Source organism: Humulus lupulus, chromosome 2 (assembly GCF_963169125.1).
Source record: "Humulus lupulus chromosome 2, drHumLupu1.1, whole genome shotgun sequence".
NCBI classification, from domain to species: Eukaryota; Viridiplantae; Streptophyta; class Magnoliopsida; order Rosales; family Cannabaceae; genus Humulus; species Humulus lupulus.
The window spans coordinates 283,895,108-283,967,196 of record NC_084794.1 but is presented as its reverse complement, the minus strand read 5'-3'; the positions used below and the strand labels follow the sequence as shown (position 1 = coordinate 283,967,196).

The 72,089-nt window shown below is 37.9% G+C and overlaps 3 protein-coding genes across 3 annotated transcripts; 1 reads left to right on the top strand and 2 right to left on the bottom strand.

Moving 5' to 3' along the window:
- Window positions 1–8,839: 8,839 nt before the first annotated feature.
- On the bottom strand, window positions 8,840–10,212 carry LOC133819577 (ferritin-like catalase Nec2). Its single transcript, XM_062252860.1, has 3 exons — window positions 9,854–10,212; window positions 9,517–9,742; window positions 8,840–9,420 (listed from the first exon to the last, which is right to left on the bottom strand). Exons 1-3 carry the CDS (start codon window positions 10,174–10,176, stop codon window positions 9,040–9,042), a joined length of 930 nt encoding a protein of 309 aa, XP_062108844.1. The 5' UTR covers window positions 10,177–10,212; the 3' UTR covers window positions 8,840–9,039.
- Window positions 10,213–45,463: 35,251 nt separating this feature from the next.
- Window positions 45,464–47,192, top strand: LOC133815600 (uncharacterized). The gene is made up of 4 exons (XM_062248418.1): window positions 45,464–45,500; window positions 45,780–46,446; window positions 46,530–46,648; window positions 46,759–47,192. The coding sequence occupies exons 1-4, from the start codon at window positions 45,464–45,466 to the stop codon at window positions 47,190–47,192; spliced, it is 1,257 nt and encodes a 418-aa protein (XP_062104402.1).
- Window positions 47,193–47,337: 145 nt separating this feature from the next.
- On the bottom strand, window positions 47,338–50,283 carry LOC133815599 (uncharacterized). The gene is made up of 6 exons (XM_062248417.1): window positions 50,248–50,283; window positions 49,180–50,076; window positions 48,545–49,085; window positions 48,236–48,480; window positions 47,650–48,155; window positions 47,338–47,568 (listed from the first exon to the last, which is right to left on the bottom strand). The coding sequence occupies exons 1-6, from the start codon at window positions 50,281–50,283 to the stop codon at window positions 47,427–47,429; spliced, it is 2,367 nt and encodes a 788-aa protein (XP_062104401.1). The 3' UTR covers window positions 47,338–47,426.
- Between the last annotated feature and the right edge of the window lie 21,806 nt (window positions 50,284–72,089).

The window sequence follows — 72,089 nt, the reverse complement described above, 5'->3', positions numbered from 1 at the left end:
CTTTTATTTAAAAAAAACTTTAAAAAAAAATACATGGATCCATGGTTTTATAAAAAAATAAAATACTTGTCTTTAACATAAAAATGAGCAACATTTAAATAAAACAAACTTTAAAAAAAAAAAAAAAATTGGCCCACTTGATCTTGCTTGACTATATGGTCCCCAACGAATACATCACGAAGCTCTTAGGTCCCACTTGCCACCGGCCTTTCTATCCTTAATTTCCTGAAATAACAACATCAAAAGGAGTGAGCTGTTAAGCCCAGTAAGGAAAATATAAACAATAGTTAGTCATATAATCAAACATAACATATATTCACCAAAGTCATACAAACACAAACATCTAGATCATATCATCACTACTAAAAAAAATGGCAATTGTGTCAGTCAAACGCGTCAGTCAACGCAATTGACTGACGCTGTTGACCAAAAATTAGCATTTGTAACAGTTAGGCACTACCACAAATGATGGGGCAATTGCGTTATAACATACACTGACGGTAACGGCCCATTTGCGTCAGTGGGGCACTGACGCAAACGCCTAAGTGAAACGCGCGTTTCACTATGGATCATAATTCTAAGTCATAGATCACAAGTCATACTCTAAGTCATAAGTCATAGGTCATAGGTCATAGATCATAAATCATAGGTCATAAATCATAAGTATAGGTCATATATCATAATCATAACAAAAAATAACAAGTCAGATATAATAAAAAGATAAAAGCTTATACAGGGGTGGCAATTAAGCCCTGGACAAAAGTCCGTCATACACCGGACATAGGTCCGTCATAAAGTTTTGGCAATCGAGCCTGCCGGACATAGTCCATCATACATCATTGGACACCTTAGGTCCAGACACACTTACCCCTTTATTGTACCCGAAATGTTAGGTCATACAAACATAAACTATATCATACATTACATAAACTAGACCATATACTAAACTCTCTAATTTTCCTTACCAACGCCGGGATAATTGAGAACAAATGCGGGACTTGGAACACTCCTAAAACCAGCAATAAAAATGGTGATTATTTCTAAAAGAAAGAGATGAAAGGAATAGAACTAAACCAACAAGAGGAAACTTACCGAAAAGACAACTTAAGTTCAAAGAACTTAAAAACCTAACCACAAAACCATAACAAAAGTTAGAACCTGAATGAAAACTAAAGAAACTAAGGAATCAAACAGAATTGAACTTAAGAATAAGGGTACCTCAGTTGACCTTATGGATTGGTCTAACTCCAATACTGAAACACTCTAATCCTCACTTCCCATGTGTTTGATAAAGCTTAAGAATGGCAAAGCTTTTTCCCAACCCAAGTGTTTATCACTCTTAAGGTCTCACTAGCACCTTGAAGTCTATTCACAGCTGAAGAGTGAATGGAAGGGCTGGGTTCTAAGTCCTATTTATAGAGTTCTAGGAATAAAGATCTTCTTTTTGGCTTTGAATAAAAATAATGAATTTCATTGAAAATATTTGAATATCCTTTAGTCAAAGGCTTAGGACTCAGTCAAATCGTTCAAAGGTAGGTCTAAGGAGTCAAAGCTTGTTTTAAAAAATAAAAAATAAATAGAATCCTAACTTCTAACTTCCTAAATCTCGTAACTCTAAACTCACCTGTAGTAAAATCAACATAACTAGAGTTGTAGGACTCCGATTTAGACCACCTTAAAAAAAGTTAAAAATCCAATTCAATCATCTACAACTTTCTAGAAATACTACTTTTCGAAATTCATAATATAACTGGGTCAAAAATAGGTCGGAAGTTACAGTACCCTAAAGTTACGGGAAAATCTATTTAATTATCTAAATAACAACCTAATTCACAAATTTCTTAACTAACCATAAAATAGCAAACTCTAATTCCCTAATAATCATGCTTATGACAAGTGTCATATTCTTATTGGCTCTATCTAAACCTTAGGTTATAATAAATAATACACCTAGGACCAGCAATATTAATCAATCTGTATGTTATAATTAATATTCTTAAACTATAGGTTAAACTTATAAAATTCATAACTATTACTATGAGTTTCCAACTAAGTCTCGGTTTGAACCAAAATCCACGGAATCTAAAATACTACAACTACTACTATCTAGTTAACTAAGTAAAATTCCGGGACGCTACATCACTAATATTTGATCAATTATAATATGCATCGAGATGTATCGAGCATCGTCTTCTTCAGTAATGTTTGGTCAATTATCATAACCTATCGAGATGTGTCAAGCATCGTCTTCTTCACTACTGTTTGATCAATTATCATAACCCATCGGGATATATCAAGCAAAAAAATGCAGAAAAACCTAGATAAAAAAAACAACAAAACACACAAATGTTGGCACAAATATGTTCGAAATATAAAATAAATGTTTAGAAACAATACAATGTGAGGAACTATGTATTTTTTTTCCATGGATTTTCTTCTTAGAACCCTCAAAATTGATGGCGTCATGGGTATTGGGTTGAGAACTTGTGTTCACTTTAATCTTTGGGTTGACTTCAACACTCTTTGACAACAGCGTGGTGGTGATGTTGGCGAAATTTGATCGGATTGGGCAAGGGAGCCGTGAGAGAGTTGGAGAGAGAGTGACCAAGAGGGAAAAAGAAGAAAAAAAATAGGACATAGAATAATGACAGGAGTGTGTTTGTGTTAGCATTGGACATATTATAGAAGTAATGTGAAATAGTGAAATTTTATTTGGTAATATAGTTTGCTCTAAAATATTACAAAAGTAAGATTTTAGTAGAATTAAATTAAAAATACAATTAGCTTGACTACTTTTTTTAAAATTTTAAATTTAGTAATTAACATTTATAAAATGTCACATAATCTTTAGTGATAGTTTAAAATTGTCAGTAGAATTACTTTTAATGACATTTTAATAGGTCACAATCTTTTTTTTTTTATCTTTTTAAAATTTTAATAATATTAAGAAATAATTAATATTTCTATTTACTATGTTTTTTTTCCTCATTTCAAGTTTTAATTAACTCTCTTTCTCCTTGTGCTTCCCCTTTCATCCCCGTGCGACTATGGCCTCCATGACATTCTCCATTCGTGCCTCGTGGTCGAAGTTTAACTCGATCTCTTTCGCTTCAACAAGCTAACTTTGTATCAATGAAAACTTCTAGTTCTTAGGCGGTGGGTGGCATTGTGATTGAGAGAAATGACATGGTGAGAGTTTCATCTACGAGGAGAGAAAGAAAGCTCGACGAGGGTTCGAGATAGAGATAGAAAGAGGGCTAGCTAGGGTAGAGGAATAAAGAACAATAAATATATGAGTTTGATTATATATACCTTATGGTTAGAGAGGAAACTAAACATTAATTTTTTTTTACAAACTGATCGATGTTGTAAGGTTTCTTATTTCTTTCTAATATATCGTTCTTATTAGAAGGGCCATTGCTCAATGTAATAGTAAAATTAGATATTATGATAGATACACTGAAGATGGACAAGCATCTGGCTCTTTTGCAAAGTTTCTTCAAGAAAATGGGATTGTTGCCCAATATACCATGCCCGGTACACCTGAGCAAATGGTGTTGCAGAAAGGAGAAACTGAACATTGATGGACATGGTGCAGAGTATGCATAGCAACAACCCTAAACTTCCTACATCCTTGTGGACGGAAGCTCTAAAGACATCTGTGTACATATTAAATCGAGTTCCAACCAAGGCAGTCTCAAAAACTCCTTTTGAATTATGGAAAGGTTGGAAACCGAGTTTGCAACATGTACGCATTTGGGGATGCCCATATGAAGTTAGGGTATACAATCCACAAGAAAAGAAACTAGACCCAAGGACCATAAGTGGATACTTTATTGGATACGCTGAAAGGTCTAAAGGATATGTAATGACCCAACTACTCTAGACTTTTGGACCATTAACAAAACTATACATACAAATTCTTAATAAAGCTTACATTGCGAAAATACCATAATTTTATTAGGTAACTTGTAAAAATAAGAGTTACTTACAAAAATATCAAGAAGGGTATGGGATCCCATTGTCTTAAAAACAAAACATAATTTAAAATAAAGGAGTTACATAGAAAGTGCGGAAAAATTACACATAAACCCATAAATAAAAGACTACATCCTCGAAATCAAACTCTCGACTCCTTGAATTCATCCACCATCAATACACAATCTCCAAGCATCCACAAACCTTACCGCCACTAATAGCTATTTTCCTGCACATTAAAACAAAAGGAATGAGCCTAATGCCCAGCAAGGAAAATCTAACACATACATCATGTACATAAATTTCATAATAAACATAAAGACATAACATAACACTTATTACATACACATACTATAATGGCCATTATTACTTGGGGGTCCCATAGACTAAACAAGTCATATGCCCATGAGATTAGTGGGGTCCTACTAGCTAAGTAGGTCATATGCCCATAATCTATTTGGGGTCTTGTTAGTCATATGGGTCATATGCCCAAGCCTACAAACATACATATTCATAACATAAAACATACGATAACATAAGCATAAACCATATAGATTCTATCCTATTTTCCTTACCAAAGTTACAGGGATATGAGGACAGAGTTGGGACTTTTGGAACACTCCTAAAACCATATATAACAGGGTGAGTAGATGTGAAGAAAAATAAATGAAAGGAATGGAAGGACTAAACCTTGAGAAAAATACTTACCAAAAACTTATGTGCAAGTTCTTAGATTTCCTAACCAAAATAAAGATTAAGGTTAGAGGTTGAGTAGAAGACTATGAGAACTTAAAAGAACAAGTACAGAAATGAACTAGAGTTTTGGGTTACCTTGAAGACTTGTAAGACCAATCTACACCTCAAACCGAAATACTATAAAACCTTACTTCCCAAAGTGTTTGATAAGCTTATGATGATCAAGCTTATGTTTTCCCCACCCAAGTGTTTAACTCTCACACTCTCCTAGCACTTGCAGCCTCTGAACTTAGAGTAAAAGGTGAATAATGGCTGGGTACTAGGTCCTATTTATAGAGTTTAGGAATGAAAGGATCTTAATTTTACTTGAATAAAAATAATTGCTTTTTAGGTGAAAATAATTTGAATAATCGTTCAGCAGAGGCTGAAGACTCGTTCAAAAAGGTGCTGGACTTAGCAAGAGGTTGAATGGAAAACAAATTCAAAATGTTTCAAAATATGCTGAAGGAGGCGATATATCACCTGGGCCAGTATGCCCGAGGCTGTTGTGCATCGTCTCATGTTTTCCGTATCTACGTGCTGCGATATATCGCCCCCTATAGCTGCGATATATCTGCACACGCTGATTAATTAAACACGAAATTACACATTTTTAGCTAAGTTTGAATGGAGTAAACAACCTTGACTAAGCCCTTAAACGTATTCAAAGCTGCTGACTGGCCTTAGAGCATTCAAACTTTGCCCTTATTAAATTTAATCCTCAAAATACTTAATCCTTAATCACCCATACATAACACGTGCTTAAAATCCAATTGGTCCTTATCTAAACCTTATAGTATAATAAATATTATCCTTAATATCAGTCATATTAATCAAACCTTAGGTTAAAATTAATATTCTTAAACTATAGGTTAAACTTAGAAAATCTACAAGTACTACTATGAGTGTCCAAATAATTCCCGGTCTGAACCAAAAATCCACAGTTATAAAGATAATACTATAAATACTATAATACTACTATCTAACTAGCTAAGTAAAGTTCTTGGACTCTACATGATACAAGTTTTATTGTCCATCTAATAGCACTAGGATTGTGGAATCAAGGATTGCAAAATTTCTTGAAAATGCCTTGATTAGTGGGAGTGATCAATCTAAGAACTTAGGTTTTGAGAAAGATCCTTCAGAACCCTCCACCTCAAGAGCAAGATTGATTGTGGTTCATAACACCCCTGAAGTCCAAATGGATGTTGAACCACCACATCCAATTGTTGAAGATCCACAAGTCAATGTTGAAGTTCAAATGGATCAAGTTGTTCAGGAGTTGCCTATAATTATTGAACAACAAGCTGAACCACCCGCTCCTTAAGAGGCTGCTGGTGTAGCCTTTAGAAGGTCCACTAGGATGACAAAATCGGCGATACCTAGTGACTACATTGTGTATTTGCAAGAATCTGACTACAATATTGGAGCCGAAAATGATCCAGAAACATTTTCACAAGCTATGAATAGCAAAGAATCGGAACTGTGGTACAATGCCATGAATGAAGAAATGAATTCTATGAAGAGCAACGGAGTCTGGGATCTTGTTGAGTTGCCTAATGGGGCGAGGGCTATTGGGTGTAAATGGGTCTTCAAAACAAAGAAAGACTCATTAGGCAACATTGAGAGACACGAAGCGAGACTCATTGCTAAGGGATTCACTCAAAAAGAAGGAATTAACTACACGGAGACATTTTCTCCGGTATCTAAGAAAGATTCCCTCAGAGTTATCCTAGCATTAGTTGCTCATTTCGATTTAGAGCTGCAGTAGATGGATGTGAAAACTGCCTTCCTAAATGGTGACCTAGAGGAGGAGGTATACATGAAACAACCAGAAGGGTTCTCCTCTAGTGATGGTGAGCATTTGGTGTGCAAGCTTAAGAAGTCTATCTATGGTTTAAAACAAGTGTCCCGCCAATGGTATTTAAAATTCCATGATGTCATCTCTTCTTTTGGATTTGAAGAAAATGCCATGGATCAATGTATATACCAGAAGGTCAGTGGGAGTAAGATTTGTTTTCTTGTTTTATAAGTAGATGATATTCTTCTTGCAATCAATGATAAGGGCATGGTACATGAGGTGAAGCAATTTCTCCCAAAGAACTTTGAGATGAAGGATATGGGTGATGCGTCTTATGTCATTGGCATTAAGATCCATCGAGATAGATTCAAAGGTATCTTAGGTCTATCTCAAGAAACCTACATTAACAAAGTTTTAGAGAGATTTCGGATGAAAGATTGTTCACCAAGTGTTGCTCCTATCGTTAAGGGTGATAAATTAAATTTGAGCCATTGTCCAAAGAGTGATTTTGAAAAGGAAGAAATGAAGAACATCTCATATGCTTCTGCTGTTGGAAGCTTGACGTATGCTCAGGTGTGCACACGACCCGACATTGTCTTTGCTGTCGGAATGCTAGGACGATTTCAGAGTAACCCGGGAATAGACCACTGGAAAGATGCAAAGAAAGTTATGAGGTATCTTCAGGGTACTAAGGATTACAAACTCATGTTCAGACGAACCGACAACCTAGAAGTAGTTGGCTACTCAGATTCAGACTTTGCTGGTTGTGCTGATTCACATAAATCAACCTCTGGTTACGTGTTTATGTTTGCCGGTGGAGCTATATATCAGGAGTAACAAACAGACCTTGACTGCTACTTCTACTATGGAAGCCGAGATCATTTCGTGTTTTGAGGCTACATCGCATGGTGTATGGCTAAATTGTTTCATTTCAGGCCTTAGAGTTGTAGATTCTATATCTAGGCCATTGAGAATGTTCAACGACAATTCAGATGTTGTATTCATGGCTAAGAACAACAAGAGTGGTAGTCGAAGCAAGCACATCGACATCAAGTACTTAGCTGTGAGAGAACGCATTAAAGAAAATAAAGTGGTCATTCAACACATTAGCACTGAATTGATGATTGCTGATCCTATGACGAAAGGCTTGCCACCTCATAAATTCAAGGATCATGTAGTGAACATGAGACTTTGTTCCCTTATGTAAATTTATTGTACAAACTGAAGCTATTATCAATGGAACTCTTATTTTGAGGTTTTCTCATATTTATGCGCATCTTAATTTTATTTGAGAAATTTTTATCTTCATAGGACTTGAATAAACATAAGGTTTATTCGTTTAAGTACATAGCCACATAAATTACATTGTTATGTAATAAATATATTGTAATACATGGAAGATAATACTCGCCATTAAAAGATGACCTATCGCCATGATTCATGTGTTTATTATCTAACAGGGATGATCGTCGGACTTAAGTAATACATTAATTTAAATGCTGACCAAGTGGGAGAATGTTAGAATATTTATTTAAATGGTATATAAAATCAATTTGTTACAACTAATTTATTTAATATATTAAAGTCAATATATAATTTATTGACAAAATATTCTAATTAATGGTCAACATTATTTGTTACCTAATTTTGTTGTTACCCGATTTTTCATATCCCAACTGATTGAAAAAATATATTAATCTGTGGCAGAGACTCTGATGGTAGGTCTCATTCTATAAATATAGAGTACCGGACCCCAAGCTCACTGCTCATTCTGACTTTCAGTAACTCTATCTAAAAGAGTTAGTGAGAGCTTGGAAACTTGTGTACTCGTTCTAACTTCTGTTTCTTTTCTTTTGTAGATCTAAAGCTAGATCGAGATTATCAATTGCAATGGCTGGAGGTATATAATATTCGATCATCTTTTTGTATATGTACATTTTATATATTAATTTCACCTACATATATATAAGAATGTTCTTATGCCTATATTTACTTTAATCTAACACTTATTACAAGGGCCATTGCTCGACGTAATAGTAAAATTTGATATTTTTCACGTTAGTCTTGTCAGACATGGAAAAGCTGTATGACTATACAGCATCGATCAACCTTTAGGGATAGTTGGCACAATGCAAAGGATAATGAAAAAGAGGCCTCTGCCCTCACGATGAGAAGAGTGATTACTTTTTCACTTGGTGTCAATATACAGAATTTGGTACACAATCTACATACATACATACATGTACAAATAATATCAACACAGGGTATTGTTCTTTTTTTCTTTTTTTGGTTGTTCAACGCAGTGTAGTTAAAGTATCATCAATCGATCAATAACTTATAAATTTCCATTTATTTATTATTATAAACGTACAAATTTGACTATTGAGTTTTATTCTTTATAAAGTGCACTTTCTCATCAAAACTATTTATTTTTAAGGCGGAGTGAGGTAGACAATTTTTTATTAGAGAACAAAGCGTTATATATTATATATATGGTACGTACGTTCCATACGTACTATATTAGGCTAGGCAGGAAGCGAAAGATAAGACCTAGCAATTTTACCATTAGCTCCGTTGGGAAAGAAGCCCCCAGGCTTACGTTCATCACCACTTCCATAAAAAATTCTAAGTATCTCTATTGGTGTCCTTCCATACGAAAGTGAGTTCTGATCTGCGGAGAGCACGTTTCCAGAAACTCTTCCCTCAGTGCCTAGAGCTATTGGTACCACAAGCCCTTCACTCTTCACACCACCTCGTCCCAACCTGTTCCCTAGCTCAGAAATTCGATTTGTGAACTCTGCCACAGTTATATTATATGGCATCACTCTCATCTCCCTACGCTCATAGAGCAATGCTCTAATTACAGCATCTTGGCCTGCTTCCACACCCAGAAGACCTGCCACGACCTGAAACACAAATTAAGCATATATATTTATAAGATTAAGTAGTGACAAGTAGTAATTATTTTACTTTTGTGTGTGTGTGTGTGTGATTTTACGTACTTTCTTGAAAGTAATTCCCGTGAGATTTGGGTTGTCTCCAACGTAGACAGTGGGTCCAGCATAGGAAATCGCATATGATGCTATAAGAAAGTTAAGACTATTTCTGTAAGGATCAAAAGAAGGTCTTATCTCTCTCCCAAATGCGGCATTAATTAAACTTGCAAATAATTGTGAACTTAAATTCAATAATGGCCTTGGGAACCCTTTTACTGTCTTATGAATAGTCCTGCATGTAAATATACAATTGGTTGGAAAACTTATAAAATTTACTAGAGCCACAAAACAATAATGTAAATTATACATATATAATATTTATATATAAAAAAAACTTAACAACCTCACGTGTCCAAGTTCTTGCAACCCGATTTGCAAGATGACATCTCTTGTGAGATCATCTAAATTGGCTTTTGTAGCACCAATGGGAGGTGGACCCCCCTTGGTCAGTTGTGGAGCAACTTTGTCCAAGCCATAACCCAATGCTCCATGCAAGAAGAATTCAGCTTCCAAATACTCAAGATTTAAAGAAAATGCCAAAAGATCAGCATCAGACGATTGGTGAATAACGGTCCCAAACACTGGTAGATATTTTGGGAGGAGCAAGACTAGCATAAGAGCAACAATTGGAGTGGCCATTGACTCTCTCTGCACATTCATACCCATGTATATTTTGTGTTATATTCCTTATATGATTTGGTGATAACATTACTCATATATATATATATATATATAAATATTATGTATGCAGCGTGCATAAAAAAGCTACACGCATAATAATAGTATCAGAAGGATTTCGATATCGAGTATTGAATACTTGAGCGGCTTAGGTAGAAGGCATCTACAATTAAGGGTTGGCAAAATGAGTAATTAGAGTTGACTTGATTTCTCCTTTTATATATTGTAGCAGTGATAACTTATCTCTTATATTCTATGGTGATTCTGTTAAGTATTTATTGAGGATATACTTTTGAAAAATAAAATTTTAATAATAAGTTTGGTGGAATAGTTATTCTGATTTATGAATTATGACTTATTATTTTTTTTTTCAAAAAATGATCATTAATTAATATTTTATCAATTCAAAGAGTTATGCATGCAATGCAAGATTAATCATTGAGATCTATGTGGTTTGTAAGAAACGATTATGAAAAGTCAATTTAATTATTATTAATTTATCTATATATATTATTAATGATATATATTAGATGGTACCTATATTTGTACCTCTAAAATTTATATCTACACCCCTAAGCTAAGTTCACCCTATCTTATTTAATAAAATATTATTATTTATAACTACACCATTTTCATTTTCCAAAATTAGGTCTTAAATTTTATAATTCTATAAAAATATATATATATATATTTCCATTATAGAAAGTATATTCATTGTGAGAAAAAAAAAAGCAAGTATTCATTACTAAATTAATATGCATATACATATATCTTCGTAAATATATTATAAATGTAAGTTTGATGGAATTTGTTGTTTTACGTTAGATTTAATACTTTTTTTTGTTCATTGTTTTCTAACATCGTTAGTTTCAAAATATATAAATAAATTTAAAAAATATAATAAATAAGCTATAATAATTTCTCATCATATTTTTTAAAATTTCATATTAAAGTATTTAAAATCCTCTATCAATTATGTTTTCAAAATTATACCGAAAAATATTTATGTGTTTAAATTTAAATTTTTATTTCTTTTATTATTTATTTTTTCATTTAAAGTATTTTGATTATCCAAACATATATGTAACAGTAAAATAAAATAAGATATAAATATACATATTTTCTTATTTATCCTTTTAATTTTTTATGAAAAATTACTTACTTTAATTGCTCCAATCATAGCTTACTTATTCTTATTTAGGCTTTGAAAATTTTTAGTTAAATAATTAAAATTTGATGAAATAAACTTTCTAAATTCATAGTTTTTAAATTAGAATTTTTTTTAAATATTTTATTATATTAAAATTCTTATTATTTTTTATAAAAGAAAATCAGAAAAAATGTATTTAATTTTAAAATTAGAATGCAATATATCTTTATATATAAAAAAGCATGCATCTAACGAATTATTGGTTTTTAACGATTTTTTATTTATTTTTAAATAAAACTATCTTGCTTTTTATTTATTTAAAAATATAGATAATATTTTTTTTTAATATGTTTATGTCATTCTTTTAAAATATATCACATTGTTTATTTATTTAAAATTTATATAAAAATTTTAAAAAATATAATTAAAATAAATTAATAATTTTTCTAAATAAAACTAAATAAACATGCCTTGAATGTTGATTTTACCTATATATATATGTCTGTGTGTGTGCGCGCGCATGAGTTTTCAATGGTAACGTCACCGCGATAGTTACAATTTTGTTGATCTACTACAGATGGTTTTAATAAGTAATCAATATAAAAAAAAAAATCTATTTTTAAATTTTAATTTTAGAATTAAAAATATATTTCTAAATATAAAATTGAATCAATAATATATTAAAATAATAATTATGTGAAAAATATTATTTAATTTAAGAATAATTTTGTTAAAAATTTCTATTCAATTACTATTATAATAATTATTTGTAATTGTGATGCTAATTCGTAAATGTCTGAAATAGTGTATGTCATCAAATACATGGTTGAAGAAAGGGTTTATATCTTTTTGGATCATATGTTTTGTCTCATTACCTATTTGGATCATGTATTCTCAAAAATTACTTATTTGGGCCAAGTATTTTGACAAATTACTTTTTGAACACTATGTTTTGTAAAATTGTTCAAAGTGACCCCTAAACCCGATTTTGATAAGCAAAACCCTAGACATGCTATGAGTTTTCTTAGCTTTCCATAACTTCTTTTGAAGGCATTAATAAATTTTATTTATTCTACTCTATTGTATTAAATTGCCTCTATTTTTCTAATTGCGTGCTACGAGTCTTGTGAGTTCTTGTTTAGTGGCCAACTAATTAGCACTACAAGAAAAAGACTTTACAGCAACGACATCTATTGCGACGACTCCGAAGTCATCACTATATGTAGTCGAAATCTATGAAAAATTCTTTTTTCTTAATTTATTAAAAAATAAGCTACAATGACGACATGTCTTCGCTGTAGGGTCATCAACAACACACGACCAGGCGCTTCATCAACACACGACCCTATAGCGATGACACGGGTACCAAAAATTTGGAGGGAATAAGAGGCAGGAACTGACCATACGGCAACGACATCTCGTCGTTGTAGGGTCTTCATCGAAAAAAAAAGAAGGAAAATGTTTGTCTATAGCGACGACATGTCGTCGCTGTAGGATGGGGAGGGAACTCAACCGCCCAGAGTTTGGTGCCTATTTGCACCCCCTATAGCAACGGCTTGTCGTCGCTTTAGAGTCATCGTGGAAAGAAAGGACAGAAATATGTTATTCTAGAGCAACGACATGTCGTCGCTGTAGGATAGGGAGGGAACTTAACTGCCAAGAATTAGTTGCCTATTTTTTCACTCCCTATAGCGACGACATGTCGTCGCTATAAAGTCCACTTTAATCCATTGGTCAGTTATTTTGTACTCTATAGTGATGACATATCGTCGCAATAAGGCCCAAAAAAATGTGGGAAAGTGAACCGCCAAAAAATTTAAGTCAAATTTCACTGATTATAGTCGTCGCTGTAGGGTAGATGGGTAGCACGTGGCAGGATTCGTATACTATTCACTATCCCACAGCGACATTGCAAGGTCTCACCGTTTGAGTGAAACTGTGCGTTTGATATCAGCGATGACTGGTCATTACCTATAGCCACGATGTGTAGTCGCTATAGAGTCAGCCGATATAACCCCCAGCTCAAGTCTTCTTCTTCATTTTCTGCAAAAATTTCTGGAAAAACCAGAGAAAAAGCGAGAGTTCTCCACTGGTCTGAGGCTTTCACTATCATTTTTTCCTTGTTTTGGTAATCTAGTCCTATTTTCTTTCTATTTTATGGTTTAAAATTTATTTTTTGTTAGTATATATGTGTGTATTTTGGGTTTGGTATAAATGAGTTTGTAAAATTTTGTGGGATATTTTTTTTTTTGCAAATTACTTGTGCCTAGCCCGAGCCTTGGGATTAGATTATTGATGGAAGATAACGTTATAGCCTGACTTTTGGGTATTATTTTTAAGTTTTTTATTATTGATTAAGTTTTCAATTGTATAATTGATTATTTTATATTGTGTTGAATTTTGTTTTTTTAGGTTAGATTTGTATATTTGTTAATTTAATTATATTTGTATTTTTTTAGGGAAATATTGTAAATATATTTATTAATTTGATTTAATTAAATATTATGTTATAAAAAAATGCATATAATAGGTTTAGATATTAGATGATATAATTTTTTTTATTAATATATGTATGTTTATTTTTTATGTGTATATGTATATAAATATGAATATGTATGATTGGAAGACTTCTCATTGGTTACTACCTATAGATGAGTACTAACAATTATGATGATGTGGCAACATAGTGACTTGGTATCGCAAGTCAGCAACAGATAAGTATTTTTTTTCTACATTAATTTCGAATTTCATTATTTTTTTTGCCATAATTAATGTTGTTTCCAACCAATGAGAGACACTAGCTATATTTATAAATTGACATGCATTTAAAAAATGAAAAGTTTATATATATATATATATACACGGGTGCACTCTTAATGGTTACTACTCATGAATGGTTACTTTAATATCAACCATTGGATTAAGATCAATGATCCATATTTATAGTTGTTAATTAATATTTCTAAAAATAATTTTGATTTTTTCAAATTTTTGGAAGTGTTACCTGATGAAAAACGTGTATTTATTACGAAAATATAATATTGTAAACTTTTGATTTTTCAAATGCATGCCAATTTATAAACATAACTAGTGTTTCTCATTGATTGGAAACACCATTAATTATGGCAAAAAAAAAACTTAATTCGAAATTAATGTAGAAAAAAAAATATTTACCTGTTGGTGACTTACTATACCAAATCACTATGTTGTCACATCATCATAATTGTTAGTACTCATCTATGGGTAGTAACCATTGAAAAGTCTTCCATTAAGATTATGTCAAAAATAAAAACGAAAAATAAGATTTTATTAAAGTGATTCTTACCTAGAGATGGAAATTTTCTCCACAAGGATGGGCTCCGCGGGGACTTCCGCCTAAACAAGTAATGGAGCGGAGATATGGGTCATTTTCTATCCCCGAATGTTGAATAGGGCAGTAATGGGGATAGCAATCTCCACCCTAATAGGGACTCGTTTAATTTTTATTTATTTTATGTGATTTTGTATCATATTAGTAATTTAAAAAAAAAAACTAATTTTATTTTGGAGAATATTTAATACTTTGAGTTATTAATATAGTATGATATATGTTAATTTTAGGTAATCTATCTTTTTTATTTTACTTTTAAATAAATGGGAACTTATGGGAATTCCTTGTTCCAATATGGGATTCTCTACCTCGCCCTTAATGGGGAATATGCAGGGAGGGGAGCAGGGACGGGGAGCACCCCCGCGAATTACTAGCCCCGTTTCCATCCCTAGCTTAAAATTTAAAAAAAAAAAAAAAAGGCAAAAGAAACCATTGAAAAAAATTAGCATGAAAATCATTAGTATATCTCTATATTAATGTAATATATATATATTTACATATTCATTCACATGTTGATATAATTATATATTAATAGGTATAAAATAGATAGGAAAAAAATACAATAATTAGTATTGTTTACTAGCTTTTTTGCTAACAACTAATTAAAATAAAGCTCAAATACATAATGAAAGAGACATGCAGATTTGCGTGGTTCATGCTATTAATTAACCCTAGTCCACGAGTCACTTGTATTATAATGAGAAAAGCTTGGAGGTTTCAAGCTTCTATGGAGTTTCAATCATCGTTTTGGCAATGCTCTGAATACAAAAAGTCTGGGATCTTTTACAATGTGTGTCATAGCTCTATTTATAGATGGTTGATGGTAATTAATTTCCTAATGAGGGGTAATTACAATTATCTTCCCTTAATGGGGTATTAAATGAACAATAAATAATACATTCCATCAGTTATTACGCTCGTGAGCCCATGTGTATCACAGTGGGCCAAATTACGAGGTTTCAACCCACTAATTTTTGGGGTTGCACGTCCTTGACAGTGTCAGTGGGTAGCAGCACATTTTCCCATCTCAGTCGACGTCGTAAGACATCCTGTTTGTCGTTTGTACAGACTTGACACCACGATTTGTGCAACAGTAAATGTCAAACAATTTCTTATGGTTCAAGGTCACTGTGCTTGACACCTGACACTATACTCTAGGCCCGAAGGAGGAGTCTCGCAGGCTTGGAGGACTTGAAGGGAGGAGATATGTGACAGAGAGGACATTATGCATGTGGTTCTCGAAAAGTAGCCTTCTTCGAGGATATACTTCACCGGAGGTGGTGAATGGGGAATAAAAGGCAATTAAAACAAACGTGAAATTTAGATTTTGTATAGTAATCAGTGACAAAGCCAGGATTTATAGACAAGGGGGCCAATTTTGTTATTGTATAATAAATATCATACAAAATAATTCATATTGTTATACAACTATAATTTATAATAATTCATCATAAGGATCCAAATATACTATGTATATAACCTTTAAAAATAAGTTATAGCCTTTCAAATTACAAGTATCTCAATAGAAAGAGCGAGAATAATAATTCAAAACATCAATTTTTATTTTTATAAGTAAGTTGTGCTCGACGATTCTTTATAGATGCAAACTCATCTATAATGGATTCATTACCAATTTCTTTCTCAGTACAAAAAATTAAGCAATCATTCAAAAAATTATCTTCCATCTTGTTTCAGAGCTTTGTGTTGATAATTTTCATGATAGAAAATGCTCATTCTGTAGTTGCTATTGATACAGGAAGAGTAAGAACAAGCCTAAGTAATCTGTCAATAAGAGGATAAATAATTGATTTCCTTGTTTTCACCAAGCCTTGACACAATTTATGAATGCTAAATAAATTCTATAATTCATGATGATTTGGAATGTCAAGCACAAAATGTTGAAGTTCAATTCTTAGACGTACTACTTCTTGCTCTGAGAAATTATCAGGATAGAACTTCTCTGCAAGTTTGCAAATATCATCATTCTTAAACAATTTAACTCCATCTCTAGGATCAAAAGCAGTGCTAAGAATAAGCAACTCTACTGAATGTTCGTTGAATCTAGAGTTTAATTCTTGCAACTGATAGTCAAGTGTAGTAATAAAGATATCAACTCGATAATAATGCATAACACTAATCTTATCTTGTTGATTACAAGATCTTCCACCCATTGCAACATATTGAGCATCCAAATCTGGGATATCAATTTGATGTTTCTCACAAAATGATGTAACCTTCATGAGGAAATAATCACATCCTGAATCTCGAAAGCTCTAAAGTAGCCTTTTTTTACTTTAAACAATATGCATAGCATTCAAAATATATTGTGATTGTTGTTGTAAGGCTACACAAAGAATACGAGTAATATCCAAGATCTCTTTCATAAGATGTAATATGAAAACAAACTCAAAAGATAATAATTGATTGCAAGCAAAATCTGCATCTCCACGTCAAGAATATGAAACTTTTTCTTTTGTAATTTTACTAAAAACAACACAAGTTGCATTAAACATTTTGAGCAAGCTAGAAATAGAATCCAAATGAGAACCCCAACGAGTATCTCCAGCTCTCTTTAAGGTGCCAATTTTATTTAGCCCCATCCCTGATTCGATTTCATCATTTGCAATCTTAGTAGCAAGTTCAACAGATTGAACCTCCTTCAATTCATCATTACGCTTGCAAGATGCAGTAACAATATTGAAAATTGATAAACATGACTTACTTCTCGAGAAGCTGCAACTAAAGCAAGTTGGAGGCGATGGGCTAAACAATGGATGTAATATGCATATGGACATTCATTACAAATTAAAGCCTGCAAGCCATTCCACTATCCTCTCATGTTACTAACTCCATTGTACCCTTGCCCGTGTATGTTAGAAATAGCTAAATTGTAACGCCCTGGTTACCCCAGAACAGTTACGGTGATCGGTGAACTGGAAATTTGACCCGCTACCCGAGTCCTTTGGTTAAAAAGGTGCTCTAAGTGTTATTAACAGGCTAAGGTGGAAAACCAATAAAAAGGAAAAGATATATTTTATTAAATACATAAACTGCTCATGAGCACATCAAAACATTTACAAGTCATTCATAATACAAAATGGCCACTACTGTTTCAAATTTACAATCACGCCGGCCTAAGCGACAAAAAAATAGGGTAAACCCCCTAGTTCCTCTGAGAACTCCTTGGTCGTGGTGGTCAAGCGGCCGCATATGTACACATCACCACCTAAGCTCTCCACTCAAGGCTGGGTGAACTTTTCTTTCCTTTTACCTGCACCACATAGCACCCATGAGCTAAGGCCCAGCAAGAAAACACAATATAGCATGATATAATATCAACAGTGATCATAATAATCATTCAGGACTATCAGTCCAAAACATATAGGTGACAGTCGCAAAAGTCACCAAGTTGGGTATAGTTCCCTTAAGCCATGTGACGATAGGGCCACCGGGCTTTACAAATAAGTGAACCTTTCACTAGCTTAAACAGGATGGGTGCATGGTGACTAGTCACCAACATAACCTTCCTCATGACCATAGAGTCATAACCCTGGAACAACGTTCCCTAGCCATGTAACAAACAGTCACCGGAGCCTTAAGCCCTGGCTCTCAGTATATAGTCTTAGACTAGCCAAGCGCTTATAAGATTCATCGACCTTAGGGTCGGTCCAGCGTTAATGCCTTAGAGCCATTCAACGCTGCTATCGATTAGATCTAATCTTCATTCGACCCTGCGTTCAGGACGCTTATGCCGGTTCTGACTCTTAGGTCAGTGTCCTTGACTAGTCAGTGCCATATACAAGTAAACAATTTTCACTAGCATTTCATATGCAATCCATGTCCACATTTTTCAACCAGCATGTCTCAACAACTATCATACATGTCATATACACGGGGTGCAATTTTCTTACCTCAGGTTCGAGCGAGAAATATTATAAGGACGACCCCTGAGAACGATCGATCTTTTGGTTCCTTAGCGATTACCTAATCACAACCAACTATAACATCCATTAATGAAAATCAACATGGATAGGGTCTTAACTTGAGCATCACTCTCGGGACCTCGAAACATGCCCACACGGTGAGTAGATTCGATCCCAGGCCTTAAGGATTGAAACCCCAAGTCAAAAACCCTTAAAAACACCCAAAACGGGACTATGAACAGACAGAGTAGTGCTACAGTGCTGACCCCTAGTGCCCCAACGCTATTCTCATAACCCCCAACACGCCCAAATGCCCCCTGAGTAGCGCTGTAGCACCCTAAGGTGGCCGCTATAGCGCTACCTCCAGACCAAGAACCCCTTGAAACCTCCTTCTTCATCTCCTTCGATTCTAACCTGTTTCCAATGCTTCCAAATCCCATTTTTGGTGCCAAATGAACCCAAAAACCATCCTAACATACCCTAAACATCACAACCATAAGAACCCTATCCAAAACTCCCAACAAAACCAAGTGTTCAACCTAGAAATCTCAGCTGTAAAACAGAACTAAAACAGGGCAAACCAGGGATTTCAATTATTAGAAACTTACCCAAAGCTCAGCTTATGATGCTCTTCAATGGAGGAACACTCTCCCAAACTCCCAAGGCTTACTTCCCAAGCTTGAATCCTCAAGAATGGCTCAAAAATCTCAAAGGAAATTGAAGGAAAGGATGGTACGGGAAGGCTCTCCAAGTTGCTCTATTTTTCTACCTCTTTCTCAGCTCAAAAATGGTAATATATATCCTAGGGGTGAAATGACCATTATACCCCTAGGTCAATTTAAGGTTTCTAAAGGCTCCCAAGGGCAAAATTGGTATTTTCCACATATCTCGTTAATCATAATTAACGTTCTCCAATTCCCGTTATTCTCAATAATCTCAAACACCAATAATTCATATCGCGTTACCCTTTAATTCCCGGCAACATTCTAATCCTTAAAAATCACCCCGAGACTCATCCCGAGCCTCGAACTTAAACCTGTTGTGACTAGACCGCTAATCAATATTCCAAGATCGTCTCATGCCGAATAGCTCGAAAAAACCCACATTATAATGTGGTCTCAACAACATATCACCGACATGCATACAAAAATACAATTATACCCTCAACGGGCCAAATTACCATCACACCCCTGTAATTAAAATGTGGACTCACATGCATACATTTAACATCATATTATAATATAATTCACATATACATGCATATTATCATTTAATGGCATATTTAAACAAGTATGGCCCTCCCGGCCTACTAATCCCGCCATTAAACCACATCGGAGAATTCGGGGCATTACATAAATTATGTTGAGAAAGAACAAAAAATATACCTTCTTTCAAAGCTAACGCCGTAGTCTCATGTACATGGACAAAACCAAAAAATTGTTCACGAATGAACACTTCTTTATCTACAAATCTCAAAACAAGAGCCATTTGATCTCTTTTGGACACATCACGTGCTTCATCTACTGTTGAGTCTAGTTTATGTCGTGTTTATGTGGTTCTTTAGGTAGTCTTTTATGTCGTTTTTATTTCATTTAGTGCAGTTTTACGCTTTTGTTTGTTTGTGTTTACAGTTTTTGTGAATAAAAAGGAAGATTTGAATACTTGGAGGAAATTGGTTCAAAAAGAGAAGAAATATCCAAGTTTCGATGTTGTTTTCGACAAAGAATGGATCTCTGCATGATTTGAAGGCATTGGTGTTTTTTTGGGCTTAAAAATGCATGAGTTGAAAAATGTCTTAAGGGCCGCGGCTTGAGCACTTTGGAGTCGCAGCCAGCCTCTTAATAGAATCAATGTTTTGGAGTCGAGACTTGGGTCGCGGCATGGCTAAGGAGGGTCGCGGCTTTGCACAGTTGAATCCCAGAAATTAGAGACACATGCCGCGGCATGGCTTTGGGAGAGTCGCGGCCTAGAGGTGCAGATTCTCAAGAATTAGGGACACGGATCGCGGCATGGTGCAAGTGGAGCCGCAGCCTGCCTCTCTTAAAAATGAAAAAAAATATAGGTTTTATAGAAAAGAGGAAAAAAAACCGAGAAGAAGAGAGATACAGAGGAAAATAGGAGATAGTTTGGTGGCTGAAAAGCTTGGAGAATTCTCAAGTGTTTGTTATTCATTTACTTCTTTATGTTGTTCTTGAATTTAATTGTGATTAGAATGACAATTATGAACTAATTTTTAGTTTAGGGCTATTAGTTGAATCACTTGAATCCTTATTATGAACTAATGCAATTAGCATCTCTTCTTCATCTTCTTTTCAATTCCTTACAATCTGTGCTTATTGATTGGCCATCTATAGTCATTATTTGTATGTTTTTTAATCAAAATCTGAAAAGTGCGATTTGAATTTTCTTTGGTTGTTTAGGACACAATTCTAATTTGGAACGAGAATATCTAGATTAATTGTGTAACTATCTTTTTGAGTTGTTGTGGTTATTACAGTCTTTGTGATTAAATTTACCATAGAAATATAGAGATTTTTCACTTAGATTGAGTTTATAATTCATAATATGATTATAAACTGCTTTTGTCAACTCGTTAATTGAAATAGGAAGAAATAAGAAGAAATTGGTAATCTGTATTAAGGATTAATAGGGAGGATAGTTGATGAGATTAAATGTGCTAATTACTCTATCATTGTTTAAATTCAAGGTTTTTCTATTACTCATTGTTTTATTGAATTCTTAATTATTGTTTCTGCAATTTATATTTTCTTATGCTTTGTTTACAAGAATCAAAGTTTAATTGACCAAATAGAACAAAAAAATTAATTGACTGGTAATTGGTGATTCAATGCTTGAGGACGATACTTGGTTTTACCAAGATTATTACTTAATTGTGATACGTGCACTTGTGTAGCTATAATTTTCACAACATCTACTATAATGCAAAATTTTGAGTCTCCAATTTCTTGAAGAATCTCTTTCTTGACCTTGTTTGAAAATATATAAAAAATCTCCTTTTGAATATCAGGCAATGTATATGTGGCATTTAAAGGAGCATTTTCTTAAACAACACTTGCAACCTATACATTAATTTTAATTAAACAAATTATTTTATAAAAGAACATACAAATATAAGAAATAAAAAATAATACAATTTTTAGAAAATGATATATGAAAGAATAAAAATCACCATTACCTTACCGTTGTAAGATGCCAATAACTTCAAAAGTTCATGAAAATTTCCTCGATTAATTGATTTTTTACTTTCGTCACGTCCTCGAAAGGCACAAGCTTGAAAGACAAGCCATTTGACTACATCAATTGTAACTTGAAGTCTTAATCTGTTATTCTCAATTTACTTAGAAGTTTGTTTTTCAATAAAACCTCTAATATGTATTGGAGCATTCATCAAATCATTGTAGGCTTTTACATTATTTTTATGAACTGAGTTAGGACTTTTACCCACATGTCGTAAGAGACCACAATTATTTCCATCGTTTACTTTCTTCTAGTTCTTAAAGCCTCCAAGAACAAATTTGTTTGCTTCCATCTGTCCAATTGGCTTACTAAATAAATAGCAAGGCAAACAAAATACTGCATCAATTGATGGAGAGTATTCTAGCCAAAGAGGAAACAATTTAAACCAAGAGCTACAAAAATGTCGAAGATGCTCCTTTGATACGGATGGCGGATAGCTTTCAAGTTTGATTTGATATGGTCCAACTTTAATATAAGCTCGACAAATTCCATCTTGTTGATTAATTGGGTATTCCCAAATTGGAGGACATTTTCCAGGATCACGTTGCAAAGAGGCAATATAAAATATTTCACTTTCAATTCTTTGAACGTTCTTAGGATGTGTGGGAACCAAATTTTCAGAATTTGGAATAGATGTTTGACCATTTTCTCCAAATTGTTGATCTTCAATGCTTTTTGTATTAAAAAAATGCATCAATTGTTAGCTTTCCCATGACCACGAAGAGTATTTGAACATAAAATTGTATTGTGAAACTATATATAAGAGAAAAATAAATCAAAATTTATAGCAACACAAATATATAATTTTAAATGTAATAGATTTGTCAATTGTAATTATGTACAAATTAGAATCCATAATTACATAGTGAACAATCAATCTTTCAATCAATTAAATTATAGCATCTTATATGGCAGCAAACGATATCAGTTTTATCAACTTTTTGTATTGCTTTGTAACAAATAATATATATTTTCTTATGAAATTTTAATTAGTTGCTAGCATGTAGTTAATTATATTAATAAAATAAAATCCATGAGATATTAAAATTATAACAAATAAACCCAACAAAAATATATATATAACGAATAACAAAAACATAAAAGATAATTATAACTAATTATTTGGTGGAGGACTTAGACTAGGGGGGTCTTGATTGGAAGAGTATTGGCTCGTTCCAGGAGAAAATTTTGGTGGAAGAGGAAGATTAAAGACCAATATGAGCTTTTGCGCTAATACATATAGCCATTGCAGGTATCGGTTCCACCTCCATACTATTTGTCTTCATTCATTTAGGGAAAATACTAGGGTTTAAAAAAATGAAAGAGACTAACTTTGTCAAGATTACTAACAAATAATATGGGTCAATTTAATTATGGGCCTTATACATAATTTGGTTTATAGTTGTAAACTTTAAATCCAAATTTCAATTATAACATTTTTAATTTATTATTTTTTTTATTGAATAATAACTAAGTTATAAAATAATATAATTAGGTAAAAAAATTAAGAAAAAGTTGGGGAGCCATGGCCACCTCTGCCCCCGTTGTCTCCGTCGTTGATAGTAATAGTGATATTCAAATGGTTTAGAAAGAGATTGAAAAATGGGAAGTTAAATATATAAATTTGAGAACTTTAAACAATATAATAGCTTAAACAAGAAACACATAAAAAAATAGTTAAAAATTAACTAAACGAACACATTCTAGAGACTTAATATCAATTTCAATAGAATGATCGGGTTACAAACCAAAAATTAGAAATGTAATTGTATTATTAACTTCAATATTTTTATTATCTTATATTTATAGGCTTAACTTAAATTTATTTTTAGTCATTTATCAATACATTTGAGTATGTTTAATATTGTGATTTAATTAAAATATTTAAGTAAGTTTTATATACTTCCATTTGTTCAAAGTGATTGTCATTATACAATAATAATTGAAAACACATGTAATAATAATAATTTTAAAGTTGTCAAATAATAGTCGGAGAAAAATATTGCACAAAGTAATATTAAAAAATTAATACACAAAATGTAGAAAATAAGGCTTAGGTTTTAAAAATATTAAATTAGTATATAGGCTTCTCAAATCCCCAAAAATTATATATTTTTTTATAAATATATAAATATACATAGGGGAATTCTCCTATAGGGGTTTTACTTTAAGTCCTACCGGTAGGGCTTTCAGTGTTTACAACCCGTGAAGAATTTTCGACGCGATTTTTTTTATGACCGTGTATTGTTGACGCCGTTTTTCGTCAATCAGTGAAAGGAGAGCACGTAAACAATAACTGATTATGACCAATTAAAATATAACAACACAAACACACGATTTTTACGTGGTTCAGCAGTTAAATCGGCCTAGTCCACAAGTCTCTGTTATTAAACTCAAGATTATCTCTGAAAATTCTTAAGCATGAATTATTCAGAGTTTTCTCTCAAGGTTCAGAATTTTGGTCCTTATAATGGTGCATGGCCTCTCTATTTATAGAGAAGGCTGCGGAGTACTATCCCACATATTTTGGGTAGTTACTCTTTTTGTGAATAAAATTAATGGCTTTAAATGCCTATAATCAGATATAAAAAGAAACGTCCCCTAAAGACCAGGAGATGTATAACTGACCAAATAATATCCCACGATTCTAGGGTATTTACAGTAATAAATGAGGATTACATCTCGTATTTACAACACTTATAGATATTCAAGGTAGCTATCATATATCTCCAAGACCTTAGCTTCCCAGGTTTCTCGTCAGCTCCTGACCTAGAGACATCTCCCGAGGTCACATGGCTTGCGAGATCATATGTGCGTCGAGCTCGGGACCCCTGATCCGAGGTCGTCCCTGAAGATGGATGCGTCTCCGGAGCTACCTTTCGAGATCATGAATACTCCGAGGTCACCATATTTGAGGTCGTCCGTCCCTTGCAGGCTCGATATTTAATCCTGGAGCATACTTCCAACATTATTAGTCCACTTGTTTATGAATCCAACTTTCGAGGTCATATTTAACATAGCTCGAAATCTGGGTATAACATCTTGCCCCCTCAAAATTATTTGTTCGAATCCTAAGAGAAGGAAACTTTTGAACTACTTTCTTTGAGAACTGTACTGTCATACACTTTTGAAAATGGACACGCGTTAGCTGGGTATTGCTCATTTTTGGTACTTGAGTACCTTGGAAACATGCCCACGATCATCCGTCTGCCACCTTTTCGGCGCCATCTTGTCATTAACCCCTGACCGTTGGATCTGGCAAGGATTTCGTTCAACGCCCTGGATTAATCCCCCTTTTTCCATCTATATATACGAGATCCCACTCTTCATCTTCTTTTTTACCTTCGTTCACCAAAAGCAAGAAAAGAAGAAAAACGAAACCAGAGACTTCTCTATTAAGTTTCTATTCTGTGCATGTTTTCTCGGCCAAAGAAACCCTGGTTTGTTCGAGTCCGTGAGTTCTTACTTGCAACCTCTTCTTCAATCAACGATCTCTCTGCAAACTCCATTATTGTGTAAGTATGCAATCTTTTGTTTTCCATTTTGTTATTTTTTATTCATACTGTTCTTGCTGTGTATGTGTTTATGCTAGTTTACATCCTTAGCATAATATGATAGGAGGTTTCTATCCGATAGGTTCTTGTGCCCCTTTTTTTTTTTACTCCCAACACAGAATCTGCATCACTGGTTCATGCCCAGTTCTGATGTTTGAGCAAGATTCTTGTTTTCTGGGTTTTGAAAATTTTTTAGGCGACGTTTCTTGTACACTAAGTTTTTGGGTAAAAAACCTTGTCTCTGATAAATGCACGAAACCCAAGACTGCCTTTTCTGGTTAACCGCCACTCTTTTTTCCCTTGATTTTTGGGATTTTAAAAAAAAAATTCCACTCTCCTTCCTTTCCCGTGGAACGCACGTCCTGACTCTTCAATATGGGCCCTAATACATAGCTTGTTTTGTTCCTTAACCCCGAGCTCGTAACTTCGAGCTCGCAATTCTTGCATGCATGGCCCTCACCATTTTTTCTTTCTCGCTAGATGTCACAGAATCTGGAAAGACGGTGGGGGTCGTTGCTGGCAATCCCTTACGAGCCAAAATCTCCGAGCCCAGAATCGCTGTTCACCCGGAATCAACGTCGGATAAGAGAATACAAGTTTGCGCGCTAGCAAGAGGACATTCGAGCTCACTACCGCCGCCAGATAGACGAGGTCATAGAGGGGAAGAGGAAAGTTCTTCGGAAGGCCCTCTATCCGGAATCCAATTCAGGACCTAGGCCGATTCCTCTCGATCCTGCATTAAAGGTTACTGTCGCCTACCATCCAGGAGAGCTCAAATTTTCACTAATGGGGGAACCTTCTTCCTCGCAGCCGAGGAGAGAAATGTTTGAGGCTGAGCACTATTGGAGCTCGGTTACCACAACAAACCAGATAACTGAAATTCTGGCTTTCCACGGCCTCAGCCTGTCAAGCTCCTTGAAGTGTCGAGCTCCGGCCGACCATGAACGAAGTTGTTTCGCTCTTGGGGGCCATGATGCCAGGTTGAAGTACGCGGCGTGGAGCCAGGAACATATGAGGGCGGGAGCACTGCTGCCCTTGAAGTCTTTTTTCAAGGACTTCACTGATTTCGTTGGATTGGCTCCGTTCCAACTCAATACCAATTCTTACAGGGTGCTGTCTGCCCTGAGGTCCTTATACCACGAGATGGGGTGGAAAGGACCTTCGCCTCAAGAGATCTTGTATCTCTTTTGTCTGAAAAGTAACCCCTCCCGAGCTCAGGGAGGGGATGGCTTTTATTATCTCTCGAGCTATCCTAAGGAGAAGAAGGTCTTTTAAGATCTTCCCAATCATCCGCCTGATTTCAAGAGGGCCTTCTTCTGGACAGACGGTCTGCCCCCGTCTCGACACTACTCGTTCAGGCGGATTCGTAAGTAATCTTGTTATCTTTATTTCTGTGCTCGAGATTTTAGCTCTTAGATCTGTACTTAGTAGAAATATGTCTTGTCTTTCAGCCAATTTTCAGCGTCCCACTCGTGACAAGACAATGAAGGAGCATAGAGAGACCTTGCTCCAACTCCCACATGGCAGGAGGTCTCTCTTATACCTCTTACACGAGGATAGGCTCCGAAAGTGCAGACTTTTGGGGGAGGGCCAGTCCACCTTTGACTGGTCCAATAAAAAATATGAACACCGGGAGCAGGTGCCTCTGCCCACAGGCGCCCTTCCTCCAAGGAGAAAAACGAGGCCGCCACTTCCAGTTCGCCTGAGGAGTCCGCTGTCGGGGAATGAGGCTTATGATGAAGCCTCGAGCTCAGATTCGGATGAAGGTAAAGTCCTTCCTACCTCGAGAATGTGGTCCCCTACCTTACTGAAACATAGGCCCAATAGCTTAGTCTCGTGCCCACAGGATAGATACCACTTCTACATATGGAGTTGGGTAGATGACTGTGTCCATAGGTTTGATAGTGGGCTCGGGAAATACGACACCAAGTATACCACGGACGAAGTATGGAACGAGATAGCTGTTCAGTACGGGACCAACGACTATAGGGACCTTTCGAGGTTATCACCCACATATAGGGAAGGCACTCCCCCCGCCTCCTCTGAAGACGGAGGAATTTCATGGTCCCCAAGCTCGAGCTCGGGGGAGAGTTCCAGTTAGTTTTCTTCTATCATCACTTTATGTCTGTGATACTGCAACAACTTGTATGCTTCTCTTTTATTAACTCACTCTGTGTTGTGACTTGTGTAGGCAAGATGGACTCCGACCTCGACAACATCATCGATGGAGCTGGCACCAAGAGGAGCAAGCATCCAAGAGCGGGGACGCTGAAGACCGATCGGCCGGGTAAGGGCCCCAAAAGGTCCAAGAAAACCCCCCCTCCTGCTCCGCCAGTTTCGAGCTCCACCGCTGCGGCGACTTCCCAGGCCGGTGCTTCCACAACGGCGCCGTCCTCGCAGGTCGTCGCCTCTGCAGTGGCGCCGACCTCGCTGGTCGGTCCCTCCGCTATGGTTGAGTCCCAACCTCCCGCGGTGGTCCAGTCATCCTCAGGTCTGTCTTCTAGAAGGCCTTCTGCTTCTCGAGCTCAGAAGCTATCAGTTTCCACCCACATGGATGCCTATGTGGTCGACAATGCCGCTGGGTCCCATGGATCTACGCTGGTCTCGGATGTCATGTCTCGGATCGGCCAGAGCTTTGGCAGTCTCGAAGCTCCCCAATGGCAATGTCTGAACGATACTCAAGACTGCACTGTCTTCTATTAGAAGAGTATCGAGCTCGCTGCCGCGGTAAGTATCCTTTTATAGTTCTTCTTGGTTATAATCACACAGACTTGGTGTTAATGATGACTTTTTTCTTTTTCAGTCTCTTGCCTTTACCGCCCAGCTCAATTATAAGTTGAACAATGAGATTCATTCGAGCAAATCTCATGCTCAAGAGGTGAAGAATCTCCACCTCAAGGCGAGCGATGATCTGAAGGCAGCGAATGCGAAGCTTGAGGCAGGAGCCAAGGAGCGTGAGAGCATGGCCACCGAGCTCGGGAAGCTGAAGGCTGAGCTCGAGGAGCATAAGAAGGAGATCACCCAGCTCCAAGAGACCAACAAGAAGCTTGAAGAGGAGAAGGCTGCCACCTTCGACATCATGGAGGATGAAAAAGCTCGTCTCCTTGCCGAGTACAAAGAGAAGAAGGATCAAGCGGTTGATTCGGCCATGTATCGAATGTGGGCCTACAATGAAGACCTGGACACCAGTTTCTTGGGTCCTCAAGAGGCGACACTTCTTGATAGGTGGAATGCTCGGCTCGAGAAGGAGGAGGCTGCCCAGCTCGAGAAAGAAAAGGCTGCTCAGGAGGCCGTTTCGGAGGGAGCTCAGGAGGACAGCCATGCTATTCGTCCTGAGGGATCCGGCGCTGCTGATGCTGAGAAAGCCAAGGAAACTCCTCTTCCTTAGATCTGATCTTGGGGAAATCATCTACTGGGGCTGCGTCCCCTTATTTTTGTACTTATTTTTAATTTATGCCCACGGGGCTGATACAATTTCTTTCAATATTATTTATATATGCTTTACATTTCTTGGCTCGAAATATCTTGCACATTTTTTTATGGATGAGTCACTTATGTTTATTTATTCATACAAACATATTGTGGATTTAAGTTTGAAGCTCAATGCATTCATGCATAGTTTGTTCAAATTATCCGCTTCCGACCTCGTTATTTTTCAAGGTCGGATATTACTTTAACCATGAACCCGAAAGTGCTTATATGGTATGTAATGTGAATGATTTGGTTATATCTTTTTTGCTTAGTCACTTTTCCTCATCCTCAGTCTTTGCTCCAAGGTTAAGAGTTCGAAACCATTTTCTTTAAGATATTCCAGCCTCGATCTCGACTTATCTCGAAGTAGGTTTAGGTTCCTACTTATCATCGATTAGTTTTTTTTTTTTTTGCTGGTTTATTCCAAACTTGTTAAGTTTGCACATCTGGTTAACTCCAAACGTTTTCTGTTTTTGATAATTCAGTTATGTCCGAACTATCTAAGCTCGCGTATCTGGTTTTATCCAAATACTTTATGTTTTTGATAATTCAGTTATGTCCGAACTATCTAGGCTCGCGTATTTGGTTACATCCAAATACTTTATATGTTTTTTGTATATGTTATTTTATTTTTTAAGTTGATGGTATATGTACCAATGATGCCCCCTTAATATCCTATGATTGTGACCATAGGTTATTAAATTAAGAGAGGTTGCAAAAATAAAAAGAAATAACATATTTAGACGAAATGGATCTTTTATTTGATGAAATTCATAAACAGACGAGTTAATACAAATAGAAATTCATGGTTACAGGCAACACTTTTCCTTCACTACTGATAGTAAGGTTTGAGGTGTTCGCCATTCCATGCTCGCGGTACCATGCACCCATCTAATCTCGCAAGTTTGTATACACCAGGTCGGATGATCGACTCTATCTGGTATGGTCCTTCCCAATTCGGCCCGAGCACTCCAGCTGCTGGATCTCGAGTTATAAGGAATACGCGTCTCAACACCAGGTCTCCCATTCCGAATTTTCGATCTCAAACCCTTTTGTTGAAATATCTGGTAGTTCGTTGCTGGTAGGCAGCATTTCTCAACTGAGCCTCTTCTCTTTTTTCTTCAATCAAGTCTAAGGTTTCCTCGAGCTGAGTTTGGTTTGAACTTTGGTCGTAAATCTGAGTTCGGATCGTTGGGATTTTGACTTCTATGGGAAACATCGCCTCGCAGCCGTATGCTAGAGAGAACGGGGTATGTCCTGTCGAGGTTTGAGCCGTTGTCCTGTATCCCCAAAGGTCTTGGGGCAATTCTTCGGGCCACCGTCCCTTTGCTTCCTCCAACTTTTTCTTTAGAGAACTCTTGAGAGTTTTGTTCACAGCTTCGACCTGGCCATTCGCTTGAGGGTGAGCCACTGATGAAAAACTCTTTATTATACCGTTCTTTTTACAAAAGTTGGTGAATAGGTCGCAATCGAACTAGGTTCTGTTGTCGGATACGATCTTCCTCGATACTCCGTATCGGCACACGATGCTCTTTACAACGAAATCAAGGATCTTCTTTGAGGTTATGGTTGCCAACGGTTCAGCCTCCGTCCATTTTGTGAAGTAATCCACTGCGACTACAGCATATTTCACTCTGCCTTTGCCAGTCGGGAGAGAGCCTATGAGGTCGATGCCCCATACCGCGAAGGGCCATGGGGATGTCAACATGGTCAGCTCGGATGGTGGGGCTCGGGGTATCGTGGCGAATCTCTGGCATTTGTCGCATTTCTTCACATACTCAAGAGAGTCCGTTTTAATGGTTGGCCAGAAATATCCCTGGCGTATGATCTTCTTGGATAGGCTATGCCCCCCGGTGTGATCTCCGCAGAACCCTTCATGAATTTCTTCAATGATTTTCTTAGCTTCGGGAGGGGTTACGCACCTGAGTAACGGCATGGAATATTCCCTTCGGTATAGCCTTCCATCCAAAATTGTGTAACGGGGAAGTTGATACATCAACTTTCGAGCTTGGTTCCGATCTTTTGGAAGAACTCCGTTTTCGAGATAATCAACTATGGGGGTCATCCAGGTCGGCTCAGTTTCGATCATACACACATCTTCCTCTTCTGGCTCGTTAATGCTAGGTGTTGATAGGTGTTCTACGGGCACAACATTCAGCTCTTCGTTTTCGGTGGACGTGGCGAGTCGAGCTAAGGCATCTGCATTCGAGTTCTGGTCGCGGGGAACCTGTTCAATTGTATAGAATTCGAAACACTCTAACGTAGATTTTGCCTTCTCCAAATAAGCTTCCATTCTCGTGCCGCGAGCCTGGTATTCACCCAAGATTTGGTTAACCACTAGCTGGGAGTCACTGTAGCAATGTATAGCTTTAGCTTTGAGCTCCTTTGCTATACGAAGTCCCGCGAGTAAAGCCTCGTATTCGGCCTCATTATTCGATGCTTTAAAGCCAAATCTTAGGGCAGAATGAAATCTGCTTCCTGCGGGGGTAACCAAAATGACCCCTGCCCCCGCTCCATTTTCATTTGACGAGCCGTCGACGTAAAGTTTCCACAGCTCGTGGGCTGTGGTTATTACCTTGTTATCGGCTATACCAGTACATTCCACTATAAAGTCCGCCAATGCCTGTGCCTTAATGGTCGTTCTCGGATGGTAGGTGATCTCAAACTATCCGAGCTCAACAACCCATTTAAGAAGTCGACCTGAAGCTTCTGGTTTAGACAGGACTTGTCTAAGTGGTTGATCAGTCAACACATGGATGGGATCTGCCTGAAAGTAGGGGCGGAGCTTATGGGATGAATGAATCAGACTGAGCACGAGTTTCTCTATCAGTGGATATCTTGACTCTGCCCCTAGTAATCTTTTACTAATGTAGTAAACGGGTCTTTGCACCCTATCTTCTTCTCGGACGAGCACTGCACTTATCGCGTGTTCGGTAGTTGAAAGGTACAGGTACAGTATTTCCCCCGTTTCAGGTTTTGACAAGATGGGTGGTTCCGCAAGGTGCTTTTTGAGCTCCTGAAAGGCCAGCTCGCATTCTTCTGTCCATTCAAACTTCTTACCTCCTCTCAGTAAGTTGAAAAATGGAAGACCACGATCTGTAGATTTCGAGATGAATATGCTTAGGGCTGCCATCCTGCCAGTCAGACTTTGGACATCATTGTGCCTTCGAGGTGAGGGCATGTCAATCAGGGCCTTGATCTTGTCGGGGTTAGCCTCAATTCCACGAGAGTTCACAATAAAGCCCATAAATTTTCCTGAAGATACCCCGAAAGTGCACTTCTGAGGATTTAGCTTCATGTTGTACTTCCTGAGCACGCCGAAGCATTCTTCGAGTTCATCAACATGGTTCTTGTTAAGTTGAGACTTAACAAGCATGTCATCAACATAAACCTCCATGTTGTTCCCTATTTGTTCAGAAAACATCATGTTTACGAACCGTTGGTATGTGGCTCCAGCATTCTTGAGCCCGAATGGCATGACATTGTAGCAGTAAAGCCCTTTATCCGTGATGAAGCTCGTATGTTCTTGGTCGGGGGCATGCATGGGAATCTGGTTATATCCAGAATAGGCATCCATGAACGACATCAGGCCATGCCCCACCGTGGCATCCACGAGCTGGTCAATCCTTGGAAAAGGAAAACAGTCTTTTGGGCAAGCTTTGTTGAGGTTTGAGTAGTCAATACATGTTCGCCACATCCCATTGGCCTTCGGGACCAAAACCGGATTGGCTACCCAGTCAGGGTAAAAGGCGTTCCTAATAAAATGGTTTGCCTTCAACCTGTCAACCTCCTCCTTTAGTGCTTTCTTTCTATTTTCGTCCAGCTGTCTTTGCTTTTGTTGCTTTGGGGGAAAGCTTTTGTCTATGTTTAGAGCGTGGCTTGCTACATTCGGGCTTATCCCTACCATGTCTGAGTGCAACCACGCAAAGACATCCTGGTTTTTCTTCAGAAAGCAAATTAATTGCTATTTTTCCTTATCTTGGAGGTGTTTTCCGACCTTCACTTTTTTCGAGGTATCAGTTTCTTCGAGCTGAATTTTTTTGAGCTCCTCTAAAGGTTCGAGGTCAGCTTTCTCCTCAATCCTCGGATCAATCTCCTCGTCAATTTCTAAAACTGTTCCGTCTTTGTTTTGTAAGATAACGAGTGCTTGAGCATTCGTTTGTTTCTTTCCCCTCAAGGAGATGCTATAGCATTCTCTCCCTGCCAACTGGTCTCATTTTAATGTCCCGACACCGCTAGGGGTCGAGAACTTAAGGGCTAGATGCCTTACTGATGAAACTGCCCCCAGCCCGACCAGGGCGGGTCTCCCGAGCAGCACATTGTAGGCGGATGGTAAGTCCACTACCACGAACTCCATTATCTTGGTCACCGAGACTGGATAGTCTCCCAAGGTCACGGGGAGCTCAATGGATCCCATACAGGCAGTTCCTTCTCCTGAAAAGCCGTACAAAGTAGTTGCACATGCTTTCAGGTCGCGAAGGGAGAGACCCATCTTCTCGAGGGTAGCTTTATAAAGGATGTTGACTGAGCTCCCATTATCTATGAGAACTCGGTGGACCCTTTTATTGGCCAGTTGAAGAGTAATGACCAGCGGATCATGATGAGGGAACTGGACATGGGAGGTGTCTTCCTCGGTGAAGGTTATCGGTTGTGTTTCAATCCTCAGGCTTTTTGGTGCCCTAGGTTTGGGTTCATAAGGAGACCCGTCCCCTGTCTTCAACTCGTTAACATACCTTTTTTGGGCATTCCTGCCCCCTCCTGCGAGGTGAGGCCCTCCCGATATGGTTATTACATCCTCTCCATCAATCGGCGGGGGCCTGTCCTCTTCCCAAGCTCGGGAGTTATTGTTTTGCGTCGTTGGGGGCACGGATACTCTCTGGCTCGTGGCCGTCTGACCAGTACTCTGGTTTTTGACATATTTCCGGAAGTAACCTCTCGAGATCAACCCTTCGATCTCGTCCTTCAATTGTCGACATTCATCCGTTGTATGCCCGGTGTCTCTGTGGAACCGGCAATATTTAATGGAGTCCCTCTTGGATTTTTGATTTCTCATCGGGTCTGGGCGCCTAAAGGGGACCTGGTTCTCATTAGCCAGGTATATGTTCTCCCGAGACTCATTGAGCTCGGTGTATACTCTATACACGGAGAAATACCTCTCCCCTTTCTTTTTCTTTCCTCCCTCAGCTTCGGGGTTACTTCCTTTGTTCTTTTTCCTCTTGGAGGGGTTCTCCGTGGCAGGCTTTGGAGCTGCTGGGTCTGCCGAGGTTGAGACAGAGTTGATGTTTATTGTTGTAGTTTCGGACTGGGAGGTCGTTTTGAGCGTCGACCTCGCTTCCTCTACATTGACCAACATCTGCGCTCGTCTGTTAAACTCGGTTATTGACCTTACTGGTTTCCCTTGCATGTCGTCCCAAAGGGAACTTCCTGGTAATACACCAGCTCGGATAGCCATTAGGTGCCCACTGTCATCCACGTCCTGAGCTCGGGCTACTTCCAGATTAAATCTCGTCAGGTAACTTTTTAGTGTTTCGCCCGGTTGTTGTCGGACGTTAGTTAAGGTGGATGCCTCTGGCCTGACCCCCATCATTGCTCTGAACTGCTTCTTAAAGTCTTTAGACAACTGCTCCCATGAGGTTATTGAATGTCTCTTATATTTTTCGAACCAACTCTTGGTAGGTCCTGCCAATGATGTTGGAAACAAATGCACCTGAGCTCGTAACCCACGTTACTGGCTCTCATGATAGTATTGAACGTGCTCAGGTGACTACCCGGGTCGATTTTTCCTTCAAACGTTGGGACGTGAGGAATCCGAAACCCCTGAGGAAATTTAGTGTTGGAAATATGAGGAGCAAACGGCTCGAGATCCTCATCAGAGTCCTCATATCGACCATTTCCTCGTTCATTCTTTAAAAGCCTAAAGGCTCTTTCGAGCTAATCGATTCTTTCTTGGACTGTGTCAGTAGGAGGTGCTGTCTTGAATTGATTGTCATCGATCGTGATTCCAGGCTCGCATCTCTGCAAGGGATCTCTACGCCTATTCAAGCGATCCCTCAGGTCCAGATTTGTTTGATCTCCATTCCCCCGACTCTGATTTAGATGATTTCGTAGGTCGGGACGATTCTTGCGACTTCAAGTATTCTTACGACCTGGGTCGTGTTTACTGATGGACCTGGTCTCTCCGGACTCATCACTGGTGAAACTCATTGCTCGGTTATTCCGCGATGGATTCTTTCCACGTCGCCTCGTCTCCGCAGTGCAAGACCGAGACGTCTGACTCCTCTCAGATGGAGCGCCTCTCCGCTCCTGGAAAGTCTCCCTGTTTCCTTGTCTTTCCTCCGCATGCCCTTGATCCTGATCTCGAACAGGTTGAGCATTCCTGCGGGGGGGCGAAGGATATCTTATGGGTGACGGAGGAAACCGTATAGGCGACGGTGGCTGCCACCCTTGTCGCGGCCTAAAGGGTCCAGAATTTTCCCGAGATGGGTCAGTCGCATTCGGTGCGCTCCTAGGTACCTGAGTCCGAGCCTCTGCAGGGGTTCGGTTATTCTCAGCTCCTGCAGGCACTTCCACAGGTGGTTTAGGCGGGACCCGAGCTCGAGTATTCCTCTGGGGCCTAGGAGGAGCGGATGGCTTTGCTAGTGCCAGAGGTTGAGTCGGCCTCTGTAATGCCCCAAATTTCCTAATAAGGTTTAGGGCCTTGATTAGGAGGCCGGGAGGGCCATAATTGATTTATTATAGTATTTAATGATTATATGCATGTTTACGTGAATTATATTATTATATGATGGTGGATGCATGCATATGGGAGAATTTATTATTGTGAGGGTATTTTGGTAATTTGGCCACTGTGGGCGTAATTGTATATTTTGGGTGCATGATTGTGATTAATTAATATAGCCACATTATAAGGTGGATTGGTTCGAGCTTATCGACATGAGACGATCATGAGATGCAAGTGTTCGGTCTAGTCATAACGGGTTTAGTTCGGGGCTCGGGGTGAGTCTCGGGGTGGAATTGATGATTAGAGCATTACCGGGAATTAAAGGGTAATGGGATATGATTTATTGGTATTTGGGAATATTGAGAATAGCGGGAATTATAGAGCGTTAATTATAATTAACGAGATAAACGGGAAATGACGGTTTTACCCTCGGAAGCTTTTAGAGGGGTTTATTTGGCTTAGGGGCATTATGGTCTTTTGACCCTAAGGATATATATAACTTAGGAGGGCTGTAGAAGAACAGAATAAAACAGAGCCATTTCTTCTCCCTTCCCGTACACAATTTTCTCCATTATCTCCCTTGGTGTTCTTGAGGCCATCTTGAGGTTTTGAGCTAGGAATTCAAAGGGCTGAAGTTGAGGACCTGGTTTAGCTATTAAGGAAGGTTCAAACTGGTTCCAAGGTGAGTTCTAGTCACTTACTTCAGGTGATGCTCTGTTTTCAAGCTTTGGTTTTCAGCTTTTGATTCTTGTTAGAAGTTTGGATTCAAAGGGGTTTTGATGGATTATAAGATTGGGTTTTGATGAGGGGAGGTTATGGGTGTTGTCTAGGGGTTTAATTGTATGTTAGGATGAGGTTTTATGAAGGTTTAAAGGACTGGTTTGAGAAGATATCGCACAGGGGAAAAACTGGTTCGTGTTTGGTCGGTTGCTGGTCTGGGCTGAGCGCCGCGGCGCAGCAGGGGAGCGCCGTGGCCCTTGGCGTCTGACAGAGGGAGAGCCCTCTCTGTTTGAGGGCGCACCGCAGCGCAGCAGGGGAGGGCCGCGACCCTTAAGGCCAATTTTTCTAAAATGTGGTTTTTAGCTTGGGGATTCAAACCATAGGCCTCGGGGTTGGACCTAGTACCCGGTTGAGTAGTATTTGTTGTCTCGGGGGCTGGGTTTTGGTTTGGGAACCCTCAGTGATCATTTTTATTGATGATACCTTATATTTGGTTATGACTAGGTGACCGCTAAATGACTAAAAGTTGATCGTTCTCAAGGGTCGTTCTCTTAATCGTTTTAGCTCGAATCTGAGGTAAGAAAACTGCACCCTGTGTATATGTGACATGCATGGTTATTAATGATGCATGTTGGTTGATTATTATGTATGACATGCATGGCTATTCTTGATGCATGTTGGTTGACTATTATACGTGACATGCATGGCTGTTATTGGTGCATGTTGGATTGCTGGATATATTGCATATGATGCTTGAGAAACATGTGGTTAGGACTTGCTTTGTATACTGGGTATGATATTGTTCAGAGCTTGAGCCTCTGTGATTGTATATGGTCCTAATTGTACTGGCATCTGTTAGAAAGCATGCTAAATACCTTGTCTATGGATATTGGACATGTGATATATGTTTGGTGGCATGGCTTACCTGTGTATGGCGCTGACTTATTAGTCAGAATCGACAATGGTGTCAGATCCGTCTGTGAAGCTGTGACTCATTAGTTAAGTTCACCACGGGCTGAGCACTGGTCGCGTTTTACCGACCCAAGGGTCAGAAGTGGCAAAGCATTGTGAACGCCGGGCCGATTAAAGATTAGATCTAATCGAGGTCGGCATTGAATGACTCATATGGGGTATTAATGCTGGACCGACCGGAAGGTCAATGAGAACTATAAGCGCTTGCCTGGTCTATGACCAGATGTTTATGGCCAAGGTATATGACCCCGGTGGCTGTTTGTCACATGGCCAAGGGACGCTGTTCATAGCACGACTCTAGGGTTGGGAGGAAGGTTATGTTGGTGACCATTCACCATGCACCTATCCTAATCAAACTTACGAAAGGATCACTTGTCAGTTAAGACCTGGTGACCCTATCGTCACATGGCTAGAAGGAGCGATGCTCATTATTGTGACTTTTGGCTATTGTCACCTATTTGCTTGGACTGATAGTCCTGAATAGTTATTATGATCGTTGTTGAGACTATGTCACGCTTATTGTGTTTTCTTGCTGGGCTTTGGCTCACGGGTGCTACGTGGTGCAGGTAAAGGCAAGAGGAAGCTGGACCATCCTTGAGTTGGAGAGCTTAGGTGATGACGTGTACATATACAGATGCTCGTCCGCCACGGCCGAGGTTTAAAGTGGAACTAGGATTGAACCCTGTTTTGCCGCTTAGAACGGCCTGTTGTAAATATTTTCTGTAATAAACTCTGAAACTTTATTTTTCGGGATCCCAATGTATATATTAAACGTTCTAGTGAAACGTTACAACCTAACCAAAATGTTTCATCCCTAAATCGCTAATCATACCTAGATCACGTTTTTGGCCAAATGACTCGATTAGCGAGTTTAGCACTGTTACAAGGCACACCGTAACGGTCCCTGGAGTTTGGGGCGTTACAGCCTCCTTGAGGCAGCATCCTTTCGTGGACGCCCGCGGGGTCTCCGGGGAGGAACATGCACGTCCCTTGGAGGAGGGACTTGGTTTTCGCGCGAAGGCGGGGGCTGAGCCGCCTGCGCCTCCGTGGCCATCCTTGTCAACTCCTCATTCCGTTTGTTGGCTTCTGCCAACAGCTGCTTCAGTTGTCGGTTTTCAAGTTCCACAATAGGAACGTACCGCTCAGGATTGTAGTACATATCCTCATCTCTTGGTGGAGGAGGTGGTCCCCGAGAATCAGAGGACCCACTTCTCTCTTCGACATCCGGGTTCTCCCTTGGTTGTTTTCCAGGACGTCTTGGGTAATTTTCCTCAGGTGTGTTCTGATTGTTAGTGGCCATGACTTCTTCAGGGATGAATGCTTAAGACTCTCAATGAAAACACCAAACTGTTGACGCCGTTTTTCGTCAATCAGTGAAAGGAGAGCACGTAAACAATAACTGATTATGACTAATTAAAATATAACAACACAAACACACGATTTTTACGTGGTTCAGCAGTTAAATCTGCCTAGTCCACGAGTCTCTGTTATTAAACTCAAGATTATCTCTGAAAATTCTTAAGCATGAATTCTTCAGAGTTTTCTCTCAAGGTTCAGAATTTTGGTCCTTACAATGGTGCATGGCCTCTCTATTTATAGAGAAGGCTGCGGAGTACTATCCCACATTGTAATGCCCCGAATTTCCTAATAAGGTCTGGGACCTTGATTAGGAGGCCGGGAGGGCCATAATTGATTTATTATGGTATTTAACGATTATATTCATGTTTACATGAACTATATTATTGTATGATGGTGAATGCATGCATATGGGCTCATATGTTAATTATGGGGGCAATTTGGTAATTTGGCCACTGTGGGCATAAATGTATATTTTGGGTGCGTGATGGTGATTAATTAATATAGCCACATTATAAGGTGGATTGGTTCGAGCTTGTCGACATGAGACGATCATGAGATGCAAGTGTTCGGTCTAGTCATAACGGGTTTAGTTCGGGGCTCGGGGTGAGTCTCGGAGTGTTATTGGTGATTATAGCGTTACCGGGGATTTTAGGGTAACGGGATGTGAATTATTGGTGTTTGAGGATTTTAAGATTAGCGGGAATTGGGAAGCGTTAATTATAATTAACGGGTTTAGCGGAATGTACCAATTTTGCCCTTGAGTTGGTTTAAAAGGCTTAGGATGATACAAGGGTATTTTGGTCTTTTTGGAAGGATATATGTAACTTAAGGGGCTTAGAAAGCTGTAGAACAAACAGAGTAAAACAGGGGTTTGCCTCCTTCATTCCCGTACCTTCTCCTTGCTTCATCTTCCTCACTCCTCCTTTGATGGTTTTGTGTTCTTGGTGGTAATTCAAGCTAGAGGAACTTAAAGGCTAGGTTGGGGACCTGGTTCAGCTTGTAAGGGAGGTTCAAACAAGTTTTAAGGTAAGTTTTGATCATTGAACTTAAGCTATGCTCTGTTTTCGTTTTAACTTTTCAGTCATGGGTTTTGTTGTGGAAAGTGTGAATCCAAGGGGGTTTTGGTGTTAGTTTGATTGGGGTTTGGTGTGAGTGAGATAAGGATGTTGTTTGGGGGTTCAACTATATGTTTGGAAGAGGTTTAGAGAGGGTTTGAAGGTCTGGTTTGAGAGGGGAAATGCAGGGTTGAAAATCTGGTTCGTGCGTGGGGCTTAGGCTGAACTGGGCTGGGTGCCGCGGCACAGCTTTTGCGTGCCGCGGCCCTTGGCGTCTGGCAGATGGGGGCCTCTCTATTTGGGGGCGTGCCGCGGCACAGCTTTTGGGGGCCGCGGCCCTTAAGGCCAATTTTGCTAAAAAGTGGTTTTTAGCTTAGGGATTCAAACCATAGGCCTCGAGGTTGGACCTAGTACCCGGTTGGGTAGTATTTGAGGTCTCGGGGGCTGGGATTTGGTTTGGGAACCCTCAGTTATCATTTTTATTAATGATACCTTATATTTGGTTATGACTAGGTGACCGCTAAAGGACTAAAAGTTGATCGTTCTCAAGGGTCGTTCTTTTAATCGTTATAGCTCGGCTTTGAGGTAAGAAAATTGCACCCTGTGTATATGGGACATGCATGGTTATTATTGGTGTATGCCGGTTGATTAATATGTATGACATGCATGGTTATTATGATGCATGTTGGTTGATTATTATGTATGACATGCATGGCTATTCTTGATGCATGTTGGTTGACTGTTAAATGTGACATGCATGGCTGTTATTGGTGCATGTTGGATTGCTGGATATATTGCATATGATGCATGAGAAACATGTGATTAGGACATGCTTTGTATACTGGGTGTGATATCGTTCAGAGCTTAAGCCTCTGTGTTAATGCATAGTCCTAATTGTACTAATATATGTTGAGTAAGCATGCTGAATACTTGTTATTGGATATTGGACATGTGGTATATGTTGGTGGCATGGCTTACCTGTGTATGGCGCTGACTTATTAGTCAGAATCGACAATGGTGCCAGATCCGTCTGTGAAGCTGTGACTTATCAGTTAGGTTCACCACGGGCTGAGCACTGGTCGCGTTTTACCGACCCAAGGGTCAAAAGTGGCAGTGCGTTGTGAACGCCGGGCCGATTAAAGATTAGATCTAATCGAGACCGGCATTGAATGACTCATATGGGGTATTAATGCCGGACTGACCAGAAGGTCAATGAGAACTATAAGCGCTTGCCTGGTCCACAACCAGATGACTATAGCCAAGGTATATGACCCCGGTGACTGTTTGTCACATGGCTAAGGGACGTTGTCCATAGTTTCGACTCTAGAGTCGTGAGGAAGGTTATGTTGGTGACTAATCACCTTGCACCTGTCCTAACCAAGCTTATGAAAGAATCTCTTATCAGTTGAGCCCTGGTGACCCTATCGTCACATGGCTAGAGGGAGTGATGCTCACTATCGTGACTTTTGGCTATTGTCACCTATCTGTATGGACCGTTGGTTCTGGATGGTTACTTTGGTTATTGTTGATATTGTATCATGATATATTATGTTTTCTTGCTGGGCTTCGGCTCACGGGTGCTACGTGGTGCAGGTAAAGGCAAGAGGAAGTTGGACCATCCTTGAGTTGGAGAGCTTAGGTGATGACGTGTACATATGCAGCTGCTCGTCTGCCACGGCCGAGGTTTAAAGGGGAACTAGGGCTGAACCCTGTTTTGCCGCTTAGAACGGCCTGTTGTATATATTTTCTGTAATAAACTCTGAAACTTTATTTTCGGGATCCCAATGTATATATTAAACGTTCTAGTGAAACGTTACAACTTATCCAAAATGTTTAATCCCTAAACCGCTAATCATACTTAGTTCACGATTTTGGCCAAATGACTCGATTAGCGAGTTTAGCACTGTTTACAAGGCACACCGTAACGGTCCCTGGAGTTGGGGCGTTACACACATATTTTGGGTAGTTACTCTTTTTGTGAATAAAATTAATGGCTTTAAATGCCTATAATCAGATATAAAAAGAAACGTCCCCTGAAGACCAGGGGACGTATAACTGACCAAATAATATCCCACGATTCTAGGGGATTTACAGTAATAAATAAGGATTACATCTCGTATTTACAACACTTATAGATATTCAAGGTAGCTATCATATATCTCTAAGCCCTTAGCTTCCCAGGTTTCTCGTCAGCTCCTGAGCTAGAGACATCTCCCGAGGTCACATGGCTTGCGAGATCATATGTGCGTCGAGCTCGGGACCCCTGATCCGAGGTCGTCCCTGAAGATGGATGCGTCTCCGGAGCTACCTTTCGAGATCATGAATACTCCGAGGTCACCATATTTGAGGTCGTCCGTCCCTTACAGGCTCGATATTTAATCCTGGAGCATACTTCCAACCTTATTAGTCCACTTGTTTATGAATCCAACTTTCGAGGTCATATTTAACATAGCTCGAAATCTGGGTATAACATGTATATTGTAGCTATTTAGAGCATCCTGCAATTTTTCAGAAAATTCCAAATAGTTTACAGTACCGAAAACTAGGTTCAAACATGTTGTTATATGCGTGACTAATTTTTTTTATACGAGTGGAAAACAACATGTTTGAACATAGTTTTCGGTACTGTAAACTATTCGGAATTTTCTAAAAATTTGCAGGATACTCTAAATAGCTACAATATACACGGTCATAAAAAAAAAAGTTGCGCCGAAAACTGTTCACGGGTCAAAAAACACTGAGAGCCCTACCATTGGGCTTAAAGTGAAGCCCCTATAGAAGAATTGTCATATTTATATATATATATATATATGTGGGGAATTTTCTTATGGGGACTTCACTTTAAACCTTACCAGTGGGGCTCTTAGTGTTCTCGACCCTTGAACAGTTTTCGGCACGGTTTTTTTTATGACCGTGTATATTGTAGCTATTTAGAGCATCCTGCAAATTTTCAGAAAATTCCGAATAGTTTACAATGCCGAACACCAAGTTCAAATATGTTATTGCACGAGTGACTAATTTTTTTTATGTGCGTAGAAAGCAACATGTTTGAAACTAGTTTTTGGTACTGTAAACTATTCGAAATTTTCTGAAAATTTGGAAGATGCTCTAAATAGCTACAATATACACGGTCATAAAAATAATCGCGTCGAAAACTATTAACGGATTGAGAAACACTGAGAGCCCTACCGGTAGGGCTTAAAGTGAAGCCCTTATAGGAGAATTTTCACGAGTTGTAAACACTGAGAGCCCTACCGGTAGGGCTTAAAGTGAAGCCCCTATAGCTACAATATTATGAAAATTATCCTATAGGGGCTTCACTTTAAGCCCTACCGGTAGGGCTCTCAGTGTTTACAACTCGTGAACAGTTTTCGGTGTGATTTTTTTTTATGACCGTGTATATTGTAGCTATTTAGAGCATCCTACAAATTTTCATAAAATTCTGAATAGTTTACAGTACCGAAAACTAGTTTCAAACATGTTGTTGCACGCGTGACTAATTTTTTTTTTATGCGCGTGGAAAACAACATATTTGAACCTAATTTTTGGTACTGTAAACTATTTGGAATTTTCTGAAAATTTGCAGGATGCTCTAAATAACTACAATATACACGGTCATAAAAAAAAGTCGCACCGAAAACTGTTTACGGGTAAAAAAACACTGAGAGTCCTACTGGTAGGGCTTAAAGTGAAGCCCCTATTGAAAAATTATCCAAAATATATAAATATGTATAAATATATATATATATATATATATAAACCCTCCAAAGTCGATTATCCATACATACATCTGTGTATACAAACTCACAATCATTTATAAGTTATATTATAAGGGAAATTTTACCCTTTATGCATCATAATATATTTAATTTTTTTTAAATGACAACATAAAAATTCTCCCCATATTATGCCCCCTCTTATATTTTGGACACAAATACCCTCCTCCCCTCCTCACTCTCTCTATCTCTTTCTCTCATCCCTCACCATTTTTTCACAGTTCAAAGGTGGAACGGATTGGAAGTTTATTGGCGTTTTTAAGAGAAAAAATCATGGGTAAGTATCATTTCATTAATTTACTTATGAATATGAAATGCCATAGTTAGATATTAGATTTGAACTGTTCCGCAGTTGAGTTTGTATTTTTTTCTACAACTTTTGAACTGTTCTTCGGATCGGATCTGAGATTTCCAAAATCGATAGTACATCGATGCTCCATCGATTCCCCATCGATTCCATGTCGATGCTAATGCGAACATCTAAATTAGATGATATTTTCGATGTAATATCGATGGTGTATTGATGTTGCATCGATGTCATATATGTTGATTTGGTTCAGCGTCGATATGGCATCGATGTGGCATCGATATTACATCGAAATTGAATCGCATACATAGGGCAACCATCAGCATCGATGCCACATCAATTCTACATCGATTCCATATCGATACTGAGGCAAATTTCGACGTTAGTGTCGATGTAATATCGATGGTGTATCGAAATGCCATCGATGCCATATATGACATCGATGGCATTTCGATACACCATCGATATTATATCGATACTGAGGAAAATATATAATTTTGATGTTGGTATCGATGATGTATCGATGGTGGTATCGATGTTGAATCGATGCCATATATGTTTATTTGGTTCAGCGTCGGTAAGGCATCGAAATGGTATCGCATCGAAATGGCAACCATCAGCATCGATGATGCATCGAAATGTCATCGATGTGGCATCGATTTTGAACTACAATACAGATTTTCATAGGCATCGATTTACCATCGATTCTTCATAGATTACACTTTATTTTTATAATTTTCTTATGTTTTTTTTTTGTAAATTTGCAGGTTCCAGAGTTAATATAATTGTTTCTTACAACGGTGTTTGGGAACAGAAAGGAGAAAAATGGAATTTCAAAGCTGGTTCGAACACTATAATACATGTACCAATTGATGTTGGTTACATAGAACTATTGGAGAAGTTGTATTCAAAGTTGAAAGTGGATAGGTTTTTGTTTGACTTAAAGTTGGAAGTGTCGTTTACATGCAATGATTTTAGTGTAGATCCCATTGAAATCACAGATGATGAAGGAGTTAGTGCTCTTATTCTTGAAAATTCAAAGTCCTTAAAACATCGGGTTCCTTTATGCGTTAGTTCGATTGCAAAGAACATTGCTCTTATTGATCCATCTCCTAGAGCGAGTGTTAATATGGAAAATCATAATCAATCATGCACGGCTATTCCACAAACAGCTACTGGGCCAAGTGTATGCATGGGAGGTCCTAGTCATAATGAAACTTTTTTTCCCCCAACAAATCTCCCGCATGATGATGGGTATGAGTATGAGCCTTATGTCAATGACGATCCAGTTGCCCTTTTTGGTGATGATGATGAAAGAGTTGAGGGGTGCAGTAGTTCTGATGATAACTCAGAGGATCAGTTGTCGATGCTACATGTGGTTCAAGTAGATAATTTAAATGTACGACCATTGCCAAGTCGTCAAGAAAGCCAAGGACAGAGGACTGCTGGATCAGAGAGCAGTCGTCCAACTACACAAGATGATGGAAATAGATGGAGTTCTCCAGCGTATACTGCTGAAGATATCCCATGCCCCTCTTATGTTATCCCCACGTTATCTGGGGTGAGTTGTGGAGTAATAGAAGTTGGGAAAGTTTTTTAGAACAAGTTAGAGTTGAAGACGAAGGCACACTTGTATGCAATGAAGCAGAACTTCGAGTTTGTAGTGAAGAAGTCAGGTACTGAAGTTTGGTATATCACTTGCAAGGATCCTGATTGTGGGTGGAGATTGAGGGGGAAGAGAATTCCTAAATTTGATATGTTCGAGATAACTCGTTTCACCAACAAACACACTTGCTCACTTGACCTCCGACATAAAGGCCATCGCCAAGCTGCACCTTGGGTTATTGGTCATTGCATAAAGAAAAAATATCAGACTGGATCGAATGCGTACATGGCAAACAACATAAGAGAGGACATTAAGAATGATTATGACATTGAGTTGTCATATGGAAAAGCTTGGAGATGCCGAGAGAAGGCTTTTTCTTATGTCAGAGGGACACTGGAAGCATCCTACCAGAAGTTACCATCGTACTTGTTCATGCTTCAACAGAAAAATCCCGGGACGTTGACAGATTTTGTCACTGAGGAAGATCGATTCAAATATTGCTTTTTCTCACTCGGAGTTAGTAGAAGAGGGTTTCGTACATGTCGTCCTGTGTTATGTGTGGACGGTACCTTTTTAAAGACAAAATACGGTGGGCTGATGTTATGTGCAGTCGCACTGGATGCAAAAAACCATCTATATCCAGTTGCATTTGGTATTGTGGATAGTGAGAATCATGATTCTTGGAAGTATTTCATGTCAAAGCTAAAAGAAGCGATTGGGGAAGTCGAGGACCTGGCGTTTGTATCTGACAGGCATGCAAGTATTACACATGCCTTGGAAACTATTTTCCCCGATGCCTATCACGGTGCTTGCTACCACCACATTAGTATGAATGTGGTTGCTAAATTCAAGACTGATCATTGTCATGTGTTGATGTATAATGCGGCATATGCTTTTAGGAAATTCGAGTTCCACGCTAACTTCGAACAAATTAAATCAAAAGACCCAGCCATTGCTCAATACCTAGAAGGAATGGGTTTTGATAAGTGGTCCCGTGCTTACTTTCCTGGAAATAGGTATGTCATTGTCAATTGTATTTTAATTTTTGAAATCTTCTAAATGTATGTTACTATTAAATTTTAGTTTTCCTGGATACTAGGTATAATATAATGACAAGCAATTACGCTGAAAGTTTCAACAATAAGACCCGGGATGCTAGGAGCTTTCCGATAACTACATTCGTCGAATTTATTCGCTTCACACTACAGTCCTGGTTCTGTAATAGGAGAGAAACTAGCGAGAAGACAACTACCACTCTTGCACCGACCTATGAGAAAAATTTGGTGGATATGGCTGAGAAAGCTCGATTCTTGATTCCTTTGCAATAGGGAGGCATGAGTTCCATGTGTTAGATGGTGAGCTGAATGGTGAAGTCGACCTCCTGAATAAGACATGCACATGCGGCGTGTTTCAGATTATTGGTATCCCATGTGCTCATGCACTATCTGGATCCCTTAAGCGAGGGGTGAACTTTTATTCGTTGTGTTCAGATTACTATAAAATTGAGACATGGAGGTCCTCTTACACAGAATCTATATATCCTACTGGTAACGAGGAAGAGTGGATTGTTCCACATGACATTATGACAATAACAGTGAGAACACCTGCGCAGAAAAACCCGGTTGGTCGTCCAAAGAAGAAACAAGGTAGGCCTAAGACAAAACGCCATCCTTCCAATGGAGATAAATTGGTTGTTCCACGCAAGTGCAGCACTTGTGGAGGTCTAGGCCATAATAGGGCAACTTGTAAAGTTCGTGTTTGAAATTTATGGCATCAATGTTAAACTTTTTATTTGGGTACTAATGGTCTTTGTTACTCTTTTTATTTGTGTATTGATGGACTTTGTTACTCTTTTTATTTGTGTATTAATGGACTTTGTTACTCTTTATATTTGTGTATTAATGGACTTTGTTAATCGAAACGACATTTTTTATATACAATACTAAGGAGAAATATACTATTGTGTGTCATCGAAATCAAAATAAATGTTCTAACATCAAGGGTACACATTCTCATAAAAAATGTCGATGCATAATTTATCCCTGAAGTACTGAATGTTGTCCTCGATGGCATATGATAAGGGAATGTCTCCAAGAATGAACTCCAAGTGTTTGATGGCGAATACACCGCAATCTCCGCTGAAACCAAGAAATCTTTATTGTGAGTGTATTGAAAATTAAAGGAGAACATTATTGAAAATCTGAATTTAGTACGTCTACCTGGTTCTAGACTGTGGGACAATATCAGTGGACATGCGCCGCCAATCAAAGTTTGGAACGGTGATCTTCGGTCTAGCTATTTTTAACTTGGGGTGTCCTTTAAACATACCAGAAGCGTTGAGTAAAGATGGAAGCATCCTAGTCCAAGGCTCCATCAACTCAGACAACTTATAATGGCTAAAGTTAGAATGATCTGAGTCAAATACAGTGATCATCCAATCAGCGAAATTTATTTCGCAAAGGACCCAGTGCCGATTTTCCATGCACCAGTGGAAGTAGACCTCGTTGCAATCACCCCAAGGCTTCTTGTACTTTTTGGCATCTCCTTTCAGGAAATCAAGAATGTCCGAGTCCCATTGGTAAGTCCTGCCATTTTTCTTGAATTCCTCGTATCTGGCAGGAATATATTGTGCAAATGATGAATCAAGTACGGTGGCTTTCACGGGGTACGTCTTCGGCAACTCAAAAAGACGTCTCCGTATAAGATAATTCGCAGCGTCGAGATGCTGCAAATAAATAGAGTAACGTTAAGGAAGAGTGGATTGTTAAAATGAGATAAATGTTCTAACAAACATAAGAGACTTACAGTTTCTGCCAACCATTCTTTTGCCACCTTCAACTTCAAGAACCAAACAGGGGTCCCATCACAACATTCCAACTTCCTCGGTCTGCTGTTATCAATCTCACCGAGTACCCATCGGTTAAAAGTTGTCAACATATCTTGATCCAACACCTTTAAAGGAAGGATCGTAACTGGGTCCTTGAACTTTGGTTTCTTGGCTGCTGGAGTATAGTCCTCGTACCTTACTGGTCTCTGTCTAGTACGCTTACCTGTAAAGGAGCAATTAGTATCTAATCTTTTTAAAACAAAAAGAAACCCATGGATTAGTCGTACCTAAGACCGTCTGCACTGGCTGAGAAGGTGTGGCTTCTCCAACAGAAGGCTCGTAACATGAGGGGAGAATGTCGTACTCTACATCATCTGTTGGAGTGGGTGCATGAGTATGTGCAGGAGTAGGTGCAGGAGTAGGTATACTACCTAGTGTTGCCAGCTTCTCTAATATGACTTCTTGATTTTTAAGGACGATACCTAGAGTGGCCTTAACATCGTCCACTGCACCTGATAGTCTGGCTATCTCACCCAACACCTCCTCATAAGCCCCCGGAGCAGGAGCAGGAGCAGAAGTAGGTTCTGTACTAGTATCTGGAGCAGACTCTGTCGGGGCATCCTCCACAAATATGCCAGCCTCAACGGCTATCTCAGCCACCGCAACAGCCTCTGCCTCAGGATCGTAAAGTCTTCCATCCTCTGGTGCAGGCTGGATCATATTCTGCAGCATCGCATACCTAGGAGCACCCCCCTCTGTCCTCTGATATACGGCATCAAAGAAGTCTCGCTCATTTGGTCGAGGCCTTAGGATAGAAATGCATGACAACTGTAATGGAAACACAACAATCAAATTAGAAATGACATAAGTTGATTAGTATAATTCAAAATTTCTTGAATTATTTAAATGTTTTATAACTTACATGTCTCCTCGCAAGTACATCCTTCAAATGCAAATGCTTCGGCTGGCCTATGCTCTCCCACTGTAACATCCTAGGGAACTTGAATCCACAGGGCTTGGCATGTTCCTTCTGTAAATCAAGAATCGTCTCGTACGCCCAATATTGCAAGGCTGGTGGATACCCCTTGCAAGTGTACTTTGCCTCCACCTTAAAACCCTTAGAAGACTCCGCCTCAATGATCTTCTTCGCCTTCTTACCTGGTATTGTACCACCAATCGCTTTCATATCTCTATTGAATTGTTTCACAGTTGTATCGAATGAAAGGGATCCCCATGGATACTTCTCAAAATAATCTAAATCCTCGATCATCGACAATGAATCTCGCCAAATAGCATTGTCGTTCTCAGCGCCCAATAGTATCCCCTCCACAAAGTAAACCAAACCGAGCTTGTACAAATCATCAGGTACATCGCACATACTAAAAGCTCGTTCCAAGATACTGAACCGAATGTCTTTTTCGGGTTCCACACTGAAATATGTATCAACTAGGCGGGAGGAAGTAATGTGAGGTTCAATGTCAACGGCAAGTGGTGGACAGGAGCAGCTCAGGCCGGTGATAATGGCGAACTCGTGCACCCCAAACTTACATAAGTTTGGGCCCATCAAGAAGTGCACCTCATCGCCACGCGGAGACTTGACCTTCCGCAAAAGTAGTGTGTGAACCAATGCCCCAGAGAACGAAAAGGGAGGGGCTGTGAAGAATGGTCCAAAAACAGACTCATTCACCCTCCCCAACAATCCATGCTCCTCAAATCTTTTCTTCAATTTTGTTAACCTCCCGGAACCCCTATAGGTCATACGACCGACATAATGATCCTCCATAGGGATCTTAAGTGGTGGGATACGTTTGGGTGGCATCTGCAAAATATCAAAAAAAAAAAAAGAATTAGTTGAATTTATAAAAAATACTCAATCTTTTGTTCAGCATCGAAATGGGCTCGATGTACCATCGAAATAGCATCGATGGAGCATGGAATCGATGCCATATATGTTCAGCATCAATATGGCATCGATGTGGCATCGATAAACCATCGTTTGACATCGATTATGCATCAGTATCGACATGGCATCGATGTAGCATCGATGTAGCATCGATGTAGAATCGATGCTACATCGATGTAGAATCGATGCTACATCGATGTAGCATTGATGGCCTTTCGATGGTACATCGATGCAGCCTTTCGAGTCCACATCGATGCTCCATCGATGCCATGTCGATGCTGATGCGAACATCCAATTGAGATGTTATTTTCGATGGTGTATCGATGTCAAATCGATGCCATATATGTTCAGCATCGATATGGACTCGATGTCGCATCGATTATACTTCAGTATCGATTATGCATCGATTATGAAAGAATCGACATGGCATCGATATACCATCGATGGAGAATCGATGGAGCATCGATTACTCACTGTATGTCATCGATGGTGCATCGATGGAGAATCGATGGAGCATCGATGGAGAATCGATGTGGAATCGAAAGAACATCGACCCACAAAATTTTTGCAGAATTTGCAGAATGCACATAGAATCAAACACATTTTAAGCTACATTTTTTGCAAAATAAAGATTAACAATCAAACCCATTTCATCGATTTATACATTACGATTCAATTTTTTTTTTAAAAAAAGACATGAAAACCGAATGTCTTACCTTACCGTGGCCGGAGATGGAGAAGACGGTGGCGACGGCGACTGTGGGGAGAGAGAGAGCTTCGCCTGAGATGGTGAGAATGTGACCCGAGAGAAAATAATGAGATAGAAATGAGAGAGTTTGGCTGGGAAGAGGAAAGAATTTGGTTTGGCTGGGAAGAGGAAAGAGTTCGATTTGGCTGGGAAGAGAGAAGGTGATGGGTCTTGATATGGGTATTTTTGTCCAAAATTTTAAAATGGCATATATATGAGAGATTATTTTATGGTGGCATTTAAAAAAAATTAAGTATGTTATTACACATACTGTCTAAAATTTCCCTATTATAATTAGGTAGCCCATACCCAATTAGCCCAAATGCCCAAATAGACTATACACGTTGGCCACATTTAATAAAGACAAGAAAAGGAAAAATCAAATAAGACAAAACAAAAAAATGTCAATGAAACGTAGTCTTGACGTTTGTCATGGGTATCAAGTCTTTGTCTTTGTCTAAAAAAGTTACAGTCTAAAAAGCTTTGTTTTGTCGGTTTCTTTCATCAGAGATCACTGGATTTCATTGTTCCATCGGTTGATATAGGAGTTTTTCTGGTTCGTCTTAATCTCAATGGAGGACCCCAATACGTTGGTTCCAAGAATGAATACAATCAATCTGGCAGAGGAGGATGAAGGTGAACTCGATTTACAGGGCAGTAACGTAGAAAATGAAGAAGTGGAGCCAGGTTTCAACTGGAAAATGGCGCTGATAGGCCGATTCATTCAAACGGGGTCCCTTGATTTTCCTTCTATGCAACAGACCCTAGCATCAATATGGAGACCTGGGAAGGGAGTTTTCATCAAGGAGCTGGATAGTAATAGATTCTTATTCCAGTTTTGCCACGAACTGGACATCAAGTGGGTAGTGGAAGGTAGTCCCTGGTACTTTAACCGCAAAGCCCTCATAATCTCTCGTATGAACCAAGATGGAAATCCACGATGCGTTCCTCTAAATGCTCTGGACATGTGGGTTCAAATCCACGATTTACAAGCGGGTTTCAGAACGGCAAGTGTGCTAAAGGCAGTGGGCAGTTATATAGGAATATTTGTGGATCTGTGCCCAAAAAACTTCCAGGGTGGTTGGCAAGAATACATGCGCATCAGGGTCAAGGTTAATCTGGATGTTCCATTAAAGAGGAGGATGCGTATTAAAAAATCGGCAACCGAGTGGTTTTGGATCAACTTTAAGTACGAAAATGTTCCAACTTTCTGTTTCATCTGCGGTCTTCTGGGTCACTCTGAACGATTCTGCCCCCGCCGATTTGATACTCCGGAGGAAGAACTCGTCCAACCATACGGGGAATGGATGCGCGCCCCACTTCGCCGACAAACCAAGTTGATCGGAGCACAGTGGCTCCGAACTAGCATATCTCCAGACCAGTTGCCCCACACCACGGCTGACTCTTCGCCCGTTACTGCTACCAGACCAGATCCCCCAGCTGTTGCTTCGCCAGAAATCTCGCTCGAGATCCACGGTTACAGCCCCACTCCTCAAGATCCCACAAATCGTGGGCATTCATTTATGCAAATTGGGGAAACTGCTTCGCCTCATAGTCAACTTAATCCCATCCCTCAAAATACTGAGATGGCACGTGAGCTCCAAGGTACAGCACATGGGACTATTATTATTGAAACAAAAAAGAGAAGAACGTTGGATGATGTGGGCCGTGAAGGGTCTTCTTCTCATGAAGTCAACCGGGTCACTCTGATGGGTCGCGAGAAAGTGGGCCGGGATGGAATGGGCTCTCATGGAATGGATATTGCTACTGAGTTGAACCGCGGAGATGATAATAATCTGACCACTGGAATCGTCGACGAGAACAGTAGCATGCATGTTGTTCATCACGATCATCAACCTTCATCGATCTCAAAAAACTTGGATATGGCGGGCACCGTCTCTTGGTCCCGCCAAGAATTATGAGTACTATCAGCTGGAATTGCCGCGGGCTTGGGTCCCCGTGGATCGTTCAATTCCTTAAGGAGATAGTTCTCCAAAAGAAACCCAATTTTATATTTCTTTGCGAAATTCTATGTAAGAAAGACAAAGTTGACAGAATAAGGAGCACTTTGGGGTTCGAAGGAATGATAGTAGTGGACGCCCAAGGTCATAGTGGAGGTCTTGCGATTTTATGGAGATATAAGGATGAGGCTCAATTATTATCTTTTGGCAAGAATCATATTGATGTTGTTATCACCACCAAGAACAGGCCATCTCACCGCCTAACAGGGGTCTATGGCGAGCCTAATCGCTCTAGGCGTGCTTCAACTTGGAGACTTCTTCGTCACCTCGCAGATTCGCCTGCTTTGCCTTGGTGTGTTATAGGAGACCTTAACAACACTCTCACGATTGCAGACAAGAGAGGAGGCCGTCCTTATCCATCTTGGTTGTTACAGGGTTTTCAAGAAGCTATCACTGACTATGGTCTAGTTGACATGGAATTATCTGGTTACCAATTTACTTGGGAAAGAGGTCGTGGATCTGACCATTGGGTAGAATGCAGATTGGATCGCGCCCTGGTTAACTCTGATTGGCTTCATGTTTTCCCTCGATCTATCCTCATCAATATGGAGATTTCCACCTCAGATCATTGTCCTCTTCTACTTGATCCTGCGCCAGTCTCTAACCCTCCTCCCAGAAGACCATTCAAGTTTGAGAATGCTTGGCTTAGGGAACCCATGTGTGGCAGAATTATCGAGGAAGTTTGGTGGAAAGATAGAGCGGTACCAGTACTAGATAAATTAGCCCTTTGTGCTGAAGCTTTGCAAGAGTGGGGTAAGCACATAACTGGCAATTTCAAACAGCGATTGGATAGATGCAAGGCAACAATTAAGAGACTGAAACCTTTCAGAGATCAAAGATCTACCCAGAAGTATGAAGAGGCTAGTAAAGAGCTATTCGAAATCCTGACCCAAAAAGAAGTGTTTTGGAGACAACATTCCAAACAATTATGGTTGAGAGAAGGCGACCACAACTCCAAGTACTTTCATGCTACTGCTAGAACCAGGAGGCGTACAAATAACATTCACTCTCTGCGCAATGAGTCTAATCAAATTGTTGAGTGGAATAATGGTCTCCAAGAGCTAATGGTGGAATACTTTCAGACACTGTTTAAGTCCACTGTTCCGTGCTGGGCCCCTGTTGTTAGATGTATTACTCGGGCTATTACTCCTGATCAGAATCTAGCGCTTCTGTCCCCTATTGAGGAAGAGGAGGTGAAAGCTGCAACCTTCCAGATGCATCCTGACAAGTCTCCCGGACCTGACGGTATGAGCCCTGGTTTTTATCAGAAATATTGGCATATTGTTGGGCCTGATGTAGTTAACGAGGTGCGTCGCTTTTGGAGAGAAGAAAAGTTTGATGATCGCTTGCCCCTTACAAACATTGTGCTTGTTCCTAAGAAAAAGAGCCCGCTGTCAATGTTGGATCTTCGTCCCATCTCGTTGTGCAACGTATTGTATAAGATTATTTCGAAAGTGCTAGCGAACAGATTAAAACAGGTGATTGACGACATCATTTCAGAGACTCAGAGTGCCTTTATTCCAGGTCGGTTAATCACAGACAATATTATGATTTCTTATGAGCTTATGCATTATATGAAGAGAAAGACCACAGGAAAACAAGGTTACATGGCCCTAAAGCTAGACATGAGCAAAGCATACGATCGTGTGGAGTGGGACTATTTACAGGCGGTCCTTCGTAAAATGGGCTTCGATGAGAAGCTGGTGAAGCTGTTTATGGTCTGTATTACCTCGGCAAGGTATCAGATTGCTCATGCTGGTAAAGTGTTCGGTCATATCATCCCAGAGAGAGGGTTGCGCCAGGGTGATCCATTATCCTCATATTTGTTTATTATTTGTACAGAAGGTTTTTCAGCTTTGTTACAGGAATATGAGGATAAAAAGCTACTTAATGGCATTCAGGTTGCTAGAGGTGCTCCTAAGATTTCTCACATGTTCTTTGCAGATGATAGCTACATCTTCTGTAAATCATCAACTTTGGAGGCACATCATGTTTCGCATCTATTGGACACCTTTGAGAGGGCTTCTGGACAGAAAATAAACTATGATAAGTCTTCTATTTTCTTCAGTAGAAATACACCGCCCCAGGACAGAGATACAATATGTGGTGATATGGGCATTCATGAGGCAGATGATAATAGTACCTACTTGGGGTTACCTAATATTTTGGGGCGTAACAAGTTAGTGATCCTAGGTTATCTCAAGGACCGCATTCGTAACCGAATCCAAAATTGGGAGAGTAAGTTGTTGTCTAAAGCAGGTAAGGAGATCCTATTGAAGACTGTGGCTCAAGCTCTCCCTAACTATGCTATGAGTGTATTTCTTCTCCCATTGGATACAAGCAGAGATATAGAGCGCTTAATGAATAGATATTGGTGGTCCTCCTCGTCAAAGAAGTCTAAAGGCATTCATTGGCAAAGTTGGAGTAAACTAAGTAAACCCAAGGAGTCGGGTGGCCTTGGCTTTCGTTCTTTACACAATTTTAACCTTGCCCTCCTCGGGAAACAGGGTTGGCGACTTTTGCAACAGCCCCATTCGCTAGTCAATCGGTTATATAAGGCAAGATATTATCCTCATGACTCCTTTTTGTTGGCCAAGCTAGGAGGTAGCCCGAGCTACATTTGGAGGAGCATAATGGCATCCCAAGATCTCATTCGGCAAGGGGCAGCTGTACGAATTGGGGATGGTAAGTCAGTCAATATATTGGAAGTCCCTTGGCTCCCTAATCCAGATCCGTATATCCACACCACTTCTAGTGTTTTAGTCAATAAAAAAGTCACCCAGTTAATGACGCTTGACCAAAGTGGATGGGATGAAGACTTACTACAAGATCTATTTCTGGATAGAGATATTAGAATAATTCGAAATATCCCAATTAAGACTAATGAAGCTGATACATGGTATTGGAAAATGGATAGGCTTGGGCATTATACTGTGAAAAGTTCTCACTTATTGATCCAAAAGAGAGAGTTGATAGAGGGGTCAGAAGAAGTTTCGGTATACTGGAAGAGATTGTGGAAATTAAGCATCCCTCCCAAAGTCCAAACCTTTCTTTGGCAGGCCTCAACTAGTTGTCTTCCCACTAAATGCAACCTTCAGTTAAAAGGAATTCCAGTGAATGATCTTTGCCCTTTCTGCAATATATGTCGAGAGACGATTCCCCATGTTCTTTTTTCTTGTTCTTTCTCTCAAGACTGTTGGAATCTTCTTGGTGTCCAAATTGTCCCAGATGACCCAGGCTCTTTTGTTGATCGATTTGCAAAGCTCCTGGACTATAACCATGCCGACAACCTCTTGCTCATACCCATGCTGTGCTGGGCGTTATGGAGATCAAGAAATAATCTCATTTGGAATCAAAAAGGAGCCGAGGCCCCTGAGATTGTGACTCTTGCCCGAGTCACCTTGGAACAGTGGAAGAACGCCCAGGATCGAGCTTTTGACCTTACGCTTGGATTCCTTCAGATCGCAGATGGAGCAGTCAAGTGGACGCCTCCTAGCCCAGGTACAATCAAAATTAATACAGATGCGGCTCTTTTTGTTGGTCCAGATCGCTTCTCCTTCGCCATTGTGGTTCGTAATCACGAAGGGGGTTTGTTGGAAGCCAAAGCAAAATGTCTTGAGGGATTAGTTGAGCCTGACTTTGCTGAGGTATTAGGGATAAGAGAGGCCCTTAGCTGGATAAAAGACAAGAATTGGCACAATGTTGTAGTGGAATCAGACTCGTTAGTGTCCATACAAGCTATTCGAAGTCCCACTGTCCTCCTTTCCTATTTCGGCAGAGTGGTTCAAGAATGCAGACAACTGTTGCTCGATCTCTCTCATCATGTTGTTTCTATCACATTTGTAAAACGATCTGCAAATGCTGTAGCCCACTCACTAGCAAGGTCTACTAGCATTATTTCTGATCGTATTGTTTCAGGGAGTGATATCCCTGTTGATTTGAAATTTGTTTTGTTGAACGATCTACTTGATTAATACAAATTCATATTTGTTGGCAAAAAAAAAATATGTTAGGGAGAAACTTCATCAAATATGTTTTTTTTTTTAAACTTTAAAAAATATGGTAATTTTTTTTAAAAAAAGTTTTTTATGACATATATTTTTTTAGATAAATACTTATTTGATATTTTATATTTTATTGAAATATAAATTTAAATTTTTTTATTTATTATAGTTATCAATCAATGTATCCTATTTATAAAAATTACTGATTGAGTTGAATTTTTAATATTCCTAAATTACCTCTAATTTTAATAATTTATCTTATTATTATTATTATATATTTTTGTTATTTTTAAATGATTTAAATATATTTGATAAATTAATAAAAAAATGTTTATTTAAAATTTAAAATAATTTTGATAAACAAAAATAAAAAATTTAATCCAAAAAATAATTAAAAATTCATTTCAAAATGAAAAATGATTTAAATTTAAATATAATACATTAATTAAGAAATAACTAAAATTAAATTAAGTTTTTAGATTTATTAAAACAAAAAGAAAAGGTTGGTGTTCGATAGTTCATCCCCTTCGTTACTTGTTGTTTCTAGAAAAAATTGAGATAGAACATACCCAAAATATCATTACTTAAGTTTACCGAAATGAGGAAAAAAATGAAATTTGTATCAATTGGTTATGATATTATACAAAACTAAAACATGAGTAACAGAGCAATAGCATTGTAAGGATTCTAGAGGCATTCCAAACCCAGCAGCTTGCCGACCTTACGAGTTTCACAAACCCAAAAGTTCATCAAATCAACCCACACAAGAAGGAGAAGAAGAACAACTCCCACAGAAGAAGAAGAAGAAGTAGAAGAAGAGAAGCTCCCGTCGACAAATCAGGCGCACAGACGATCGGAGTTCTCTTCCTCAGCTGTCGAATCTCGTCTTCTCCGGCCTCGACCCAAGCCACGAACCAAATTTGAATGCCATCGTCTTCCTCAGCCGTTAGATTTCGTCATCTTGCCCTACGTTTATGCCTGCTAGATCTGAAGAAGGAAACGATTCTTTATCATAACCCTGTTTTTTCATTCTTAGTTGCATTTTTTATATTTTTTTAGTTATAGTTAAATGATTTTTTAAAAAAAATATTTAATACATTTTAAATAAAATAATATCTATCATTTGATTTTTTATTTTTGTTTATTAAAATAATTTTAAAGTTGTAAGTAAACTTTGTTTTTTGACAAAACTTTTTTTATTAATATAGAAAATATATTTAAATTATTCAAAAGTAAAATATATATATAATAATAAGACAAATTATTAAAATTAGGGGTAATTTAGGAATATTAAAAATTCAAACACACTAAGGATACCAAAGTATGTAGTTTTTGCAAATATGAAGTATCAATTGATAATTATAAAAAACAAAGGGTACTAAATTTGTATTTCGATAAAATATAGACTACCAAATAAACATTTGCCTTATTTTTTTTTACATTATTTCTCATATATTTGTAAAATTTTATTTGTATACCATATTTTATCTTTTATACATTTTTAGTAGTTAGTTTTGATATATTTTGAGATTATTTTTATAATTTTAATCTATTTGTATTATTTTTTATCATTCATATTTTGTAAAATATTTTTTTACATAATTCTTTGAAAAAAAAAATATGAGACTTTCATCACCATACTTTTTATTCTTATTTCTTCTTCTTTTCTTCCATTTTTTTATCTTCTGCAATCAATATTTTATTCGTAGTAATTGGTTACTACTATGATTTTTTTTTTTTTTTTTTTTTTGTGATAGTAATCCCGTGTCACTGTCAATTTTTTTAGTGATGTATGGTAACATGTTATAACAATAAAAATTAGTTTTATTTTTAAGTGGTATTGTAGTAACTAGTTACAACTAAAAAAAAAAAAAAATTTAGTAATGTACCCTTATCAAAATATCAACTGAATTATAACTTGTTACTAAGTAAGATTTGGAAGAAAAAATGATATGAAAAAAATACACTAAATTGATCGTGAAGGTAACTAGTTACAGTTAAGTCTTAAAAAAAAATAGATATGAAAAAAAAAAAAAACCAGTTGCGATGGTAACTGATTACTTAGTCAGACTTAGAAACAAATAGAATCACAAATAAAAAAGTTAAATTGGTCATAATCGTAATTGGTTACATATTCAGATCTGAAAAAAAAAAAGAACCAATCGCCAAGGTGCCTGATTACTTAATCAGGTGTGAAAACAAAATCAGATCTAAATAAACAAATCTAAATTAATTATTATTGTAACTGGTTACAACTAGATCTAAAAAATATAGATATGAATAAAAAGAATTAGATGTCATTGTACCCAGTTATTTAAACAGATCTAAAAAAAAATCTCAGAAATCAAAACAGATCGTGACTGTAACTCGTTACAATTAGATTTAAAAGGGAAAAAAATATATATAAAGTGCAAATTCATATTTGAAATGGCAAAACTAGATGTGAAGAAGAAGAAGAAGAAGAAAGAGAATAAAAATAAAACTACATTTAAAGAAGAAGAAGAACCAGAGGGACGGAGGTACGTCCCTGTTAGGGGCGTAAGTGCGTCGTTGTCATTGTGAGCGGGGGTAACATCATTGGCGGAGGGCTAAGATGAGAGAACAAAATGGGGGAGGAGAGAGGAAGACACTGCTACAAAAAATGAAATTTGCGTGAGTTTCTAACTGCCACAATTGAGTTTTTGCGTCAGTTTTATATGTGACGCGGAATCCTATGATGCAAACCAGGCTGTCGTTTGCGTCAGGTGTACTATCACAAATCTGGCATTTGTGGCAGTTATTTAAACAGATCTAAAAAAAATCTTAGAAATCAGAACAGATCGTGACTGTAACTTGTTACAATTAGATTTAAAAGGGGAAAAAAAATTAAATATGAAGTGCAAATTCATATTTGAAATGACAAAACTAGATGTGAAGAAGAAGAAGAATAAAAATAAAACTACATCAAAAGAAGAAGAAGAAGAACCAGAGGGATGGAGGTACGACGCTGTCAGGGGCGTAAGTCCGTCGTTGTCATCGTGAGCGGGGGTAGCATCACTGGCGGAGGGCTAAGATGAGAGAACAAAATGGAGGAGGAGAGAGGAAGACACTGCTACAAAAAATGGAATTTGCGTGAGTTTCTACCTGCCACAATTGTGTTTTTGCGTTAGTTTTATATGTGATGCGGAATCCTATGATGCAAATCAGGCTAGCGTTTGTGTCAGGGGCACTGTCACAAATTTCACATTTGTGGCAGTGCCCCACTGATGCAAACGCCAGACATTTGCGTCAATGGGGCACTGTCACAAACGCCAGCCACAGTGAGAAAAGAGAGAAATGTCATGAGGAAAAGAAAAGAAAGAGTTTTGTGTATTTATGATTATGGTAATCTATTTTTTATATTATATGAAATTACCATATTTAATTTTTTTTTCTTTCAAAACTTTCCATATTTTGTAGAGAAACTATGTTTATTTTTCTCATATTTGTGTAAACTTCTCCTATGTTATTACAAAAAGTTGGAAAGGAGGAAAACGTTCAAACATTAAAGATAATATTGGAAGAAAAATTGGTTGACGAGGAGCTTGATCCATGCTTCTTATATAAGTATAGATATGTAATACGCAACACAATACATTAAACCCATAATTTAAATAAATCATATTTACCTAACAAAACTCGGTTATATTTTATTATTTAACATATTAATTAGGTAGGTAACCATTTGATACTCTGTGTTTTTGTAAAGTATCATTTTTGTACGTCATGTTTACAATAATGTTCATTTGGAGTACACTGTATTTTGAAATTGTACATATTAAGTACTTTAAACTCAAATTTAATTAATAAAATTTTATCAATTTAATTAACTCCTCTCAATTATGAGTCCTCAATTCAAATTTAATTACTTAATTATATATAACTGATGACAATTTAGTCATATTGATAAATTTTTATTTATCAAATCTGAGTCTAGGGTACCAAATATGCATGTTTTTAAAATACAGGATAAAAATATATGAGTATTATTGAAAAAAGAGGATACCAAAACGATACTTTTAAAAAACACATGGTACCAAATGAGTAAATTCCATATTAATTAAAATAAATTTGAATAATGTTAACATATTTATATAACATGAGAGTTTTAAGGGTAAATACTCATTTGATATCCTGTATTTTATCGAAATTCAGACTTTGTACCTTATGTTTTCAATTATATGTTCATCTGGTACTCTGTAATTTGAAATCGTACATATTTAGTAATCTGAACTCAAATTTGATCAATATGATCAAACTGGCCTCAATTATATGGGTTTCAAATTCAAATTTAATTACTTTATTACATATAATCAAGGACAATTTGATCATATTGATAAAATATTAAATATTAGATTTGAGTCCACGATACCAAATATGTAAAATTTCAAATTACAGGATACCAGTTAAGTATATTACTGAAAATACAAAGTACCAAGTCTATATTTCGATAAAAACACAAAATACTAAATGATTATTTACCCTAATTTTAAACATGTCAAAATTCACCTATTAAAATTTTGAATATTGTAAATATAATTAAAAATTAAAATAATAAACAAGCTATATTTTAAAATTAACATATTTAAGTTTAATTATGTCAATTAAATGAAATTGCTTTTGGGAAGAAAGTATATCTTGAAATGGATGTTTATTTTGTCTGCTTTATTTTCACTATATTTTTATTTTATATTTTCATTCAGTAATTTTTTTTTAATTAGACAAAAAAATCTTTACAATATAAATAATAATTTTTTCTTGACATTGAGAGATATAAGATTCAAATAATTAATATTGAGCTGCCTTTAATATATAATAATATATATAGATAAATTAGTAATAATAATAATAGCTCTCTTGTCATAATTGTTTCATACAAATAATTGATAAGATATTAACTACTGAAATTGGATTGAAATAGAATGACCATTTTCCAAAACAGAAGTCATTCCAAATATGGAATAACTATTTTGCCAACCTTATTAATAAAATTTTATTTTCAAAATTATCTTAAATTTTTTTTTTGGTAAGTAAGTCAATTTTATTGCAGCAAAAACAAACTTTACAACCAACAAACTCCTCAAAAGGAGCCAAAACAACAAAAGCCAAACCAAACTATACAACCTATACAAGTAAATGATCAAACCATTCTCTGTCTAACGATTTAAGTCTATCAGTGAGAAAGTTACTCACTCTCCTAGAAACATCTTGTTTAATAAGCAAAACTGTTCTATCAATATGTCTCACTTTGGATTCTCATAACACCTCATTTCGCATGCTCCAAATATGATAAGTCGCAGCAGCCAAGGCAGTGGCGAACACACTGCGCCTGAACCTGTTCAATCTATGACCACGAGCCAACCAACGTAACAATTTCTGAAGATTACAAGTCTTAACCTGCCAACCTAACCAATCGTTGATCATTTGCAAACAACTCTTGCTATAATGACAGTCAAAAAACAAGTGAGAAACATCTTCATTATTGCTCCCACAAACTAAGCAAAAAGGTTCAGAAATCACTCCAAACTGAACTAGTCTAGAGCAGGTCTTAAGTCTATTAAGTATAGCTAACCAAAGAATGAAAGAATGCTTTGGTATATTCATCTTATTCCACATAGATGAAGCCCAAAAACAAGGAACACAATCAGCCATACCTGAAATTTTTTTGTACACTTTAGCAATACTATACTGCTGTCCAATAAACTCTTGCATCATAAAATGTTGCTTTAAGACATTCTTGACAGAAATCACTTTCTTCCAGTACCAACTTGAAGAAGGGGGAGCCTCATAATCCCACCAATGTTCACCTCGAAGATACACTTCATGGATCCATTTAACCCATAAGTTCTCTTTATGAGTAGCCATGGCCCAAGAGTACTTTCCTATGGCTGCCATATTCCATATTTCAAAATTACGAATGCCCAACCCACCCTTCTTTTTACTTTTGCAAACCTCCTCCCAAGCAACACTACCCGGCCCCTCAAAACCAGCAAGCCCTTTCCAAAGATACACCCTACATATACTCTTAATTCTCTGAAAAACTCTTTTAGGCAGTAGCATGATCTGAGCCCACTAAGTATGGAGAGCAATAAGGATTGAGTTAATAAGTGTTGTCCGACCAGCAAAGGATAGAAATTTCAAACTCCAACAACGAATTCTAGCAACCATCTTCTCAATAAGCACTTCACAATCCAACGAGGAAATATTCTTGGCACAAATTGGCACTCCTAAATAACGAAACGGAAGAAAGCCTCTCTTGAAACCAGAAAAATGAAGAACTCGTTGAACTTCCCTATCATTCATACCACGAACAATAACTTCAGACTTGTCTTTATTATTAAGTAGCCCAAATGTTTGAGAGAACAGCTCAAAACCTTTCATTAAAGTGTATATGGATTTATATTCCCCATATGAGAAAAGAATCACATCGTCTGCAAAACAAAGGTGAGTAAGCTTGAACTCTGCACACCTTTCATGAAATCTGAAATCATATGAATCAGCTGTCTTTTTAAGAGTTCTAGATAAGTACTCCATTCCAAGCACAAATAAAAGGGGGGATAACGGATCTCCCTGTCTAAGACCCCTTTGAGTCGCAAAAAAACCATGAAGGGAACCATTTATCATAAGGGAAAATCTGGGAGTCCGAACACAAGTCATCACAAGCTTCCTAAAATGTATAGGAAACCCAAAAGCCTCTAACATCTCCTCTAAGAAATCCCAATCTATAGTATCATAAGCTTTCTTAATATCAATCTTGATTAGACAATTAGGTTTGGCCCCTCTCCTAGCATAATGTCGAACCAAGTCTTGACACACCATTATATTATGAGCGATGTATCTTCCATGAATAAAACCACTCTGATTCTCAGCAATAATCTCATCTAAAACAGCTCGTAACCGAGAGCTAAGAAGCTTAGCCACTAGTTTATAAAGAACATTACAACAAGAGATTGGCCTAAAATCACTAACACTTTCCGGGCAGGTTACCTTAGGGATAAGAGTGATGGTTGTAGTGTTGATCTCCTTCAACAAAGCCCCATGCTCAAGAAAGGACAACACTGCTGAACTCACTTCATCTCCCACCAAATTCCAATGATGCTGGTAGAAATAACTACTAAAACCATTTGGTCCAGGGGCCTTCTCTCCAGGGATAGAAAATAAAGCATCATTGACTTCTAGTTTCTCAAACGGTCATTGCAAAAGCTGAAGAGCACACTGTGAAAGACTCGGCCCTTCTCTCATAACACAATTTTTGACTTTCTTCCAGCCCTCAAATTTAGAGCCAAGTAATTGTTGATAAAATTCTAGAAAAGCTCTCGAAACTCCTTCTGCAGTAGTCTGCAATCGGCCATGCATATCCCTGATTTGAGTAACAGAATTTTGCATCCTTCTAGCCCGAATACTTTGATGAAAAAATCTGGTATTCCCATCACCTTGAAAAATCCAATTCATCTTACTTTTTTTCTTTAAAAACTCAACATACAGCCCCTGTATACGCCTACATTCAGTTCTAGCTGCAACTTCCTCATTCAAAAGACAGGAATTCCTAGGGTCCTCATGAAGCTGTTGCTGGACACTTTGTAAAACCCGTTCAGCCTGCATATAAGAAGCCCCTAGATCACCAACTCGGACCCTATTCAGATTCTTTAAAGCCTCCTTAACCTTTTTTAATTTGCTCACAATCTGAAACATTTCAGTGCCTATGACAGGAGTCCTCCACGCCTCTTCAACTTGGTCTTGATAACCACCATACTGTTGCCAAACTTTAAAATAACGAAAAGGCTTATTTCCCATAACCACCATAGTGCTTAAAGAAAGGACTGCAAGGGCATGATCAAAAAGACCCTCAGGCATAAAACACTCTTCAGCGCTATAATACTCATCCATCCATTGCTGGTTGGCAACTACTCTATCAAGTTTAGCCATAATCCTATTGGGAGGATCTTGTTTATTACTCCAAGTATAGTAGCAACCTTTGTATTTAATGTCCACCAATTCACAAACCTCCAAACACTCCCGAAAACCATCTGAGTGAAGAAGCCTAACCCGTTCTCCAATTCGCTCTTCCTGAGTAATCACTGCATTGAAGTCACCAAGAACAATCCACGCCTCCTGACAGTTTAAACCAGCAAGATCATGCCATAACAACATCCTCCTCACTTCATCATTGAAGGCATAAACAAAGGTACAAAAGAAAGGTCGCCCCCCACTTCAAGGCTCAACCCAACAATGAACCATTTGGCTAGAACAATATCGAATATCAATAGTAAACATAGCAGGATTCCAAGCAACAATAATACGCCCATTCGAATGCCACACACCATTACTAGTAAAACATCAATTACTAAACATATTGAGGAATAAAGCGCCTAACTTTCGAGCTTTAACCCTCGTCTCTAGGAGACCCACCAAACCAATCTTATTAGCAAAAATAAAATTCTTCACTTCCTGTTGCTTTTGGTTTTGGTTGAGTCCCCTCACATTCCAAGCTAGTACTTTATCCATTCACTGCAGGAGGTACTCCCCCTCCTTTAGTGATAACAGTACCCATATTCTCCTCATTCTCAATATCATGAACACTCCCCAAAGCTTGAAAGGAATTCTATATCTTTTCTGGAAAGAAATCCTTCATAACCAAACCTGCAGTCTTATTACCTTCAGTAACCAGCTGAAATCCATCATCATCAACCATTCTAGTTTTTGGTTTGTTCTCAAGATGTTTATCTTTAGGCACCCATACCTTTTTCCCTTCTTGCTTCTTACATGTGACAGCCTCATGTCCCAAACCCTTACAGCTAGTACAAGTTGTGGGTTTCCATTCATAAGTCACCACCAAATCCACTTCTTTGTCAAATTCATTGATAAAACTAATAATACTTGGAAATTCCTGTTGAATTGACACCTCAATCAGAACCCTGGCAAAATTCAGTTTCTCTCTGGCCTTTGTAATCGGATGCACTTTCAAAGGTTCACCCACTTGAGAGACAATCTTACATAAAGTTTTCTCTCCCCAATATTTGAGATCCAACTTCGACAATTTGACCCAAATGGGAACTTTCTTGACATCCTCTTTTTTGAAATCATCTGTAGCATTCCAAGGTTTCATTATCAAAGATTTTTTTTTTATATAAAAAAATAGAATACCATTAGCAAGAACAAGGTCCCTCTGCTCCACTGTAGAAAAACGAACAATGTAAACTCCATGAGCTAATGTAGCAACCTTATCTATACCCATATCCTTCCACATCCTCCTCAGAAACCCTCCATTACAGATAAGGGTGGATTAGCCCCTAACACATAGCAAACAATTGATGAAATCCAGAAGTTAACCTCATCTTCAATATCAACCAATTCGATTTTAACTTTTTTATCATCAATTTTATAATATTTGCCCGAGTCTACAAACAATTGGGACAAATCCTTAGACACAGAACCCTTAGCCCGACTAATACCAGACCCATACGCAGATATCAAGGGAGATTTATGCAAAAGAGAATTACCTTCCAAACCCTCATGCGTACCAAATTGCTCACCAAGCTCAGATCTCCTATGTAAATCCATACGTGTTTCTGGGGGAGAACCGGCCAAAACCACATTACCAGCATCCTCATCATCAGAGAAAACAATTGCCTCCACTCCCATCACCTCGTCCACCGATCGTATCTTCCTCGGCGCCTCCGTCAAAGAAGGCCCACACTTGGGTCTTCCTCTTTTCTTCTTCACTTTTGATCCCCCTGCCATGGCACCAGCACTAAGCTGAGAAGGTTACCAAGAGAAGAGAAGAGAATCTTGATCGCCACTCCAAGAACTTTTGTTAAATTATCTTAAATTAATACTGCTTTTTTGTTTAGTTTTTTTTTTAAAAAAAAAAAAGAAAAATTAGGAAAATGGATTAAAGTTTGGGACCTCTAAAAGTGTAGAAGTAGGCTACGCTTATGATCACACCTTAATAAATAGAGATTTTACGTATTATCTATACATACATATATATATATATATATAAAGGAGAACTTCAAGGATATCATGTGGCACTCTAAAATCTCTTCAAATCACTTTTTTTATTTTCTCATTTAATCTATTATTTTTTTATTCATTTTCTGTTTTCTAAAATATCTTAACAATTGAAAATATCAATATATATACATATTAATTTGATTAAAAATTTATTTAGTTAAATATCTTAACTACTTATTTATTGAAAAATACTAAAAAAATTAATTAAAAAAGAGCTTCAAGGATATTATGTGACACTCTAAAATCTCTTCAAATCACTCTTTCTATTTTCTCATTTAATCTAATTTTTTTATTCATTTTCTATTTTCTAAAATATCTTAACAATTGAAAATATCAATATATATACATATTAATTTGATTAAAAATTTATTTAGTTAAATATCTTAACTACTTATTTATTGAAAAATACTAAAAAAATTAATTAAAAATTACGTAATAATTTTCGATTATCTATATATCTATTTTTCTTATTATATTATAATTATGTTTTTTTATTCCAAAGTGAATAGTTTTACAAAATATTTATATCTATATCTATATATAAATGAGAAGGTGGCATCTTATATTTTTTACAATCTATTTTTACTATTTTGTGAGAATTTTATATTGTGTCCAAAAAAAAAATATACATACATATATACGTACATCAACCCTTCAAAAAATGTAACAGAAATAACCAAATTAATACACATACTTATAAATACATTGATTCTAATATAGTCATACGTAACAGTAGTTATCCAAAAATAATAGTATGAAAGAGATATCAATGAGAATGGTCACATATGGTTTAACTAAATAGTTATCACAATTAGATTTTATTATATTATTATATCATTTTATAATTAACATTTTACAATCTAAAGTATCTAATTTTTTATTTTCTTTAATATTTTATTCATTTTTTCAGTTTTAACCCATAAAAGTATGCCGTTACAAAATAATATGTTGCTTTTGCATGCAGTTCTCTTCCTTAGAAAGAGAACTGCCTTGATATTGGTAAGAACATATAATACCTGAATATTAATGAGAATTAAAATTTATTATCAGGTGTTGAATCGCTTGATGCTGTCATTTTTATTTATAAAATTCTAATTATTATTATTATTTTCACTAAAGAAAGTAAACTCTGAGTATATCGATTTACACTATATATATGAATTTTAAAGAACCCACGTACCAAATTTTCAATTTTTCTTTTCGCTATGTAATTCAGTAAGTATTAAATCTATATCTTTATATCTATATCTATATCTATATATATCTATATATATATAAATGAGAGTTTCGAGAAGATTATGTGAGACTCTAAAATTTATTCAAAGCACTCTTTCTATTTTCTCATTTAATCTAATTTTTATTCATTTTCTATTTTCTAAAATATCTTAACAATTACAAATATTAATATATATACATATTAATTTAATTAAAAATTTAATTTGCTTAAATATCTTAACTACTTAATCATTGAAAAATACTAAAAAAATAATAATTAAAAATGACATAATAGTTTTCGGTTCTCTATATATCTATTTTTCTGATTATATTATAATTATATTTTTTATTCAAAAGTGAATAGTTTTACAAAATGTTATAATTATTATCATCAATCATCAATATTTATAATTGTATTTTTCTCTTATTTGATATTTTACTAAGCTTGTGAAAATAAGATATTACTAATGGCATTCTTTGGATTTGTGATTTGTTTTCACTATAATAAATAAATATTTTATAGATTGTAATTTTAGTGGACATTCCTTGTAATGCCCCGGATTCCCTAATGTGGTTTAACGGCTGGATTAGTAGGCCGGGAGGGCCATAATTGCTTAATTATGCTGTTAAACGTGTTTATGTACGTTTATGAGAATTATATTATAATATAATGTTAATTGTATGTATGTCGGTGATATATGTTGAGACCACATTATGATGTGGGTTTGTTCGAGCTGTTCGACATGAGATGATCGTAGATTATTGATTAGCAGTTTAATCACTACAGGTTTAAGTGCCGGGACTTGGTTTGAGTCTCGGGGTGATTTTGATGATTAGAGCGTTACCGGGAGATAAAGGGTAATGGGATGTGAATTATTGGTGTTTATGATTTTCGAGAATAACGGGAATTGGAGAGCGTTAATTATGATTAACGAGTTAGGAGGAAAGTACCAAAAATGCCCTTGGGAGTCTTTAGAAACCATTAATTGACCTAGGGGTAAAATGGTCATTTCACCCCTAGGATAGATATAACCTTTGTTGGCTGAAGAAAATGTTGGAAAACAGAGTATGTAAAAAGAGTCCTCCCGTACCTTTTTCTCTTCACTGTTCTTTGTGATTTCTGAACCAACTTTGAGGATTCTAGCTTGGGAAGCAAACCTTGGGAGATTGGGAGTATGTTCCACTAGTGAAGGCCATCATAAGCCAAGCTTTGGGTAAGTTTCTAACCATAGTTTCTCTGGTTTGCTCTGTTTTAGTTTTGTTTTGCAGCTGAAATGTTTAGGGTGAATTCATGGGTTTTGTTGGGAGTTTTGGCTAGGGTTCCCATGCTTGTGATGTTTGGGATGTGTTGGGATGGTTTTTGGGTTCACTTGGCATCAAGAATAGGCTTTGGAAGCTTGGGAATCGAGTTAGAATCGAAGGAGATGAAGAAGGTCGGTTCAGGGGTGTTCTGGGCTGGAGGTAGTGCTACAGCGCCCACCCTAGGGCGCTATAGCGCTCCTCAGGAGGGTTTCTGGCACTTGGGCGGTTCTGAGTATAGCGCTGTAGCGCTAGGGGTTGAGCGCTGTAGCGCTACCCTGTTCCTTCCAAACCCCGTTTTGAGTGTTTTTAAGGGTTTTTGACTTGGGGTTTCAATCCTTAAGGCCCGGGATCGATTCTACTCACCGTGTGGGCATGTTTCGACGTCCCGAGGGTGGTGCTTAGGTTAAGACCCTATTATTGTGGATTCTCATTAATGGAGGTTATAATTGGTTGTGATTAGGTAACCGCTAAGGAACTAAAAGACCGATCGTTCTCAGGGGTCGTCTTTACCATACTTCTCGCTCGAACTTGAGGTAAGAAAACAGTGTATGGACACAGTTGCACCCTGTACAGGTATATGACATGCATGGTTTGATATTGAGGCATGTTGTTTGTTATATGTGAACGTGGATTGCATATCAAGTGCTAATGATTGTAGATCACCTGTTTAAGACACTGACTAGTCAGGGACCGACTCTAAAGTCGATTATTACGCATTGAATGACTCTATGGCATTAATGCGGGACCGGCCCTAAGGTCGATGAACTTATAAGCGCTTGCCTGGTCTACGACCAGATGACTATAGCCAAGGTATATGACCCCGGTGACCGTTTGTCACGTGGCTAAGGGACGTTGTCCATAGTTTCGACTCTAGAGTCGTGAGGAAGGTTATGTTGGTGACCAATCACCATGCACCTGTCCTGAACATGCTTATGAAAGAAATCACTTATCAGTTAAGCCCTGGTGACCCTATCGTCACATGGCTAGAAGGAGCGATGCTCATTACTGTGACTTTTGACTGTTGTCACCTATTTGTTGGACTGATAGTCCTGGATGATTATTATGATCGTTGTTGATATTATACCGTATCTTATTGTGTTTTCTTGCTGGGCCTTGGCTCATGGGTGCTACGTGGTGCAGGTAAAGGAAAGGAAAAGCTTGGCCAGCCTTGAGTGGAGAGCTTTAAGCGGTGTGATGTACATACACTGCCGCTTGACCGCCACGGTCGAGGAGTTCTCAGAGGGACTAGGGGTTTACCCTATTTTTGCCGCTTAGGCCGGCGGAGTTTGTAAATTGAAACTGTAGCAACTCTTTTGTAATATGAACTACTTGTAAACATTTTAAAAGGCTCATGAGCAGTTTATTTACTTAATGAAATGTACCCTTTCCTTTTACTGGTTTTCCACCTTAACCTGATAATAACACTTAGAACACGTTTTTAGCCAAAGGACTCGGGTAGCGAGTCAAATTTCCGGTTCACCGTTCTCCGTAACTGTTCTGGGGTAGCCAGGGCGTTACAACTTGGTATCAGAGCAATGCCAAGGTTAGGGTTCCTGTAGACTGGCTGGGTATGTACACACATCGTCGAAGACAAGCTCGACTCATGATTTGGTAACTATCTAAGTGGTTACATGTATAATTGTTTAAATGTGATATATATGCTTTACCTGTGTGCATGAGGTATTATGTTGAGCTTGTGCCCTGAGATATTATATCTTCAGCAAATGTGTACTAATTAGTACTGAGATTGCTGGCACCTGCTTATTAGCATGGTTGTTTATAAGTTATTATGTGATACATGCTGAGTGCTAAGTGCCATAAACATGTATCTGCTTGTGAATACTGAATGATTGTGGAATGTAATAGTTGTCTGTTGTTCTTGGACCGTGAGGCGGCAAGAGGTTTAGTTATTACTACCTGACTGGCCGTATTGATTATTGTTTCAGTAAGGTATCAGTGACAGAATGAACTCAGGACAGACAGACATGTCAGCTGGCCAGAGTGATCCAGGCCAGAATAATAACAGTCAGGGTCAAGAGAATGACCAATCTCAGGTTCCACAGCCAGCACCTGCAAACTGGCAACAGTTGTTTAACGATTTGCAGGCTACAGTGTTAAAACAGGGAGAGGAGCTTCGTCTCCTAAGACAGCAGCAAGTGCCTATAGTGGCCAGTGTTGCAGAGGCACCTTCTGTGTCAGTGCCAGTTATTGGGCCACTGCCTGGGGTTGAAAACAGATTGGAACCTCTTTATGAGCGGTTCAGGAAACAGCAACCTCCTGTGTTTGAAGGCAGTGCCGATCCTACCAAAGCTGAACAATGGATGAGCATGCTTACCACTATGCTTGACTTTATGAGGGTAGTTGGTAATGAGAGGGTGGCCTGTGCTACCTATATGTTTCGGGAAGATGCCTGGATATGGTGGGAAGTGGTTGGCCAGACCAAGGATGTTAATCTCCTGAGCTGGGAGGAATTTCAGACCTTGTTCAATGAAAAGTATTACAATGACGCCATTAGAGCGGCGAAGGCTGATGAATTTATGAGGCTACTTCAGGGAAACTTATCAGTAACCGAGTATGCCTTAAGGTTTGACAGTTTGGCAAAGTTTG

Excerpts from the sequence above, each read along its gene's own strand:
- LOC133819577 (XM_062252860.1), bottom strand. The coding sequence starts at position 10,176 with ATGGGTATGAATGTGCAGAGAGAGTCAATGGCCACTCCAATTGTTGCT. Across the intron at positions 9,743-9,853 it reads CAAGAACTTGGACACGTGAG|GACTATTCATAAGACAGTAA; the intron begins GTTGTTAAGTTT and ends ATTTACATGCAG. Across the intron at positions 9,421-9,516 it reads CGGGAATTACTTTCAAGAAA|GTCGTGGCAGGTCTTCTGGG; the intron begins GTACGTAAAATC and ends TTTGTGTTTCAG.
- LOC133815600 (XM_062248418.1), top strand. The coding sequence starts at position 45,464 with ATGAAGCAGAACTTCGAGTTTGTAGTGAAGAAGTCAG. Across the intron at positions 45,501-45,779 it reads GTTTGTAGTGAAGAAGTCAG|CTTGGAGATGCCGAGAGAAG; the intron begins GTACTGAAGTTT and ends CATATGGAAAAG. Across the intron at positions 46,447-46,529 it reads GCTTACTTTCCTGGAAATAG|GTATAATATAATGACAAGCA; the intron begins GTATGTCATTGT and ends CCTGGATACTAG.
- LOC133815599 (XM_062248417.1), bottom strand. The coding sequence starts at position 50,283 with ATGTCGATACTGATGCATAATCGATGTCAAACGATG. Across the intron at positions 49,086-49,179 it reads ATGTACTTGCGAGGAGACAT|TTGTCATGCATTTCTATCCT; the intron begins GTAAGTTATAAA and ends TTTCCATTACAG. Across the intron at positions 48,481-48,544 it reads GCCAGTGCAGACGGTCTTAG|GTAAGCGTACTAGACAGAGA; the intron begins GTACGACTAATC and ends GCTCCTTTACAG.